The 72089-nt window shown below is 48.5% G+C and overlaps 2 protein-coding genes across 2 annotated transcripts; both read left to right on the top strand.

Moving 5' to 3' along the window:
• Positions 1 to 14128: 14128 nt before the first annotated feature.
• On the top strand, positions 14129 to 20536 carry LOC132401293 (gastrula zinc finger protein XlCGF57.1-like). Its single transcript, XM_059983390.1, has one exon. The coding sequence runs from the start codon at positions 14839 to 14841 to the stop codon at positions 16795 to 16797; it is 1959 nt and encodes a 652-aa protein (XP_059839373.1). The 5' UTR covers positions 14129 to 14838; the 3' UTR covers positions 16798 to 20536.
• An 18418-nt stretch (positions 20537 to 38954) lies between these two features.
• LOC132401291 (gastrula zinc finger protein XlCGF26.1-like) lies at positions 38955 to 46239 on the top strand. Its single transcript, XM_059983389.1, has 2 exons — positions 38955 to 39215; positions 42027 to 46239. Exon 2 carries the CDS (start codon positions 42767 to 42769, stop codon positions 43970 to 43972), a length of 1206 nt encoding a protein of 401 aa, XP_059839372.1. The 5' UTR covers positions 38955 to 39215; positions 42027 to 42766; the 3' UTR covers positions 43973 to 46239.
• The last annotated feature ends 25850 nt before the right edge of the window (positions 46240 to 72089 follow it).

Below are 72089 nucleotides of genomic sequence, written 5' to 3'. Positions count from 1 at the left end.
TAGTAAATCCTGTCTAATCCTTGGAGATAAGTCGAGGCCATACCTTCTCTAATCTAATTGCTAATATTCTGGAAAAGATTTTAGAATCCACATTCAACAAACATATAGGTCTGTATGATGCACATTCAGTAGGATCTTTATCTATTTTAGGAATTAAAGAAATAGATGCTTCATAACAGGATTGTGGATTGAGGGAAACACCGGTAATAGATTAAACCTGGAGAGGTGGGGATGAAGTAAAGAGCTGGGAAGTAAATTGCTGATTCAGAAGGCCATGGAAGAAAGGAAAGGGGTGGGCGATACAGCAGAAGAAGGCGAAGGGGACAGGGGGCAAGGGGATAAGGTGAGAGAGGGAAAAGAAAATAGGAAATTGCAAAGGAGAGGTGGGGTCGGGGCATAACTGGAACAAAGAGATCAAGGTAAGGCTGTTCGACTGTAACAGGCCTCATCATAGATGAACCAGGTCTATATTAACTGGGCAGATTCCAGCACTTCTGAACATGAAGAAATTGGAGGATTCTGTGCCATGGGGCCATGTCTGTGTAGTGATACTGTGGACAGAAGCTCCTGAGATAATGAGCTCGATTGCTTTCCCTGTGAGACCGACCACACTCAGGGTGGAGAACTGTTCATCAGCAGACATCCGCCCATCGTGATGTAGGAGTCACACGACATGCTTGAATGATGAAAACGCAAAGTAAAACACAAATAAAACAGCTAAATCTCTGCTACATGTTGGTCTGATTCATATCCGCTTTAACCTGAGCAAATCACTGAGAGAGGACAGATATGTGGAACCCACTGATAGAGAGATGCTGCTGACTGTGGTGACAATAGAATCACAGAACCATAACAGGCCATTCAGCCCATCTACCCGGTGCTGAACTACCATGCTTCATAGTCCCATCGACTCGGTGTGTGACTATTCAATCCTCTCTCATCTATTTACCTATCCACATTAATGTTAAATGTTGAAACTGAAGCCACACCCAGCACTTGTGCTGTTACTTCTTTCCACGCACTCATCACCCTCTGAGTGAAGACCTTCACCTTCATGTTGCCTTTAAGGATTTCAGTTTTCACGTTCAGCCCATGACCTCTTGTACTTGTCTCACAGCTACGTTGCACCATGGAGTAAGCTGTTCATTGTGCCAGTGATCACTGTGGCAGAAATCCATCAGGTCGATTAACACAACCATCACACACAAAATGCTGGTGGAACACAGCAGGCCAGGCAGCATCTATAGGAAGAAGCACTGTTGACGTTTCAGGCTGAGACCCTTTGTCGGGACTAACTGAAAGAAAAGATAGTAAGTGAATTGAAAGTGGGAGGGGGAAATCCAAAATGATAGGAGAAGACCAGAGCGGGGGGTGGGGGGGAGTGAAGCTGAGAGCCAGAAAGGTGATTGGCTAAAGGGATACAGTGCTGGAGAAGAGAGAGTTTCATGGAACGGGAGGCCTAGGGAGAAAGAAATGGGAGGGGGGAAGCACTGGAGGAAGATGGAGAGCAGGGAAGGAGTTACTGTGAGAGGGACAGAGAGAGAAAGGAGAGAGAGAGAGCTAAAAAAGGAAATAAATAAATAAAGGATGGGGTAAGAAGGGGAGGAGGGTCATTAACGGAAGTTAGAGAAATCAATGTTCATGCTGTCATGTTGGAGGCTAATATAATGTGTTGTTCCTCCAACCTGATGGCACAAAATCCATTTCACTGAAAACCTATGCTCGGTCCACCAGAGAAAGCAGGATCTCCCAGTGGCCCCATATTTTAATTCCACATCCCATTCCCATTCTGATATGTCTATCCATGGCCTCCTCTACTGTCAAGATGAAGACAGGAAGATCAGGATGACGGGTTAAAGGGGTTTTCCTGTGTTGGTGTGCCTGTGTCTGTGTCTGACTAATGGGATAGGAACTTAAGAGTGATGGGCCGAAGGTGTGTCCCTGCACTGCCCTCTCTGTGGGTTTCTTTAAAGGGATGGTTCAAAGGGGTGTTCCTGTGCTGTTGTGTCTGTGACTGACTCTCCTGGTACAGGAGCATCAGAGTGATAGGCCGAAGGGGAGGTCCCTTGCTGTTGTGCCTGTGACTGTCTCCAATGAGACAGGAACTGTAGGTCGATCCACCAAAGTGATGTTTCCTGTATCTTTGACTGTCTCTAATGGGACAGGAACACTAGGATGACGGGCCGAATGTGTGTATCTTTGCTGTTGTGTCTGTGAATGATTTTCATGGGATAAGAGCAGTCTGCTGATGGGCCGAACGAGTGTTCTTGTGGTGTCGCCCTTGTGACTGACCCGACAGATCCCTGACTATTAGTTGAAAGGCATCAGGGTAAGCACTTCTCTTGTTTGCTAATCACGACATTCAATGATGGGCTGAGGGTGTGTTCCAGTACTGTTGTGTCTGTGGCTGATTCTAACGGAACGGGAGACGTCTGGTGATGGGCCGATGGTGATTACCTGTGCTGTTGCGAATATGACTGACTCTTATGGGACTGGATAATTAGGAAGGCTGCTTTGGCCCATCACAAGGTTTCCTATCTCGATAGGGCCAGTCACTGACAAGTCAGGACTGGAACACAAATTCAGGCTCACCCTGATGTCCCTGTCCCATTACAGTCAGTCATCGACACTACAGCACAGAAACATACTTGGGCCCATCTGCCTGATGTTCTGGTTCCATTAGAGTCTGTCACCTACAGAACAGCACAGGAACACTCCTTCGGCCCATCATTCTGAGGCTCCTATCCCATTAGTGACAGCTGATCATCAAATTGTTCCTGACCCATTAGAGTCAGTCTCAGACATGACAGCAAAGGAAAAGCCTGTCAGTCCATCACCCTACCATTCCTGTCCCATTGAAGTCAGCCACAGACACAACAGTACAGGAACTGATGACAGAGATTATGAAAGGAAACAGGAGACCTATCAACAACTGCCAGATCAGGGAAATGTTCAGTTAAAATTGATACTTGTACCCAGCTACTAGTCAGAGTTATTAATTCATTTATCAACTTGTCACTCTCTCAGGAATTTTATTATCAAAGTGATAGATTTTTCAGAAGTACTGTCTTTTATTACTTTATCTTACACTTTTGAGCATTAATTCCTCACTTCCCATCGTTTTTCAGCTCTTTCTTTAGCTTGGATAATATTTGTATGTTTGTTTCTACTCTGAATCCTGGTGCTAAGGTCACTCGTCATTTTTGACTCCCAGAAATAAGGGTCAGAAATTAAACAGAGATCCAGCAGGAGAAATCAGACTCAATGGGCCGAATGGCCCTGTTTTACTCCTTTCTCTCAGGGCCCTTTGGTCGATGAATTTGTGCAGCAGCGTTGCGGATCTCTGACCATAGACGACCGTGAGATACGGGAGTGCTCAGTAAACACAGTCCTTACACACACAAACGTTGTCTTGTCACTCTGCTGGCCTTCGGCTGAATGTTCTCACTTCAGTGTCTTCCCCGGTGTATTTTACAAAGGGTTTTAAATCAGGTTGATACGACCGGGTTGTCTTTGTGATTCCTTTCCCAACATACATGGTGGAATATTCAATGTCACTGGTGATGGGGATGTGTAAATGTGTTTGTTGTTTATATACTGGATACCGATGGATAATCCTGTTTATTTTGTAACATGATTGTAACTACATTGTGAGGTGCATCATGGTCTAATTCTGTGTAGTCTGAAATGATCTTTGTGAGTAATTAAAGATGGTGTGTCCTGTTGCCGAATACACGGGATCGTTGCTTTCAGTAGGTGAGAGAGGTCACACTGGACAGACATAGGATGGAGTTATTTTTGTGTTCTCTTGTTACAATCTGTTTTTTTTATTGGCTACTTTCTTTTACTACCTTTGTGATTTTCACTTTTTTGACGCACGTAGCAAACACCTTTGCACTAAGCAACTCCAACCGTTATTTCCTTCGGTTAACATGGCCCATCCAGTCCGCTTCACCACTTCATCATGGCTGATCCATTTCCCTCTCAACACCATTCTCCTGCTTTTCCCCATAAACTTTCACACCCCGAAAGTTAATAATCCACCGACCTCTGCATTAAACACCCCCAGTGACCCGACCTCCACAGCCGCCTGTGGCAATCCTGGGGTCCATGACGGGACCACAGATTTGCTGCGTTCCTTCACACTGCCGAAAATCCGGACATTAACCCTGAACTCTGTCATCACGTTCACCTTGCAAAATGAATCACCGCTCACTCTCCAGGGTTGAACTCCACCGGCCACTTCACTGCATCCTGTCCTTGTCCTGTTGTAAGCTACAACAGCCTTCCATTCTTCCACTACTCCACCCACCCTCGTGTCACCTGCAGAAGAGGAGACTGGCTTGCTAGTAAGAGGAATACCCAGTGTGTAGGACAATGATTTGACGGTGTTAATCAACCTGATGGATTTCTGTCACCGTCACAATGAATAGCTAACTGCATGGTTAAATGTATTTGTGGCTTTTCTTCGTCGGGTCTGTGAGACAAGTACAAGAGGTCATGGGCTGAACATGAAAGTTGAATTCCTTAAGGGGAACATCTTCGCTCAGAGGGAGATGAGTGTGTAGGACGAGCTAACAGCGCAAGTGGTGGGTGTGGGTTCGGTTTCAACTTTTAACTTTAATTGATAGGTACATGGACGGGAGAGGTCTCAAGATTCACACACTGGGTTGATGAGACTCGGCAGCATGGTAGTACTGCGCCGGGTGGAATGGACGAATGGCCTGTTTTGGTTCTATGATTCCATGTTCACCACAGTCATCAACAGCTCTCTAATAGTAGGTCCCACATTTCTGCCCTCTCACGGTGATTTGCCGAAGTATAGCCGATATGAATCAATGACCAACATGTAGCAGTCATTCAGCTATTTATTATTTGTTTTTTACTTTGTGTTTCCGTCTTTTAAATGTGATGCTTGGCTCCTACATCATGACAGTAGGGTGCCTGCTGATGATCACTCCGCCACACTGAGTGTGCCCAGTCCAGGTAACAACAGTCGAGCTCAAAATCGCAGAAGCTTCTGTCCACAGCGTCACTACACAAATACGGCCCATGGTACAGAATCCCCCAATGTCTTCACATTCAGGACTGTTGGAATCTGCCCAGGGAGAAGGTGGGTTAATGTAGAGCTGGCTCGTCTACAGTGAGGTCTGCTACAGTTGAACAGCATTACCTTGACCGCTTTGTTTCAGTAATACCCCCCACCCCACCTCTCCTTTCCCATTTCCTATTCCCTTTTCCCTCTCTCACCTTATCCACTTGTCCCCTTCCCCTTTGCCTCTCGTGCTCCTCCCGCCCCTCCACCCCTCGCCTCCCTCTGATGCTCCCATCCCCTCCACCCTTTCCCCTTCCGCCTTTGACTCCCTCTCGTGCTCCTCCCGCCCCTCCACCCCTCGCCTCCCTCTGATGCTCCCATCCCCGCCACCCTTTCCCCCTTCCCCCTTTGCCTCCCTCTCGTGCTCCTCCCACCCCTCCACCCTTTCCCGTCTCTCACCTTATCCCCTTGTCCCTCTTCCCCCTACAAAACAAAACGAGAAAGAGCAGGCGAAAAACACAGATTTCAAACAAACTATTAAACTGAAGAATGCACACAGTCCATGGTCCAGATCGAGATCAATTTCTGTATGCAAAGCACAGAAAATGCTAGTTCAAACTTCTCCAGAGACAGTGGTCGGGCACATAGGCTCCCCACTCTGGCAGCAGAGCGATCGCACCAGCGATCAAAAAGCAGTCTCCCTTCTCTCGTAGCCAAGCAATCCCAACAGCGATCAAAAGGAAGTCTTACTCCAGCAGCACAGTGATCCCAGCTGCGATAAAAAAGGCAGTCTCCGTCTCCGGCAGCCGAATGATCCCACCGGCAATCAAAAGACAATCTCCCTCTCCGGTAGCAGAGCAGTTCCACCAGCGATCAAGAAACAGTTTCCTCCAGCAGCAAGCGATCCCACCAGCGATCAAAAGCAATGAACCGGAATTGAGCCCTGCCGAAATGACGAAGAAGATTCAATTGGCCAAATGGCCCGATTGTGCTCCTATATCTAATGGCGTTCTGGTCTAACAAACCCCTGCAATGCTGAGTGACCAGGGTTCAGTCCGGGGTGTGACGAGCTGCTGCAATATCTACAGAATCTGACATTAACAGTCCTTGGACAGCTCGCAACTGGATTTAGTCACCATCACCAACAGACAGCAGACTTGAACTTCCTCCATGCTGTGAAGTTGCTGGACGTTCAACGGGTGGGATGACTGAGTAAATCTCTGTGCTCACTCAGGACAGAAGTGTGGCCTCTACTTGTTATGAACTTGCTGGAACCTCTCAAGATGGCTTAACTGAATGAAACTCTTCCCACTCTCCGAGCAAGTGTACAGCTGCTCCCCCGCGTGAAATGGCTGGTGTTTCAGTAGCCGGGTAACTGAATGAATCCCTTCCCACACTCGGAGCTGGTGAGTGGCCTCTCCCCAGTGTGAACGCCCTGGTATTTCTGCAGATCGGATGTTTGGATGAGTCCTTTTCCAAACACGGAGCTGGTGAACAGTCCAGTGTGAACTCCCTGTTGTTTCTGCAGATGGGACGTTTGGATGAATCCTTTCGCACACAAGGAGCAGGTGAACGACCTCTCCCCAGTGTGAACATGCACGCACAATGGCCTAGTGAATCCCTTCCAAAATGAGAGCCTGTGAATGACATCCCACCGCTCTCAGCTGATTGGCCGATCATCAGGTCAGACACAGCAGCAGTGGCGTGCTGTTGTGTTTGACAGTCCCACAGACAAACCCTTAGCCTTTTCCGAGCTGTCAACATTCTACAAAGGTCGCCCATGAATGAAAGACAGCTGAAATAGTTTTAGTCTTAATGATGACCTCTGGTATAAGACTATTATAGCAAGGCTCAACACTGGTCGGAGAAGGAACTGAGCAGAATTCAGGCATCCAGTCACGACATCCACACACACAGCCGCCATCACAAATGGTCCTAGCACACAATGATCCACAATCACACACAAAAAAGCCGAAACACAACGGCAAAATGTAGGAGCTGCTGCAACAAGCTGTCAGGAGCAGCGCCATCTGAGAGTGTGAGTAGCTTGGAGTATTCCATCTGACAGTGACTGCAGGGCAGAGCAGGAGACAATCGGTGAGACTACATCTGCTCTCTGGTGTTTTGTCTCACTGTTACAATCTGAGACTGAGTCAGGAAAAAATACCGGTGCTGTAGAAGATTTCCTGCTTGGTTTAGTTACTAAATAAGGCGACTCCATCTGCACTTAATGACTACAGACCAATTGCGTTCACATCTCATGCTGGTCCTGACTTACCTTGGACCCTCCACAGTTTGCCTACCAACCTCATGAGGGTGTGGATGATGTCATCATCTACCGGTTGCAGCGAGCTCTCTCCCACTGGGATGATGCTCGTGGCATTGTGAGAATCACGTTTTTTTATAATTTCTCTAGTGCCTGCAATAAAATCCATCCACGTCTTTTGAGCAAGAAGCTGCAAAGGATGGATGAAGACAAATCCTGCATTACTGACTACCTGGCAGACAGACCCCAGTTTGTACCGCTGGGAGGTTCTCTGCCTGAGGGGGTGGGTGAGTGACACTGGAGCCCCACAAGGGACTGTCCTGTCACCGTTTCCTTTCACACTCTACACCTCAGACTTCCAGTACAACTCTGAGTCTGGCCACTTGCAGAAGTTCTCTGATGACTCTGCGGCAGTTGGGTGCATCAGAGATGGGCAGGAGTCGGAGTACAGAGGACTGGTGGACAGGATTGTGGAATAGTGAGGGAAGAATCACCTGCTCCTGAATGTGGCCAAAACCAGAGAGATGGTGATTGATTTCAGGAGGAAGAGGACTGTGACAAGTCCTGTCTACATTCTGGCAGAAGAGCTCTCTGTGGTTGAGGAGTACAAACTTGGATGTTCACCTCGGCAATACACATTACTGAAAAAACAATACCAAGGCTGTTTTACAAGAAGGGAATAAGCAAACTCCATTTTCCAAGGAAGCCAAGATTCTCCAATATGTGAGGCAGGATGTTGGTGATCTTTTGTAGTGAGTGCAGTCTTCTTTGCAGCTTTATGTTGGTGTTACGGTCGGGTCCGAAGTCCGCATTCTGGTTCACGGTCTGGTCTGCGGACTCCGGGTCCTCAAGCTGTCCCTTGTTTCGGTTGGACTTAACCATAAGCACCTGATGCTCATCTTGGGGCTGGGAATATAAGTGGCCCTGGGATTGAGTGTGGTTGGGGGGGTCGTCTTGTCAAGCTTACCATGGAGCAAATGGCTGGTGGAAGGCTGGTACGGAGAACCATTGCCTCTTGGAGCCCTGCTGTCAGTAGTTGGGGCTGTCATTGTGGTATGGATTCGGCCGATTCCCGGGCTATAGACAATAGACAATAGGTGCAGAAGTAGACCATTCGGCCCCTCGAGTCTGCACCGCCATTCTGAGATCATGGCTGATCATTCTCTATCAATACCCAGTCCCTCCCTTGTCCCCATATCCCTTGATTCCCCTATCCATCAGATATCCATCCAGCTCCTTCTTGAAAGCATCCAGAGAATTGGCCTCCACCGTCTTCCGAGGCAGTGCATTACACATCTCCACAACTCTCTGGGAGAAGAAGCTCTTCCTCTACTCTGTTTTAAATAACTGACCTCTTATTCCCAATCCATGCCCTCTGGTACTGGACTCTCCCAACATCTGGAACATATTTCCTGCCTCAATCCTATCAAATCCTTTAATTATCTTAAACGTTTCAATCAGATCCTCTCTCAATCTCCTCAATTCCAGCGTGTACAAGCCCAATCTCTCCAATCTCTCTGCGTAAGACAGTCCTGCCATCCCAGGAATCAACCTAGTGAATCTACGCTGCACTTCCTCAATTGCCAGAATGTCCTTCCTTAAACCCGAAGACCAAAACTGTACACAATATTCCAGGTGTGGTCTCACCAGGGCCCTGTACAAATGCAAATAAATCCCCGGGTCCAGATGGTCTGGCCGTCAGCCACTCTGAGCTAGGTAGGGATCTGGTTATTTCCGTAGCCAGCCAAGGCTGCTGGCCGTGACTGCGACTCGGAGCAACCCCGATGCAGAGATGGAACTGTCTGTCATTCTTTGGTGTTTGTCTCTTCCTGTCCTCGCCCCGTGGGGTAAGTCAGGCCGTTCAGCCATTGCCCTGCAGGGGGAATCTGTCTTGTCTTGTCCTTGCCTATGTGGGGTGAGTCAGGCCGTTCTACCATTGCCCTGCGGGGGGAATCTGTCTTGTCTTGGCCTCTGTTGGGTAAGTCAGGCTGTTCTGCCGTTACCCGACAGATGGACTTGACCCACCTTGGTGTGGTGTGAAAGTTTGTCGAAGGTAAGTCCTGGCTCTATATCTATGAATTGTCCAGTCTCATGTCACCGTCTTGTTAAACATGAGTCCCGGCTTGTCGATCGAATATTCCCGGCTCTATGTTGATGTACAGTTCCTAGTCTGCATTCAAGCTCCAGCCTTCGAGGTATGCTTCAAGACACCAGAATCAAGCTCCAAGAACCCAGGCCTCATCACGTTTTCGCCTGGTTTGGGGTCCGAGCCCAAGTCAGGACCCAGTTTCTGGGTCTTTGTCCAGTCTCAGGTTCGGAGTCCACGCTCAGGCCCCTTGTTCCCAGTCCCTCCTCCTGGTCCTGCTTCCCTAGCCTAGTCTGCGACCTGTCCTGTCCTGTTCCTAGTACTTCAGTGTCTGTGTCCTGCATTTGGGTCCACTCCCATTATGACAGTTGGGGGAGTAGCATCGGTACTGGTGATCAAAATGATCCATCCTTGGCCACAACCCGGAATCTTTCAAGTTCATGGTGGAGAGGAGGAGACAAAAAAAAACTGATACCAATTATGGTCAATCTGGCACATCCTCTCCACGACCTACTGAATAGGAAGCGGAGCCCCCACCCCCTTTTCGAACAGACTCACGTAGCTCCGCTCTCACAATGATCGTTGCAGAAAATATTTCCTGCCAAATGCAATAAGCGTATACAACAGTTCAACTTTCTGCGACAGGAGAACACAAATCATAGTTTAATCGTCTCTGCGTTATTGTTTGATACATTATTATTGCACATTGGTACATTATTATTATTCTCTATTTTATTTTTAGGATAGTTTGCACGCTGCTAAGTGTGTTTTAAAAATGTTGCTGCTGTAACGAAAGAATTAGGGTTCTATTATTATTATCCAGCCCTTTATCTTTTCCATTAGCCAACTTCCCAGCTCTTTACTTCACCCTTCCCCCTCTCCTGGTTTCACATCCCCTAACCACCTCCCACTATTTTACTCACTCCTCCCCATAGTCTGCCCCCGCTGACTTTTCTCCGGCATTTTCTAGTTTCGCAGCTGCGGATTTTCTCCTGTTTAAACAAATGCGCATGCGTGGACGTTGCAGCCAGTCCCTGACTATCACGCATGCGCTCAGTAGACCAACGGCTGACAAACTTCGACGACAGGTAGGACCGGGGCTCCGGGCGGCATTTTCATCACAGGCGTCTGAACCGCGATTGAAGGACAACTACGAACTCCGGGTACACTGGTCCCGCACCCCAGGACAGTCCCGGTTCCTTTCCCTCTCTCTCCGCCCCACGATCCGTACCCGAGGCACAGGGAGCTTTCGGCCGATGAGAGCTGGCGCCTCCATTTATGCAGCGCATGCGCATCGCTGGATCCTCAGATGGTGGCCAGATAGGTTTCTCGTTCGTGGTGCCTTATGGGTAAAGAGGCAGCCATGAATGACACGACCAGCATTTTTCCCGCAGAGTGGAAGGAAATGGGAGCGGATGTATCTCCCAAACACTGCCGAACTCCACCTAAGTAAATCCGTGGGTTACGAATTCGGAACAAAAATATTGTTCCCAGTTAATCTCGGATGAAGAGTCTTCCATCTAGTCAGTGAAAATGTCATTTAGTGCTGAATAGGAAAAAGAAATTCTTCCGTCAGCTTTGGCACCTTTGTCCTCAATGACAAATGACTTGTAGCTTTCACAACACAGAAGTACCACTCTCTAAATGAGAATGAACTCTGGCCTGAGAATTTGATGAATTCAGAAAATTTGATGGTTACTCAGGATGTCTGATCCATGTCTTGTTGGAAAATGAGTTCATGTGGAAACATGGAAATCTACAGCACATTACAGGCTCTTCGGCTCACATTGGTGTGCCAACCATGTTACCTATTCTAGAGACTGCCTCGGATTTCCCAACCACATAGCCCTCTATTTTTCTATGCTCCATGTACATATTTAAGAGTCTGTTTAGAGACTCTTTGGTATCTGCCTCTACCACCATTGCTGGTAGTGCATTCCATGCACCTACCAGTCTCTGTGTGAAAAACATACCTCTGATATCCCCCTTGTACCTGCTTCCAAGCACCTTAAAATTATGCCCCCTCAAGTTATTCAATGCAGCCATATGAAAGTCTCTGGCTATCCACACGATCAATGCCTCTTATCATCTTATACAACTCTCTCAGGTCACCTCTCACCTTCCATCGCTCCAAAGGTTACTCAACCTATTCTCATAAGGCATGTTCTCCAATCCATCAAACATCCTTGTAGATCTCCTCTGCACTCTTTCTATAGTATCCACATCCATCCTGTAATAAACTGACGAGAACTGAACGCAGTACTCCAAGTAAGGCCTACCTAGGGTCTTATATAGCTGTAACATTACCTCATGGCCCTTGCACTCATTTCAAATGAAACTCATTTTTCCTCAACTCATGATTGATGCAGGCCTTCTTAACAATAATCTCAACCTGTGCAGCAGCTTTGAGTGTACTATTCACAGGGACCCCAAGATCTCACTGATCCTCCACACTGCCAAGACTCCAAACATAATACTATATTCTGTTTGCAAATTCGATCTATGAAAATGAACCACTTATTTGGGTTGAACTCCATCTGCCACTTCTCATCCCAGTTCTGCATCCATCGATGTCCCACTTCAACCTCTGACAACTGTCCAGACTATTCACAACACCCACAACATTTGTGACATTAGCAAACTTAAGAACACACCCTTCTATTTCCTCATCAAGATCATTTATAAAAATCACAAAGAGAAGGAGTCTCAGAACACATCCGTGTGGAACACCACTGGTCACTGTCCTCCATGCAGTACACAAACCATCTACAATGACCTTTTGGCTTCTGTGGACAAGCCAATTCTGGATCCACAAAGCAAGGTCTAATTGGATCCTTGCCTCATTACTTTCTGAATGAGTCTTGCACGAGGAATCTTATCAAAAGTCCTACTGAAAGCCATGTACTCTACATCCAATGCTCTACCTTCATCATTGTGTTTTGTTACATCCTCAAAGAATTCAGTCAGGTTCATAAGGCATGATCTGTCCTAGACAGAGCCATGCTGACTATCCCACATCAGGTTATGCTTCTCCAAATGCTCATAAATACTGCCTCTCAGGAGCTTCTCCAACAACTTGTCCTCCACTGAAGCAAGAACCACTAGTCGGTAATTTCCTGGCTTATGTCTACTCCCTTTCTTGAAAAGGGAACAATGTCTTTTAAACCTCTGGTACTTCTCTCCCTATTGACGATGTAAAGATCATCGCCAGAGGCTCAGCAATTTCCTCCCTCACTTCCCACAGTAGCCTGTGGTATATCTCAAGTTGAGTACCACCGACTGGAGCTGAAATTGGTAAAATTCTGTTGCCAGAGCTCACATTCAGAGGAGATCATATAAAACCATGTAAAATTATGAAAGGAATAGATAACATAGAGGCAAGAAAGTTGTTTCCACTGGTAGATGAGACTAGAACCAGAGGACATCTCAGGATTCAGGGAATTTGGGATGGAGATGAGGAGGAACTGCTTTTCCCAGAGGGTGGTGCATCTGTGGATTTCTCTGCCCAACGAAGCAGTGGAGGCTACCTCAGTAAACATATTTAAGACAATAGACAATAAGTGCAGAAGTAGACCATTCGGCCACTCGAGTCTGCACCGCCATTCTGAGATCATGGCTGATCATTCACTATCAATACCCAGTCCCTGCCTTGTCCCCATATCCCTTGATTCCCCTATCCATCAGATATCTATCTAGTTCCTTCTTGAAAGCATCCAGAGAATTGGCCTCCACCGTCTTCTGAGGCAGTGCATTCCACACCTCCACAACTCTCTGGGAGAAGAAGATTTTCCTCAACTCTTTTTTAAATAACTGACCTCTTATTCTCAATCCATACCCTCTGGTACTGGACTCTCCCAACATCTGGAACATATTTCCTGCCTCAATCCTATCAAATCCTTTAATTATCTTAAACGTTTCAATCAGATCCCTCTCAATCTCCTCAATTCCAGTGTGTACAAGCCCAATCTCTCCGCGTAAGACAGCCCTGCCATCCCAGGAATCAACCTAGTGAATCTACGCTGCACTTCCTCAATTGCCAGAATGTCCTTCCTTAAACCTGGAGACCAAAACTGTACACAATATTCCAGGTGTGGTCCCACCAGGACCCTGTACAAATGCAAAAGGACATCCTTGCTCTTGTACTCAATTCCCCTTGTAATAAAGGCCAACATTCCATTTGCCCTCTTCACTGCCTGTTGCACTTGCTCATTCACCTTCATTGACTGATGAACTAGGACTCCTAGGTCTCTTTGCATTTCTCCCTTACCTAACTCTACACTGTTCAGACAATACTCTGCCCTCTTGTTCCTGCTTCCAAAGTGGATAACTTCACATTTATTCACATTGAATGACATCTGCCAAGTATCTGCCCACTCACCCAGCCTATCCAAGTCTCCCTGTATTCTCCTAACGTCCTCTTCGCATGTCACACTGCCACCCAGTTTAGTATCGTCAGCAAACTTGCTGATACAGTTTTCAATGCCCTCATCTAAATCGTTGACATAAATCGTAAAGAGCTGTGGTCCCAATACAGAGCCCTGTGGTATCCCACTATTCACCTCCAGCCAATGTTGGATAGATTTTGGGATAGTTGGGGAATTAATGGTTATGCAGAAAAGGCAGGTAGGTGGAGATAAGTCCATCGCCAGATCAGTCATGATCTTATTAAATGGCGGAGGAGGCTGGACGGGCCAGATGGCCGATTCTTGCTCCTATTCCTTAAGTTCTCACCTCAGACTAAAATCTGTCCTGAAATATTTTCCTTCACCCATTGATGTCTTTTGCAAATATTTTTACAGGTGTGAAATGGCAGAACACTAATGTACGGGAATTTCAAACACAACAACACATCAGCTCTGCTGTCTTTGAATATTTAAAGAGTGACCGAATATTTTCTTTGCCACACCAACACATCTGTTAGCATTCCTTGGAGATGAAGAATTAACTCATCCAGTTTGCAATGTATTCCCTGTCTGAAATGAATTTTTCTGTTGTAACTCAGTGAAATCCACTGGAACCGGGGTGCTGAGAACACACCAGCATTTGGCCACTGGAGATCAGTTCTTCAACTGCATCGATTGTACAAGAGATTCAAATGTCTGACTTTCTGAATTGCCAGAGAATTGATCGCAGTGAGTTATCATTCTCCTTCTCTCAGTGTGGGAAGGGATTCACTCACAGCCTACCCACAGACACGCCAGTGTGTTCACAGTGGGGAGAGGCCATTCACCTGCTCTGTGTGAGGGAGGGGATCTACTCAGTCATACATCAGCAACTGAGGTGCTCCACCTGTTCTGACTGTGGGAAGCCATTCATTCTGTCATTGATGCTAAAGGTATATCGGAAAATTCACCACTGAGAAGACGGTAACCTGTTCAGAGGGTGGGAAGGCCACGTCACAGTGACACCTGCGATTTCACACTGGGGAGAAGCCATTCACCTGCTCTGAATATGGGAAAGGATTCACTCAAATCAGATCAATCGAATGAACATCAGCAAGTTCACACTGAGAAGATGCCGTTCACCTGCTCAGACTGTGGGAAGGGATTCACTCGCTCATCCAAACTACAGAGACACCAGCGAGTTCACACTGGGGAGAAGCCATTCACCTGCTCAGACTGTGGGAAGGGATTCACTCAGCATTCTCAGCTACGGATACACCAGCGAGTTCACACTGGGGAGAGGCCATTCACCTGCTCAGACTGTGGGAAAGGATTCACCCAATCATGCACACTACAGAGACACTGGCGAGTTCACACTGGGGAGAGGCCGTTCACATGCTCAGAATGCGGGAAGGGATTCACTTTGTCAAATCAACTACTGACTCACCAGCTTGTTCACAAGGGGGTGAGGCCATTCTGCTGCTCTGAATGTGGAAAGGGATTCGCTCAGTCAGCTCAACTGAAAGAACATCAGTTCGTTCACACAGGAGAGAAGCCTTTCACCTGCTCAGACTGTGGGAAGGGATTCACTTACTCGTCCACACTACAGAGACACCAGCGAGTTCATGCCGGGGAGACGCCATTCACATGCTCTGAATGTGGGAATGGATTCGCTGGGTCATCTCAACTGAAGCAACACCTCCGAGTTCACGCTGGGGAGAGGTCATTCACCTGCTCAGACTGTGGGAAGGAGTTCACTCGGTCAAATCACCTACTGACTCACCAGTTTGTTCACACTGGGGAGTGGCCATTCCGCTGCTCAGACTGTGGGAAGGGATTCGCTCGTCCATCCACGCTACAGAGACATCAGCGAGTTCACACTGGGGAGAGGCCGTTCACCTGCTCAGACTGTGGGAAGGGATTCATTCAGCATTCCCACTTACAGACACACAAGTTAGTTCACACTGGGGAGAGGCCTTTCACCTGCCCTGAATGCGGGAAGAGATTCATTCAGCGTTCTCACCTATTGACACACAAGTTAGTTCACGCTGGGCCGAGGCCATTCACCTGCTCAGAATGTGGGAAGGGATTCACCCATTCAGCCCAACTGAAGGAGCATCAGCAAGTTCACACTGGGGAGAAGCCGTTCACCTGCTCTGAATGTGGGAAGGGATTTGCTCAGTCATCTCAACTGAAGTTACATCAGCGAGTTCACACTGCGAAGAGGCCGTTCAGCTGCTCTGAATGTGGGAAAGCATTCACTCATTCATCTCAGCTCTTGAGACACCAGCAAATTCACACTGGGGAGAAACCATTCATCTGCTCAGAATGTGGGAAGGGATTCACCCATTCAGCTCAGCTGAAAGAACATCAGTTTGTTCACACTAGGGAGAGACCGTTCACCTGCTCAGACTGTGGGAAAGGATTCACTCGGCGTTCTCGACTGGTGACACACCAGTTGGTGCACACAGGGGAGAAACCATTCACCTGCTCGGAATGTGGGAAGGGATTCACCCATTCAGCTCAACTGAGGGAACATGAGCGACTTCACACCGGGGAGTGGCCATTCACCTGCTCAGTCTGTGGGAAGGGATTCACTCGGTCATCTAGACTGAAGGTGCATCAGCGAGGTCACACTGGGGAGAGGCCGTTCATCTGCTCTGAATGTGGTAAGGGCTTCATTGGGTCATTTCATCTGCAGGTACATCAGCAGCTTCACACTGGGGAGAGGCCATTCACATGCTCTGAATGTGGGAAGGGCTTCACTCAGTCATTTCAACTGAAGATACATCAGCGAATTCACACTGGGGAGAAACCTTTCAGCTGCTCTGAATGTGGGAAGGGATTCACTCAGTCATCCAGACTTGTGAGGCACTACCGAATTCACACTCGGGAGAAACCGTACACCTGCTCTGACTGTGGGAAGGAATTCACTCAGTTATCGGACTTTAAAGTACATCAGCAAATTCACACTGGGGAATGCCACTCACCTGTTCTGAATCTGGTAAAGGATTCACTAAGACCATAAGATATAGCAGAAGTAGGCCATTCGGCCCATCGAGTCTGCCCTGCCACTCAATCATGGACTAATCCAATTCTTCCAGTCATCCCCACTCCCCTGCCTTCTCCCCATACCCTTTGATGCCCTGGCTAATCAGGAACCTATCTCTCTCTGCCTTAAATATACCCAATGATGTGGCCTCCACAGCCACTTGTGGCAACAAATTCCACAGATTTACCACACTCTAAAGTAATTTCTCTGCACTTCAGTTCTAAATGGACATCCTTCAATCTTGAAGATGTGACCTCTAGTTCTAGGCTCCCCTACTATGGGAAATAACTGTGGCATACCTAATCTTTTCAGGCCTTTTAACATTCAGTATGTTTCAGTGAGATGCCCCCACCCCCCCTCCCATTCTCCTGAACTCCAGGGAATACAGCCCAAGAGCTGCCAGACGCCTCTCCCTTTCATTCCTGTGAATCTTCTCTGAAGCCTCTCCAATGTCAGTATATTTTCTAAAGAGCCTAAAACTGCACAAAATACTCCAAGTTTGGTCACACAATTGCCTTATAGAGCCTCAACATCACATTCCTGCTCTTATATTCTATACCTCTGGAAATGAATGCCACCATTGCATTCAGCTTTTTCACTACCAACTCAACCTGGAAGTTAAGCTTTAGGGTATCCTGCACAAGGACTCCCAATTTCCTCTGTATCTCTGCATTTTGAATTCTCTCCCAATTTAAATAATCGTCTGCCATTTTATTTCTTCCACCAATGTGCATGACCATACACCTTACAACATTGTATTTCATTGGCTACTTCTTTGCTCATTGCCCTGAACTATCTAAATCTCTCTGCAGGCTCTCTGTTTCCTCAGCACTACTCGCTCCTCCACCGATCTTTGTATCATTGGAAAATTTAGCCACAAATCCACAAATCTCATAGTCCAAAACATTGACATACATCATAAAAAGCAGCAGTCCAAACACCGACAATAGTGGAACTCCAGTTGTAACCGGCAGCCAGCCAGTATAGGATCCCTTTATTCACACTCTTTTTCTGTTGATTCAGTCAATGCTCACCCATGCTAGTACCTTCCCTGTAACTCCATTGGCTCTTATCATGCTAAGCAGCCTCGTGCGGCACCTTGTCAAAGGACCACTGAAAATCCAAGTACACCACTTCGACTGCATCTCCTTTGTCTACCCAGCTTGTAATTTCCTCAAAGAGTTGCAGAAGGTTTGTCAGGCAGTATTCTCCTTTTGGGAAATCATGCTGGCTTTGGCATATCTTGTCATGTGCCTCCCAGTACACCATAATCTCATCACTAACAGTCGATTCCAACTACTTCCCGGAGGTCAGGGTAACAGCTCTATAGTTTCCTTTCTGCTGCTTCTCACCATTCTTAAATAGCGGAGTAACATTTGTAATTTTCCAGTCATCTGGTACAATGCCAGAATCTATCAATTCTTGAAAGATCGTTGGTAGATTGCCTCCACAATAAGAGTGAGCTTTTCCTTTAAATATGCAAGTTCCAATCTATAGACAATCACCATTCAGACTGGTTACTGATTACTTATTTGGTGTTAGAATTACTAAGGATCTATTTAAAGTTAACTTTAATTGATCATGTTAAACAACTGCTTACTAAATGGTCCCCATTGTCTTTCTCATTGATTGGTAGAATTAATGGTATTAATATGATTATTTTACCTAAATTTCTGTATCTATTTCAGGCGATACCAATTTTCATTTCTAAATCTTTTTTTTATATTATTGAATCTTAAAATTTCTTCATATATATGGCAGAATAAAAATCCTAGGTTGAGTAAGAAATATATCCAGAAATCAAAAAAGGATGGCGGATTGGCAATGCTGATTTTAAGATTCTATTATTGGGCAATTAATATTTGATATTTAATGTTCTAACACAAGATCTGGATGAGATTCAATGACCATGATGGGTGAACCTCGGGTGCGAGTCTGTACAGGGGTTCTCATTGGCTTCTGTTTTAGGAGCTGTTGTTCCCTTTGCACTTACTAAACTGAATAAGCAAATAACTAATCCAATAACTAAACATACAATACGAATATGGTTTCAATTTTGTAAATTTTTGGGATTGAATAAATTGATCCTATCAAGTCCAATTATATCTAATTTCTTCTTCCAACCATCCAGAACTGATCAAGCTTTTCTTTTATGGAGAACAAAGGGAATAGCATGTTTTTGTGACTTATTCATGGATAACTGTCTCATGTCTTTTGAACAGTTGTCTAATAAACATAATTTGCCTGGATCACATTTTTTCAGATATTTACAGATTAGAAACTTTTTGAATGTTATTTTACCTACTTTTTCAATACCACATCAAACTGAAATTACAGAAAAAAATTTAGGTTTACACCCCTGTCAGAAGAGTTTAATAGCAATTATTTATGATCTGATTACGAAAATAAGTCTAGGTACATCTGATAAAATTAAGAAGGAAATAGAATTTCAGGTATTTTTACCTATAGAGAAATGGGAGAAAATTCTCCAACTAGTTAACATTTCTTCAATGTGTGCGAGACATGCTTTGATACAATTTAAGGTGGTTCATAGGGCCCATATGTCTGAGGATAAGGTAGTGTCCTTCTTCCGTTGGAAAATTCCTTCCTGTTTAGATTATCTGTCTTGCAGTTCCCTCATTTTTCGCAGAAACTCCAGCCACTGCTGCTCTGCTGTCCTTCCTGCTAGTGTCCCTTTCCAGTCAACTTTGGCCAGTTCCCCTCTCATGCCATTATTCCACTGAAATACTGACATGTTGGAATTTATTTTCTCCTTCTCAAATTTCAACGTGTACTCGATCATATTGTGATCACTGTTCCTTAAGCTCTCTTATCAACTCTGGATCATTGCACAATACCCAATCCAGCACAGCCAATCCCCTAATTGGGCTCAACAACAAGCTGTTTTAAAAAGCCATCCCATAGACATTTTACAAACACTCTCTCTTGAGGTCCAGTACTGACATGGTTTTCCTAATCCACCTCCATGTTAAAATCTCCAGTGATTGTCATGACATTGCCCTTCTGACATGCCTTTTCTATCTCCTGCGGTAATTTGTAATCCACATCCTGACTGCTGTTTGGAGGCCTGTACATAACTGCCATTCGGGTCTTTTTACCATTGCCATTTCTTACTTCTAACCATAGAGACTCTACACCTTCCAGTCCTGTCATCCCTTTCTAATGATATAATATTTTTTATACACAAGGTCACAACACCCCCTCTGCCTACTATCTACCTACCTATCTTTTCGATACACCGTATACCCTCGGATGGTCAGCTCCCACTGGCAGCCATCTTTCAGCCAAGTTTCAGAGATGGCCACAACGTCATACTTGCCAATCTGTAGCTGAATTTCAAGATCATCCATTTTAATTCTTATGCTGCATGAATTCAAATATATCACTTTCAGTCCAGTATTGAATAAATATAAGCAAGTAACCACTGGGGAGAAACTGTTCAATTCTGGGGAGGAATTCACTCAGTAATCTCAATTGAATGAACATCACTCTGGGTAGAAGCTGTTCATCTGTTCCAAACAGGAATGAATTCACACTTCCATCTCACCTGCCTACACATCAGACTGTTTTCAGCAGTGAGAGGACGTTGACCTGCTCAGACTGTGGGAAATCATTCACACACTGATCCACACTGCAGAGACAGTGCCGGGTTCACACTGTGGGGAGGGTGGTCACCTGCTCAGACTGTGGGAAATCATTCACACACTGATCCATACTGCAGAGACAGTGGTGGGTTCACACTGTGGGGAGGGTGGTCACCAGCTCAGACTGTGGGAAATCATTCACACCCTGATCCACACTGCAGAGACAGTGGTGGGTTCACACTGTGGGGAGGGTGGTCACCAGCTCAGACTGTGGGAAATCATTCACACACTGATCCACACTGCAGAGACAGTGGTGGGTTCACACTGTGGGGAGGGTGGTCACCAGCTCAGACTGTGGGAAATCATTCACACCCTGATCCACACTGCAGAGACAGTGGTGGGTTCACTCTGTGGGGAGGGTGGTCACCTGCTCAGACTGCGGGAAATTATTCACACACTGATCCACACTGCAGAGACAGTGGTGGGTTCACACTGTGGGGAGGGTGGTCACCAGCTCAGACTGTGGGAAATCATTTACACACTGATCCACACTGCAGAGACAGTGCCGGGTTCACACTGTGGGGAGGGTGGTCACCTGCTCAGACTGGGGGAAATCATTCACACACTGATCCACACTGCAGAGACAGTGGTGGGTTCACACTGTGGGGAGGGTGGTCACCTGCTCAGACTGTGGGAAATCATTCACACACTGATCCACACTGCAGAGACAGGGGTGGGTTCACTCTGTGGGGAGGGTGGTCACCTGCTCAGACTGTGGGAAATCATTCACACACTGATCCACACTGCAGAGACAGTGGCGGGTTCACACTGTGGGGAGAGTGGTCACCTGCTCAGACTGTGGGAAATCATTCACACACTGATCCACACTGCAGAGACAGTGCCGGGTTCACACTGTGGGGAGAGTGGTCACCTGCTCAGACTGTGGGAAATCATTCACACACTGATCCACACTGCAGAGACAGTGCCGGGTTCACACTGTGGGGAGGGTGGTCACCTGCTCAGACTGTGGGAAATCATTCACACCCTGATCCACACTGCAGAGACAGTGGTGGGTTCACACTGTGGGGAGGGTGGTCACCAGCTCAGACTGTGGGAAATCATTCACACACTGATCCACACTGCAGAGACAGTGGTGGGTTCACACTGTGGGGAGGGTGGTCACCAGCTCAGACTGTGGGAAATCATTCACACCCTGATCCACACTGCAGAGACAGTGGTGGGTTCACTCTGTGGGGAGGGTGGTCACCTGCTCAGACTGCGGGAAATTATTCACACACTGATCCACACTGCAGAGACAGTGGTGGGTTCACACTGTGGGGAGGGTGGTCACCTGCTCAGACTGTGGGAAATCATTTACACACTGATCCACACTGCAGAGACAGTGCCGGGTTCACACTGTGGGGAGGGTGGTCACCTGCTCAGACTGTGGGAAATCATTCACACACTGATCCACACTGCAGAGACAGTGGTGGGTTCACACTGTGGGGAGGGTGGTCACCTGCTCAGACTGTGGGAAATCATTTACACACTGATCCACACTGCAGAGACAGTGCCGGGTTCACACTGTGGGGAGGGTGGTCACCTGCTCAGACTGTGGGAAATCATTCACACACTGATCCACACTGCAGAGACAGTGGCGGGTTCACACTGTGGGGAGGGTGGTCACCAGCTCAGACTGTGGGAAATCATTCACACACTGATCCATACTGCAGAGACAGTGGTGGGTTCACACTGTGGGGAGGGTGGTCACCTGCTCAGACTGTGGGAAATCATTCACACACTGATCCACACTGCAGAGACAGGGGTGGGTTCACTCTGTGGGGAGGGTGGTCACCTGCTCAGACTGTGGGAAATCATTCACACACTGATCCACACTGCAGAGACAGTGCCGGGTTCACACTGTGGGGAGGGTGGTCACCAGCTCAGACTGTGGGAAATCATTCACACACTGATCCACACTGCAGAGACAGTGGCGGGTTCACACTGTGGGGAGGGTGGTGACGTGCTCTGAACATGGGATGGGTTTCAATCAGTCATTCAAGTTTGTGTCGCTCCCACTGGTGTTTGACCCGTCACTAATAGTAGAGATCAGAAGAGTGAGAGGACGGTAATTAACTCAGGCTCGCCAATCGAGTATTAACCACAGTGGTTCAGGGCAGGTTATTTTTGAGATTTCAGTAGTGGCCAATCAGCATTCGGGATTGATTATCAAGAAGATGTTAAAGTTGGGCTGGAGCAAGTGGAACGGCCAGTGTGAGAGTGGACAGAGTTGGAGTGGAGACTTCGGTGAAGAGAGCCTTCAATCAGAAATGGCAAAACTATGCTGCAGGTGGAATTTTTTGCTGCCTTCTTTACATTTTTTCAGGTAGAACAGTGGAGATGCTGGGCAGGCTAATGGAAATCTCTTGCAGGATGTGGGAAAGCAGGGGAACCCACCCCCCCACCCCGTGTCCCTGATAACGACAGGGCATCCAGCTTCAGCTCCAACAATCCACATTAAGGAGTGGGAGCTGGAACTGGATGAACTCCAGATTATTCAGGAGGCTGAAGGTGTGATAAGTAGGACATACAGAGAGGTAGTTGCACCCAAGGTGCATGGCACAGGGAACTGGATGACAGGAAGGGGAATGGGGGAAACCGAGAGTGCTGTGTAGCCCTCTGTCCATCCCCTTGAACAACACATATATCACCTTCCATACTGTTGGGGATGGTGGGATGACCTAGGAAAGGAAAGTCACAGCAGCAGGGTCTCTGGCACTTAGTATGGCTCTGAGACTGAGAAGGGAAGGGTAGAGACAAGGCGAACTGTGGTCATAGGTGATTTGTTAGCCAAGGGAACTGACTGGATGTTCTGTGAGTGAGAATGAGATTCCAGGATGGTTTGTTCTCTGCGACATCTCGGGTCAAGTGCTCAGCATTCCTACGGAGGGTGAACAGTGAAGGTCGTGGTCCATGTGGGTACCAATGACATGGGCTGGTAGAGTAACGAGGTTATGCAAAGGGAGTTCAGGGAATGAGCTGCTAAGTTAAATTGCAGCTCGTCCAAGACTGATCTCAGGACTTCCATCTGTGCCACGTGCCTGGAATAGGAAGAATATACAATTTAACACGTGGCTAAGGAGTTGGTGCAGCAGGGAGGGCGGAAGATTTTTGGTTCATTTCAGCTCACAAATGTTGTTGTGTGCACAGGAGTGTGAATGCGTTGGGGGAGAGGGGACATTGTTGATGGAGAGTGAAGTGGGCAGACAGGTCTCTCTCTCTCACACACACACACACACAAACACACATGCAGTGGAGTGTGAGGGAGGGGATTGAGAAGGGAAAAGGGGAATGAGAAGGATGGATTTGGGGCCCCTTCACAAAGTCCCAGACTCATCCAAACATCCCCCTCTGCAATTGGTCCCATTCCCTACCGCCGGCTGGGGGTTTGCATTCAGTTACCTTGCCAACAAGAAAAGGAATCGTTCGATAGCATCTGGTTAACACACTTAGATAATAAATTTACATTGAACTTGAACATTGAAATGTATTGTTTGTAAAACATGTACTGATGAGAAATGGTCTCAGTGAAGATCTGAGAGTGGTGTGATGAGATCTGAAGGATTATCCAAAGTGGACTGTTCCTTTAAAAAGAGAGAGAGGGAGCGAACAGCATGTGTGCTATTTCAGCAACGGAGAGAGAGAAAGTCTGAGTTGCCTTGGAGACTGAAAGGCGGAGCCATGTGATGGACGGCTGGTGTTCAGCACTTGCAGAATCTATACAAGGTCAGCTAGCTTTGTAATCAGACATGCTGGACACCAAGGAAGACACTGGTTGTGCTTTGTGTGCCCACGACAAAGGTGGGGTTGTTGCTCACAGTGTGGACCAAGGAGGGAGCGGTGTGGAGCTATCCCTGGCCTGGGTTGATAACTCCACCGCAGAAGACGGTCCCCTTTTTGTGGTCACAGTCGGTGACTTTAATAAGTTTTGGAAGCAGGAGGACGATGTGGAGGATTTAACGGCATCAGCACTGGGAAGACAAAACATCTCTCTCTCTCTCTCCAACTCTACTCAATTCAAGTTCCAGAACTGAACTGACTTCTTACCATACCACCTTAAGACTATCATCTAATCACCTGAGCTGGGAGAAGCTTGGGAGCTTCATTTATTCACTTATATATGCATATACTCTGCAAACCTGTTTACCTTATCTTGTTTTATATTACTTTATCACATAGTTACTAATAAAATAGTGTTTATAACGGAAGACTCAGACTCCAGGTGTGTCCATTCCTGCTGGTCCTATTTAACCCGTTATGGGGTACTTAACAGTGGAAAATGATCCGGTGTTTAGCCCCATTGCTACATGCCAGACAAGAACCCCAGTTTGAGTCCATCCCATCCGTCTGTGCTCGACATGGCTCACTCTAAATTTCCCCTTTCTGTACCTGTCCCAGTGTCTTTTCCTTTCCATCTCAACCCCATTCTCCTGTCTTCTCCCCATGACCTTTGACGCCTTTAATAATCAATCACGGATGAGTCTCTGTTTTAAATAAACCCGATGGCTTGGTGTTTGAGCCGTCCGTGGCAGTGAATTTCACAGGTCTCTCGTCTCTCTAAATGCATGCTGTCTTGGATTATGCATTGTGACACGGAAGGTTAAAAATGGCAACTCTCTATACGTCTCGTAATCTTACCAAGTTCCATCAGGTCTCCCTGAGCCTCCTCCACTCCAGAGAAAACAGCCCAATTTTGTCCAAACTCTCCTGACACAGTCGCTCATGCCTCTAATCCAGGCAACATCCTGGTGAACCACTTCGTTGCTGCCCTAAGCACCAGCGGCACAGTGGCCTTCACGTAAGCAAATGGTGGGATGTTGATTATAAGGGTTCAAGGGTGACGCCTAGAAAGCAGCAGTATGGAGTTTACAGGGAAGTACGAATGGTGAAGAAGACTCAATGGACGGAATGGGTACTTCAGTTCCTACGACGAGCGGTACAGTGGTGAGATGGTGAAGTGATGTGGAGGAAGCTGCGGGTGCAGGTAAGAGTGAGTGTCCAGGTAGGAGATGGTGTTAAGCACCTTTTCACTACATCTTCCAACCAACAACAATTAACTCAGCGGATCAATCATAAGTGTTTTTACTTCCAGAGGGGACGAGTAGCAGTGCAGAAGAGCTGCTAACAGCTTTGTCCAAAAAACACACAGACAGTACGGTCACTGCTATTGACACAAGTTCAAGGACACAGTGCATTCTGTTGTCTGCGTAATCGCTGTATTTGACATTCTTATAGTAACACTGCTGCTGGACTGCAGTCAAGTGCTCAGGTGCCACCAGCATCATGTTGCACGAACATTATTAGCAAAGCACTTTGACGCAGTACAGGTTCCAGCTTGTTACAGACAAAAATGCCATTTTGATACAAGTACATTTCTACAGTGGTGGAGAAGCATTCCTCCACACCTCTGAAAACCCTTCCAACGCTTACATCATTCCCCGTTTGTTAACATCTCTGATCCTTGAATCCCTCACCATCTGTGAAAACCTTCTATCCCTACACCAATCACCATTTTGTAAACGTGCCTGACCCGTACGCTACTCGCCGTCACTGTAAAACCCTCCACCATCCACCCTGACACATCCAGGTGATTGCTGACCCGAGAAAGACCAACCGTGGCAGGTGGCAAGGGTCACAAAACACATTCAGACCAGCTGACTTTTCTTTAATAAACCTACCGATTTGCATGGTGATCTTCACTAAACCTCCTCCTACCTTCCTATCTTTATCACCGCCCTCCATTTTTGTTTTTCTCAAGGATCCCATTCGTCTCTTCCCACTAATCTCCCTCCTGGAACATGTCCTTGCAAGCGAGAGAAGTTCTACAGGCTCCTATTTACTTCCTTCCGCAGCTCCATTCGTCCTTCCAGGTGAGGCAACACTTCACCCGCGAATCTGTCAAGTTGCTCTACTGTATCTCCTGGTCACGTTCGGCAAATCCTGGAATGAACACGAGAAAGTCTGCAAGTGCGGAAATACAAAGGAACTCACACAAAACGCTGGAGGAACTCAGCAGCTCAGGCAACATTTATATAAAAGAATAAACAGCCGGCGGTTCGGGCCGAGTCCCTTCTTCAGTACTGAGAAGGATGGGGGGGGTGGGGGAGGCGGGAAATGCTAGAATTAAACCTGGGAGGTATGATCAGAAGGGAAAGAGGTTAGTTGAAGCCAGGTGGGTGGGAAAGGTCAAGGACTGGAGTAGAAAGAATCTGATAGGAGCGGAGAGTGACCAGAGGACATAGAAATCCACAGCACATTACAGGCACTTTGGCCCACAATTCTGTGCCGACCATGAATCCTACTCCAGAAAATGCCTGGAATCTGCCTACTGTATAGCCCTCCATTTTTAAGCTCCACGTGAGAATGTGAAGAGGGTAAGGGGTACATGTAGAAGAGGTGGGCGAGGGGTAGGTATAGCAAAATATGTAGACAGGACCAGGGAGACGTTACGTCATTGGGGAAGTGTAGGAGGACAGGGAACAGGTAACTAAAATAAAAATGCCAGGCAGCATGTGGCAATCACAAAGAGGAACCTTGCGACCACAAGACAATGTGTTCGGCAAAGTATTTTGAGCTATCTACCCATTTTGAGTGTTTTGCTTGCGTCCATACCCATTCCAAGTATTACGAGGCATCTATGTATCTATGCTTATTCCGAGTATTTCGCATGCTTAGCTATGCAATAGCCAGTCAGTTGACGAATTTGAATCGGTAACCATATTTGCAAATGTAGTACCCTCCTTTTGGGTATAAGTATGACCTTTGTAAACCGACAAATTGGGAGTTGGCTACTTTACGCCCGAAGTGCATGGGGCTGCGAACTCCTCTCTGAATAAAACCGTTTCAGAGGTAATTTTGTAATCCTGGTGTTTTTCCTTAACAGGTTGACACATGTATACAGTATAAGTCTGATAACAGACCCCATTCTATTTGCCTCTACCAGCTTCACTGGCAGCGAGTTCTATGCTCCCTTCTGTGTGAAAAACTTAGCTCTGGCATCTCCCTTGTACCTACTTCCAAACACCTTAAAACATTGCCCTATGGCTCTTGAATTCAATCCCACATGTGATGAACACAACATACGCCTTCTTAACAACATGGTCAGTCTGCTGCTCTGCAGATGGCGACGGACCCCAAAATTTCGCTCACCCTCAACACTGCCAAGAGCCTTACCATTAATATTATATTCTGTCTTCAATTTTGAACAACCAAAATGACCAACTTAACACCTGTTTGGGTTGAACTCCATCTGCACCATCTGTACTTCTGCATTCCATCGATGGCACACTGTTACTTCACACAACCCTGTAGACCATCAACAACACCCTCACCTTTGAAACATCAGCGAATTTACTCACCCACCCTTCTACTTCTTCAAGGAGGAGGGGACCAGAAGAGATCACTGTGGAACACCACTTGTTAAGCTCCTCCATGCAGAAAATGAAACATCTACAACCACCGTTGCTGTTTGTGGGAAAGCCAATTCTGGATCTATAAAGAAAGGTGTCCCTGGATCCCATTGCCTCAATACTTTTTGAATGATCCGCGCATGGGGAACCTTGTCAAATGCCTTCTTGAAATCTATATACACAGCTCCACCTTCATCAATGCGTTTTGATACATTCTCAAAGAACTCAATTAGGTTTGTAAGGCATGAACGGCCCTTGAGAAAGCCATTCTGACTATCCCTGATCAGATTATGTCTCTCAAAATGCTCATGAATTCTGCCTCTCAGTATCTTCACTAACAGCTTACCTACACTGAAGTAAGACTCACTGGTCCATGATGTCCTCCTGGGTTACCTTTACTCACTTTTTTGAACACTGTAACAACATTTGCAAACTTCCAATCATCTGGCACTTCTCCCGTGCTGGTTGATAAGGCAAAGAACATCGCCAGAGGCTCAGCAATTTCCTCACACATTTCCCACAGTATCTTGGGGTATATCTCGCCTAGTCTCAGTGACTTATCTAACTCAATACTTTTCCAATGCTCCGGCACATGGTCTTTCTTAATGTCTATATGCACAAGCGTTTCAATCCACCTATAATTGTGAAGGTCCCTTTCCCTGGTGAATACTGAAGCTACGTGTTCATTAAGCGCCTCCACTACCTGATCCTACACCATGCTGACGTTTCCACTATCACATCTGATTGGCCCTATGATCACATTGCTCATCCCCTTGCTCTTCACAAACCTGTAGAATGCCTTGGGGTTTTCCTTAATCCTGCTCGCCAAGGCCTTCTCCTGGCCCCTTCCAGGTCTCCTAATTCCACTCTTAAACTCCTTCCAGATAACCTTGTAACTTTCTAGAACTATCTATACCAGGTTTATTGAAGCTTTCATAAGCTTTTCTGTTCTTCTGAACTAGATTTGCCACAACCCTTGTACACGATGGTTCTTCTACCTTACCATGCTTTCCCTGCCTCAACGGAACTTACTTGTTCCCTGAACATTTGCGACATTTCTGCCGTGAGTTTCGCTGAAAACACCTGCCCACAATTTATGCTCCTGACTTTCTGCCTAAAAGCATGATATTTCACTCCACACAATTAACTGTTTACACAAATTATGTGCTCCTGCCCTCTCCAGCGCCGTGATGAAGGAGTTAAGAGCTGTGATCACTTCCTCCAAAGAGCTCTCCCTCCCCAGCAACCAGGTTCATTTCCCAATACCAGATCAAGTACAGCCTCTTCTCTAGTTGGCTTATCTACATATTGTGGCAGGAATCCTTCCTGAACACACCTAACAAACTCCACCCCATCCAAAACCCTTGTTCTAAGGAATCACCCAACACAACAATATATCTTTCTATATTTCTAGGTCATCCTCCCCGGTAGTCCTCCCTTTTGTTTTTTATCCTGTCTTTGACTTCCCTCGTCAGCCACGTTTGCCTGATCCTCCCTTTAGGATACTTTTTTTTTATATTTGGCATGTATCTATCTCGTGCCTTTTGCATTGGCCCGGAAACTCCAACCATTACTGCCATGCTGTTATCCTACTAGTGTCCGATTTCAATCAACTCTGGCCATCTCCTCTCTCTTGCCTCTGTTTTCCCTTTCCTCCATTATCACAGTGATACACTGGAGAGGGCGCAGAAGATGTTCACCAGGATGTTGTCTAAATTAGAGGCATCAGCTACTGTGTACAGAGAGTTCGGAAAAACTTAGGCAGTTTTCTCTGGAGTGGAGGAGATTCAGAGTGACCCGATAAAGTCTGACAAGATTACAATAGAAATAGATAGTTGATAGTTGGTATGATTATACTCCCCGAGTCAAAATTTCTAACACCAGAGTGATGAGGATGAATCTCTTCATCCGGCAAGTGGTGATCGTGTGGAATTCAATGCCATGGACGCCAAGTCATCGGGTATATTTAAAAGAGAGTTTGAATAGCGCTTCATTATTAAAGGCGTCAAAGTTCATAGGGAGAAGGCAATAGAATGGGATGGAGAAGGAAAATATAAGACACTGGGACAGGTACAGAAAAAGGAAACTTTAGGGTGAGACGTATCGAACACAGACAGATGGGACAGACTCCGATAGGGGTTCTTGTCTGGCACGGAGTAGTGGGGCTGAGCACCGGTTCATTTTCCACTCTCAGACCTTCACTGACACCATTTTTCTTCAGTACATGTTTCACAAACAATACATTTCAATGTTCAACTTTAATGCAAATTTATTACCAAAGTGTGTTAACCAGATGCTATTGAACAATTCACTCCCTTGTTGGCAAGGCAACTACATTCTCGCCCCCATCCTGGGGTAACGAATCGGACCAATTCCAGAGGGGCAGGGTTGCGTGAGTCTGGGACTTTGTGAAGGTGCCCCAACTCCATCCTCCTCATTCTCCACTTCCCTTCTCACTCCCCTCGCTCACACTCCACTGCATGTGTTAGTGTGTGTGAGAGACCTGCCTGCCCACTTACCCTCCATCAACAATGTCCCCTCTTCCCAAAGACAGTCACATTCCTGTACACTCTCCTGACCGACAGCATTGCATTTGAATGCACGCAGCATAAGGAATAAAATGAATGATCTTGAAATTCAGCTACAGACTGGCAAATTTGACACTGTGGCCATCTGTGAAACTTGGATAAAAGATGGCTGCTGTTGGGAGCTGAACGTCCAAGAATATACGGTGTACCAGAATGATAGGTTACTAGGCAGAGAGGGTGGTGAGGCTCTGTGTTTAAGAAGTAATATTAAATCATTAGAAAAGGATGACATGGGATCGGAAGGTGTAGAGTCTCTTTATGGGTTGAGTTAAGAAATGGCAAAGGTAAAAGTACCCTAATGGCAGTTGTATACAGGCCTCCAAACAGCAGTCAGGATGTGGATTACAGATTACAGCAGTAGGTAGAAAAGGCGTGTCAGAAGGGCAATGTCATGATAATCGTTGGGGATTTTAACATGAAAGTGTATTGGAAAAACCAGTATTGGACCTCAAGAGAGAGTGTTTGTGGAATGTCTAAGGGATGGCTTTTTAGAACAGCTTGTTATTGAGCCCATTAGGGGATTGGCTGTGCTGGATTTGGTGTTGTGCAATGATCCAGAAGTGATAAGGAAGCTTAAGGTTAAGGAGCCCTGAGGGTACAGTGATCACAATATGATCAAATTCACATTGAAATTTGAGAGGGAAAAAATAAAATCCAATGTGTCAGTATTTCAGTGGAATAAAGGAAATTACAATGGCTTGAGAGGGGAACTGGCTGAAGTCGACTGAAAAGGGACATTTGCAGGAAAGACAACAGATGGGTGGAATTTCTGTGAAAAATGAGGGAAATGCAAGACAGATATATTCCAAATAAGAAGAAATTTTCAAAGCAAAGGACACTACTGTGGCTGATAAGTGAAGTCAGTGCCAAAGTAAAAGCAAAAGAGAGGCCAAAGCCAGCTTGATTTGCTGATAGGAAAATCCTGCCTGACAAACCTACTGCAGTTCTTTGAGGAAATTACAAGCAGGGTAGACAAAAAAAAGGAGATGCAGTAGACGTGGTGTACTTGGATTTTCAGAAGGCCATTGACAAGCTGTCACACGAGGCTGCTTAGCAAGATAAAAGCCCATGGAAGTTACTAGCTTGGGTGGAGCACTGGCTGGTTGGCAGAAAACAGAGAGTGGGAATAAAGGGATCCTATCCTGCCGGAGATCCACAGAGGTCGGTGTTGGAAGATCAGCGAGATCTTGGGGTCTGTGTCAATGGTACATGGAAAGCTGCTGCGCAGGTTGACAAAGTTATAAAGAAGGCTTTCATCAATCATGGAACTGAGCTCAAAAGCCGTGAAGTAATGTTACAGATATACAAGGCATTCGTTAGGCCCCACATAGTACTGAGTTCAATTCTGATCACCTCATTACGGGAAGGATGTGGATACAACCGACAGACTGCAGAGGAGATTTACAAGGATTTTGCATGGATTGGACAGCATGCCTCGTGAGAATAGGTTGAGTGAACTTTGGAGTGACGGAAGATGAGAGGTGACCTTATAGAGGTGAGTGAGATGATGAGGGGCATTGATCGAGTCTTTTTCCCATGATTGAAATGGATAAAATGAGGGGCATATTTTTAAGGTGCTTGGAAATAGGAATGGGGGGGATGTCAGAGGCAAACACGAGCAAATCTGCAGATTCTGGAAATGTTGTTGACGTTTGGGGCCAAGACCTTTTGTTAGGACGTCGACAGCGCTTCTCCCTATAGATGCTGCCTGGCCTGCTGTGTTCCACCAGCATTTTGTGGGGATATCAGAGGTAAGTTTTTCACATGGAGAGTGGCAGGTGAGTGGCATGCAGTGTGAAGGTGGATACAATAGGATCTTTTAACTAGGAGCAACAGGTCAACGGCAGATGCCATCTCTCTGGCACGACATTCCTCCCTAGAACACCTGGAGAATAAAGACGCATATGTAAGGCTCCTTTTCATCGACTACAGCTCTGCGTTTAATACCATCATTCCAAATAAACTGATTCCTAAACTCTGGAACCTGGGTCTTGGCACTCTGATCTGCACTGGATCTTCAACTTCCTCACAGACAGGACCCAGGCTGTAAAGATAGGGGACAAGCTCTCCTCTACAATCATTCTGAGCACAGGTGCCCCACAAGGCTGTGTACTCAGCCCCCTGCTGTACTCACTGTACACCCATGATTGTGTAGCCAAATTTCCATCAAACTCAATATATAAGTTTGCTGATGACACCACAATTGTAGGCCACATCTTGGGTAATGATGAGTCTGAGTACAGAGAGGAAATTAAGAACCTGGTGGCATGGTGTGAAGACAATAACCTATCCTTCAACGTCAGCAGGACGAAGGAATTGGTTGTTGACTTCAGAAGGAGCAGCAGACTGCACGACCCCATCTACATCGGTGGTGCGCAGGTGGAACAGGTCAAAAGCTTTAAATTCCTCGGAGTGAATATCACAAATGATCTGACTTGGTCTAACCAAGCAGAGTCCACGGCCAAGAAGGCCCACCTGCACCCTTACTTCCTGAGAAAGCTGAAGAAATTTGGCCTGTCCCCTAATACCCTCACTAATTTTTATAGGTGCACCGTAGAAAGCATTCTTCTTGGGTGCACCACAAACTGGTATGGAAGTTGTCCTTTCAAAGACTGGAGGAAGCTGTAGAAGATCGTGAACCTAGCCCAGCACATCACACAAACCAGTCTTCCATCCTTGTACTCACTTTACACCACACGCTGTCGGAGCAGTGCTGCCAGGATAATCAAGGACAAGACCCACCCAGCCAACACACTTTGTGTCCCACTTCCCTCCGGGAGAAAGTTCAGGAGCATGAAGATACGTACGGCCAGATTTGGGAACAGCTTCTTTCCAACTGTGATAAGACTGCTGAACAGATCCTGACCCGGATCTGGGCCGTACCTTCCAAATATCTGGACCTGAATTGCACTACCTTACTTTCCCATTTCTATTTTCTAATTATAATTTATAATTTAAATTTTTATTATATTTACTTTGATTTGTACTTCAGGGAGCGCGAAGCACTGAAACAAATATCACTGTGATGATTGTACGCTCTAGTATCAATTGTTTGGTGACAATAAAGTATTTGTATTTGTAAGAGATTCTTAGATAGATAAATGGAGCTTGGTAAAATAGAGAGTTATATGGTAGTGAAATATGAGGTACTTTCTCAAACAGGTTACACGTTCGGCACAACAATGTGGGCCGAAGGGCCTGTAATTATACTGTGGATTTCTGTCTCGATATTAACTTCTCATCTTCTAACAAGGCACACAGCACTAATTGACATTCTTACTGACTCTTCATCCGAGATTAACGAGGAAATATGTTTTTGTTCCGAGTTACTAATCCTTAGATTTACATAGCTGGAGCTCGGCAGTGTTTAGGAGATAGATCCGCTCCCATTTCCTCCGGCTGTATGGAACAACACTGGTCGTGTCAGCCATGGCTGCCTCTTTACCCAGAAGGCCCCACGATCGAGAACGATCTAGCGATGCGCATGCGCTGCAGAAAAGGTGCGAGCTCCAGCGTTCATCCGCCGAAAGTTCCCCGGTGCCCGGGTACGAATCGTGGTACTGAGAAAGAGGGAACAGACCAGGACTGTCCTGGGTACAGGACCAGTGCGGCAAGAGCCCTTCAATTGTGCTGATTGATTTCCGACCAAAGACCCCTCCCACCCACGGCCGATCCTTGTGATCCTCTCGTCTACTGGGCGCATGCGCGATATTTGGGCCGATCTCAGCCCTCTGCGCATGCGCATGTGCGTAAACGGCAGAAAATCTGCAGGTGCGGAAATCCAAAGCAACACACGGACGATGCTGGAGGAAAGTCACCGGGGGGCAGGCAGCGTTTCAGACCGACACCCTTCTTCAGGACTGGAAAGGAAGGGAGGGAGTCAGAATGTGGGGGAGGTGAGTAGAAGGGTAAACTGAGAGAGGGTGAGGAGTGAAGTAAAGGGCTGGGAAGTTGATTGGTGAGAGAGATAAAGGGCTGGAGAATAATAAAAATACATACTTTATTGATCCCGGGTGGCGAATTCATTCGTTACAGCAGCAACATTTACAAGCACACTTAGCAGTGTGCAGACTTTACTAAAGATATAGAGAATATAGTATACAGACAATAATACTGTACCAACGCACAATAATATATGACAACAATAATGCTCAGATTATTGAACTAAGATGTGTGTTCACCTAGCGCAGAAAGATGAACTGTTGCATTTAGGTAGAAAGATTTTCTGTAACTATCCTTGAGACAGCAGGGATGAGTGAGTCTGTTCGAAGGAGGTGTGGGGGTCTAAGCTGCCTATCAGGTAGGTCATGGAGAGGATATTCCAGCTTATCCATAATCGATAACAGTTTGTTTAATGACCACGAAAGAGACCGGGTTGTGGCCAAGGATGGATCCAGCCTTTCCGATGAGCTTATTTTGTCTTTTTGCATCACAGCACCGATGCTTCTCCCCCAACATAAAGCAGCAAAGAAGACTGCACTCGCTACAACAGACTGGTAAAAGATCTCCAACATCCTGCCTCACACATTCAAGGATCTCGGCTTCCTTAGAAAATAGAATCCACTCACCTGTTCTTGAAAACAGCCCTTCTACTGGTTTTCCATTCAGGTCTATTGCCAAGGTGAACACCCAAGTATTTGCACTCCTCCAACAAAGTAAACTCTTCTCCCAGAATGTAAACAGGACTCGTCACTGTCCTCTTCGTCCTAAAATCAATCACCATCTCCCTGGTTTTGGCCACATTCAGGAGCAGGTGATTCCTCCCTCACTATTCCACAATCCTGTGCACCAGTCCTCTGTACTCCAATTCCTGCCCATCTCAGATGCACCCAACTACCACAGACTCATCAGAGAACTTCTGCAAGTGGCCAGACTCAGAGCTGTACTGGAAGTCTGAGGTGTAGAGTGTGAACGGAAACGGTGACAGGACAGTCCCTTGTGGGGCTCCAGTGTCACTCACCTCCCCCTCAGGCAGAGGACCACCCAGAGGTACAAACTGGGGTCTACCAGTCAGGAAGGCAGTGATCCAGGAGAGAGTGGATTTGTCCACGCCCATCCTTTGCAACTTCCTGCTCAGGAGACGTGGCTGGATTGCATTGAAGGCACCAGAGAAGTCTAAAATCATGATTCTCACAATGCCACCAGCATCATTCCGGTGGGAGTGAACTCACTGCAAAAGGTTGATGATAGAAAATAGAAACAAAGAAAACCTGCAGCACAATGCAGGCCATTTGGCCCACAAAACTGTGCCAAACACGTCCCTACCTTTGAAATGTCTAGGCTTACTTATAGCCCACTATTTTTCAAAGCTCCATATACCTGTCTAAAAGACTCTTAAAAGACTCTATCGTATCTGCCTCCACCACCGTCTCTGGCAGCCCATTCCACGCACTCACCACTCTCTGAGTAAACATTTTTTTACCCCTGACGTCTCCTCCGTACCTACTTCCAAGCACCTTAAAAATAGCCCTCTCATGCTAGCCATTTCAGCCCTGCGGAAAAGCCTTTGACTAGCCACATGATCAATGCCTCTCGTTATCTTGTACACTTCTATCAGGTCACCTCTCATCCTCCGTCGCACTAAGGAGAAAAGGCCGAGTTCAGTCAACCTATTCTCATAAGGCATGCTCCCCAATCCAGGCAACATCCTTGTAAATCTCCTCTGCATCCTTTCTATGGTTTCCACATCCTTCCTGTAGTGAGCTGACCAGAATTGAGTACAGTACTCCAAGTGGGATCTGACCAAGATCCTATATAGCTGCAACATTACCTCTCGGCTCCCATATTCAATTCCACGATTGATGAAGGCCAATGCATACGCCTTCTTAACCACAGAGTCAACCTGCGCAGCAGCTTTGAGTGTCCTATGGACTCGGACCACAAGATCCCTCTGATCCTCCACATGGCCAAGAGCCTTGCCATTAATGATATAATCTGCCATCATACTTGACCTACCAAAATGAACCACTTCACACTTATCTGGGTTCAACTCCATCTGCCACTTCTCAGCCCAGTTGTGCATCTATCGATGTCTCACTGTAATCTCTGACAGCCCTCCACCCTGTCCACAACACTACCAACCTTTGTGTCATCAGCAAATTACTGACCTATCGCTCCACTTCCTCATCCAGGTCATTTATAAAAATCACAAAGAGCAGGTGTCCCAGGACAGATTCCTGAGGCACGCCACTAATCACCAACCTGTTCACCACATGGTGTCCTCCATTGCAGAATATGACACATGTACAACCACAGTTTGACTACTGTGGGCTAGCCAGTTCTGGATCAACAAATGCCTTGCTGAAATCCAGAAACACTACATCTACGGCTGTACCTTCATCAATGTGTTTAGTCACATCCTCAGAAAGTTCAATCAAGCTCGTAAGGCACGACCTGCCCTTGACAAAGCTATGCTCACTATTCTTAATCATATTATGCCTCTCCAAACATTCATAAATCCTGCCTCTCAGGATCTTCTCCAACAACTTACTAACCACAGTAAGACTCACTGGTCTATAATTTCCTGGGCTTTCTCTACTCTCATTCTTGAATAAGGGAACAACATTCGCAACCCTCCAATCCTCCGGAACCTCTCCCATCCCCATTGATGATGCAAAGTTCATCGCCAGTGGCTCAGTAATCTCCTCCCGCGCATTCCACGGTAGCCTGGGGTATATCTCATCCAGTCCTGGTGACTTATTCAACTTGGCGCTTTCCAAAAGTTCCATCACATGGTATCATCCACTCCTGCCACACAACAATCTGGAATGACACACAAAATACAGACAAAATAATATGAAAAACGACAAAATGTAGGAGCTGCTGCAACAAGCTGTCACAGGAGCAGAGGCATCTGAGAGTGTGAGTAGCTTGGAGTGTCCCAGCTGACAGTGACTGCAGGTCCGGGCAGGAGGCAGCCGGAGAGACGTGGTTTCTGTCAGCCCCAGGGTACTGAAGGCCTGTGCAAGTCTGCTCTCTGGTGTTTTGGCTCACTGTTACAATCTGAGACTGAGTCAGGAAAAGACACCGGTGCTGTGAACGACTTCTTGCTTGGTTCCTTTACCAAATAAGGCAACTCCATCTGCACTTAATGACTACAGACCATTTGCCCTCACATCGCATGCGATGAAGGTGATGGAGAGGCTGGTCCTGACTTACCTTGGACCCTCCACAGTTTGCCTACCAACCTCATGAGGGTGTGGATGATGTCATCATCTACCGGTTGCAGCGAGCTCTCTCCCACTGGGATGATGCTTGTGGCATTGTGAGAATCACGTTTTTTTATAATTTCTCTAGTGCCTGCAATAAAATCCATCCACGTCTTTTGAGCAAGAAGCTGCAAAGGATGGATGCAGACAAATCCTGCATTACTGACTACCTGGCAGACAGACCCCAGTTTGTACCGCTGGGAGGTTCTCTGCCTGAGGGGGAGGTGAGTGACACTGGAGCCCCACAAGGAACTGTCCTGTCACCGTTTCCGTTCACACTCTACACCTCAGACTTCCAGTACAACTCTGAGTCTGGCCACTTGCAGAAGTTCTCTGCGGCAGTTGGGTGCATCAGAGATGGGCAGGAGTCGGAGTACAGTGGACTGGTGGACAGGATTGTGGAATAGTGAGGGAGGAATCACCTGCTCCTGAATGTGCCAAAACCAGGGAGATGGTGATTGATTTTAGGAGGAAGAGGACTGTGACGAGTCCTGTCTGCATTCTGGGAGAAGAGATTGCGGTGGTGCAGGGGTATAGCTACTTGGGGGTTTTCCTCAGCAATAGACATGACCGGAAAAACAACACCAAGGCTGTTTACAAGAGGGGGTGAGTGGACTCCATTCTCTAAGGAAGCCAAGATTCTCCAATATGTGAGACAGGATTTTGTGGATCTTTTACCAGTCTGTTGTAGCGAGTGCAGTCTCCTTTGCTGATCTATGCTGGGGGAGCAGCAACCGTGTTGTGATGCAAAAAGACTCAGTCAACTCATCAGAAAGGTTGAATCCGTCCTTGGCTGCATCCCGGAGCGCTTTGAGTTATTTGCGGAGAGGAGGTCACTGAACAAACTGTTATCCATTACGGACAATCTGACGCATCCCCTCCATGACCTACTGAATAGGCAACGGAGCCCCAACCCACCTTTCTAACAGTCTCACTTCGAGCTCCGCTGTGAGAAGGTTTAATACAGGAACTCTTTCCAACCAAATGCAGTAAGCGTATACAGCAGTTCATTTTCTGCGACAGGAGCTCAATATTCTCTGCAGTATTATTTCATACATTATTATTGCACATTGGTACATTATTAGTATTCTATATTATATTTTTAGTGAAATCTGCACACTGCTAAGTGTGTTTTTCAACGTTGCTGCTGTAATGAAATAATTCACCACTCGGGATCAATAAAGTATTAATTATTATTGTTATTATCATTCTGCAGACCTTTATCTCTTTCACCAATCAACTTCCCAGCTCTTTACTTCACCCCTCACCCTCTCTCGGTTTCACCTCCCCCCAGATTCTTACACCCTCCCTTCCTTTCCAGTCCTGAAGGTTGGTCTCGGTCTGAAACGCCGAGTGTCCATTGGTGCTGCCGACCCACCTGACGGAATTCTGCGTCGTTGCTCTGGATTTCTGCATCTGCAGATAGCCACTAGTTTGACCTAATACGCATGCGCAAAGGTCTGACGTAATCCGAAAATGGCGCTTGCGCTCAGCAGGCGAGAGGCTGACGAGGATCGCTCAGAGGTAGGAGGGGGCTGCGGGCGGGAATCAATCACCGGCGTCTGAAACGCGATTGAAGGGCTAATACTGTGAAATCATGCACCCCAGGACAGCCCCGGCCCTCTGTCTCTCTCTCAGTCCCACGATCTGCACCTGGGCCCCGGGTAGCTTTCGGCTGATGCCGCCGCCATTTCTGTGGCGCATGAGCAGCGCTGCATCGTTCGGTGGTGGACAGACAGGTTTCTCGTTCGTGGGGCCTTCTGGGTAAAGAGGCAGCCATGGGTAATAGTACTATCGTTGTCCCCATACAGTCGGTGAAATTGCGAGCGGATGCATCTTCCAAACACTGCCGAGCTGCAGCAATATAAATATAAGGATTAGTAACTCAGAACAAAAATATATTTCCCAGTTAATCTCAGATAAAGAGTCTAGCTTCCAGTCAGTAAAAATGTCAATTAGTGCTACATGGAAAAAAAACACTTCCACCTGCTTTACTTCTCTCCGGGTAAATAATGATATGAAACTCTCTTGTCCTCGATGACAAGTGACTTGTGTCTTCCACATCACAAAAATGCCATACTCCGATGAGAATAAACAATGCCCTCCCTTCATGTTCATTGGCATTGCTATTGATGGGTTCATTACTGCTAATCAGCTGGGTGGAGGGAATTTGAGTAATTAGAAAATCTCCAGGATCATACATGCAGTAACAAAGGCTCTTTGTAGTGTTGTGGAACATGACCAGAAGTTGAAATAATCCTAAAGGGCAGAGACAAATTGAGCCAAATCACAGGCAGAAATAACCCATGTTCATACAGACAGGAATATAGTCAGTGAATTCAATGGTCACTCAGGATGTCTGGCCCTTGCCTTGTTAAAAAATGTGGAGTTAATATAGAGATCTACAGTACATTACACACCCTTCGGCCCACAATGGTGTGCAGACTGTACAACCTAATTGTGAAATTTCCTGACCACATAACCCTCTATTTTTCTAAGCTCCATGTACCTATCTAAGAGTCTCTTAAAAGGCCCTATTGTACCCCTCTGCCACCTTCACAGTGCATTCCCCACACCCACCACTCTGTGTGAAAAACATACCTCTGACATCCCCCTTGTAACTACTTCCAAGCCCGTTAAATCTATGCCCCCTCATGTTAGGCAATTCAGTCTTGGGAAGAAGCCTCTGACTATCCACAGGATCATCTGATTGGCCTCTGTCAGGTCACCTTTTGTCTTCCATCACTCCAAAGTTCACCCAACCTATTCTCATAAGGCATGCTCTCCAATCCACGCAACATCCTTCTAAATCTCCTGTGCACACTCTCTAGATTAACCACATCCTTCCTGTAGTGAGGAGACAAGAATTGAACACAGTACTAAAAGTGGTGTCAAACTTAGGCCTTATATAGCTGTAACATTACCTTATGGCTTTAAACTCATTACCATGGTTGATGAAGGCCTTATTAACAACAGTGTAAAACTGCACAGCAGCTTTGCGTGTACTATTAACACAAACACCGAGACCTCGCTGATCCTCCAAATTGCCAAGAATCCTAATTTGTATTCTGTCTTCAACTTTGACCTACCAAAATGAACCACTAGGTTGAACATTTACCACTTCTCAGCCCAGTTCTGCATCCTATTGCTGTCGTGCTCCCCTCTGACAACCATCTAGACTATCCACAAAACCCCCAACTTTTGTGTCATCAGCAGCATCACAAACTCGCCCTTCTATTTCCTCTCAAGGTCATTTTAAAATCTCACAAAGAGGAGGGGTCCCAGAACATATCCCTGTGGAACACCACTGGTTACCGTCCTCCGTGTAGTACACAAACCATCTACATCCACCTTTTGGTTTCTGTGGACAAGCCAATTCTGGATCCACAAAGCAAGGTCTACTTGGATCCTTGCCTCAGTACTTTCTGAATGAGCCTTGCACGAGGAAGCTTATCAAAAGTCTTACTGAACCATGTACCCTACATCCAGTGCTTTACCTTCATCAGTGTGTCTTGTTACATCCTCAAAGGATTCAAACATGCTCGTAAGGCAAGACCTGCCATTGACAAAGCCATGCTGACTGACAGATTATGTCTCTCCTAATTCTCATAATTCCAGCTTCTCAGGATCTTCTCAAACAACTTTCACACCACTGAGGCAAGACTCACTGGTCTATAATTTCCTGGGTTACCTCTACTCCATTTCTTGAACAATGGAACAATGTCTTCCAATCCTCTGGTAGCAATCCCTTCCGGATTGATGATACTAAGTTTATGACCAGAGGCTCAGCAATCTCCTCCCTCGGTATCCTGGGGTATATCTGAACTTGAGTTTCTCCAGCGAGTTGAACTGGGTAAAGTTGTGATGCCAGAGCTCATATTGAGAGGAGATCTTACAGAAACATGTAAAATTATGACAGAGACAAGAGAGTTGTTTCCACTGGTAGGAGAGGCTAGAACTGAAGGATATTGCCTCAGGATTCAGGGGATTTGGGATGGAGATGAGGAGGAACTGCTTTTCTCTGAAGGTGGTGAATCTGTGGATTTCTCTGTCCAATGAAGGAGTGGGGGCTACCTCAGTAAATGTATTTCAAACAAGGTTGGATAGATTTTTGCATAGTAGAGGAGTTAGGGGTTATGGGGAAAAGGCAGGTAGGTGGAGATGAGTCAATGGCCGGATCAGCCATGATCTTATGAAATGGAGGACCAGGCTCAAAGGGCCAGATGGCCTACTCCTGCTCCTATGTCTTGTGTTCTTATGTTATCACTGCAAACTAAAATCTCACCTGAAGTATTGTCCTTCACCCATTGATGTCTTTTGCAATTATTTTTGCAGGTTTGAAATTGCAGAACACTTGTGTACCGGAATCTCAAAAACAACATGTCAATTTTGCGGTCTCTGTCCATATTTAAGGAGTGAGCAAATATTTTCCTTGCAACACCAACACATCGGTTTTCAATCCTTGGAAACAGCGAATTATCTTATTCCATCTGGAAATGTATTTTGCTTCTGAAATGAAGAATTCTGTTGTATCTCAGTATTGTCCACTGGAACCGGGGTGCTGAGAACACACCACCATTTGTTCACTGGAGATCAGTTCTTCAACTGCATTGACTGTACAAGGGATTCAAACGTCTGACTTTCTGAATTGCCAGAGAATTGATCGCAGTGAGATATCATTCTCCTTCTCTCAGTGTGGGAAGGGATTCTCTCAGAGGCTGCCCGCAGACACGCCAGTGAATTCACCGTGGGGAGAGGCCACTCACCCGCTCTGTGTGAGTGAGGGGATCTACTCAGCCATCCAGCCTGAAGATACATCAGCAAGTTCACACCATAGTGCGATGCTCCACTTGTTCTGCAAGCGGGAAGCCATTCTGTTATTGGTGCTCAAGGTATAGCAGAAAATTCACTAGTGACAGGACACTGACCTGCTCAGACAGTCAAAAGGCGTTCACCCATGCCACAGTGACAGCAGCGGGTTCACACCGGGAAGAAGCCATTCACCTGCTCTTTGTGGGAAAGGATACATGCAACCATCTCAAGTGAATGAACACCAGTGAGTTCACTCTGAGAAGATGCCGTTCACCTGCTCAGACTGTGGGAAGGAATTCACTCGCTCATCCACCCTACATAGACACCAGCGAGTTCACACCGGAGAGAGGCCGTTCACCTGCTCAGACTGTGGGAAGAGATTCACTCAGTCATGCACACTGCAGAGACACTGGCGAGTTCACACTGGGGGGAGGCCATTTACCTGCTCTGTATGTGGGAAAGGGTTCACTCAATCATCTCAACTGAATGAACACCAGCGAGTTCACACTGAAAAGATGTCGTTCACTTGCTCAGCCTGTGGGAAGCGATTCACTTACTCGTCCACACTACAGAGACATCAGCGAGTTCACACTGGGGAGAGACCATTCACATGCTCAGACTGTGGGAAGGGATTCAGTCAGTCAAATTGCCTACTGACTCACCAGTTTGTTCACACTGGAGAGTGGCCATTTCGCTGCTCTGAATGTGGAAAGGGATTTGCTCGGTCATCCACCCTTGTGAATCACTGTAGAATTCACACTGGTGAGAAGCCGTTCACATGCTCTGAATGTGGGAAGCGATTCACTCAGTCAGCTCAACTGAAAGAACATCGGTTAGTTCACACGGGGAAGCCGTTCACCTGCTCGGACTGTGGGAAGGGATTCACTCAGTCACATCAACTACTGACACACAAGTTAGTTCACTCTCGGCAGTGGCCGTTCACCTGCTTAGACTGTGGGAAGGGGTTCGCTCGGTCATCTCACCTGAAGTTGCATCAGCGAGTTCACACAGGGGAGAAGCCATTCACCTGCTCTGAATGTGGGAAGGATTTCACTTATTCATCTCAACTGAAGGTACATCAGCGAGTTCACACTGGGGAGAAGCCATATACATGCTCTGAATGTGGGAAACGATTCACTCAGTCAGCTAAACTGAAGGAGCATCAGCGAGTTCACACTGGGGAGAAGCCGTTCACCTGCTCAGACTGTGGGAAGGGATTCACTTGGTCATCTCAACTGAAGGTACATCAACAACTTCACACTGGGGAGAGGCCGTTCACCTGCTCTGAATGTGGGAAGGGATTCACTCGGTCATCCCACCTGAAGTTGCATCAGCGCGTCCACACTGGGGAGCGGCCGTTCACCTGCTCAGACTGTGGGAAAGGGTTCACTTGGTCATCTCAACTGAAGGTACATCAACAACTTCACTCTGAGAAGAGGCCATTCATATCCTCTGAATGTAGGAGGTAATTCACTCAGCGAAACTCAAGAAACATCAGTTCGTTCACATGGGAACGGAACCGTTCACATGCTCTGAAAGAATTTACTTGGTTATCGGACTTTAAAGTACATCAGAAAATTCATACTGTGGGATGCCCCTCACTTGTTCTGAGTGTGTGAAACGATTCACTCAAGACATCTCAATTGAAAGATCATACAACGAGTTCACACTGTGAACTCATCTGCTCTGACTGTGGGAACGAATTCGCACTTTCATCCACCTACTGACACACCAGACTGCTTTCAGCAGTGAGAGTATGTTGACCTGCTCAGACTGTGGGAAATCATTCACACACTGATCCACACTGCAGAGACAGTGGTGGGTTCACACTGTGCGGAGGGTGGTCACCTGCTCAGACTGTGGGAAATCATTCACACACTGATCCACGCTGCAGAGACAGTGGCGGGTTCACACTGTGGGGAGGGTGGTCACCTGCTCAGACTGTGGGAAATCATTCACACACTGATCCATACTGCAGAGACAGTGGTGGGTTCACTCTGTGGGGAGGGTGGTCACCTGCTCAGACTGTGGGAAATCATTCACACACTGATCCACACTGCAGAGACAGTGGCGGGTTCACACTGTGAGGAGGGTGGTCACCTGCTCAGACTGTGGGAAATCATTCACACACTGATCCACACTGCAGAGACAGTGGTGGGTTCACTCTGTGGGGAGGGTGGTCACCTGCTCAGACTGTGGGAAATCATTCACACACTTATCCACGCTGAGGTGGGTTTCAATCAGTCATTCATCCTTGTGTCGCCCTACTGAGCTTTGACGCATCGATAATCAGAGAGATCAGAAGCTTGAGAGAACGTAATTCATTCAGTTTCACCAATCGAGTATTAAAGGCAATGGTTCAGGGCAGGTTATTTTTGAGATTTCAGCAGTGGCCAATCAGCATTCAGGATTAATTATCAAGATGATATTAAAGTTAGGCAGGGGCAGATGGAGCAGTCATTGCTGGAGTGGGCAGAGTTGGAGCAGAGACTTTGAGACTTTACCTCATTGAGGTTTCAATGAGGAGAGCATTCAATTGGAGAAGACAAAATTATGCTGGATGTAGAATTTTTTGCCCCCCTTCTTTACATTTGCCCATTTAGATCAGTGAAGATGCCTGGCAGGTTAGTGGAAAGCTCCTCTGGCGGGATGTGGGAAGGCAGGGGACTTCCCCGTGTCCCTGATAACTACACCTGTGAGAAGCGCATCCAGCTTCAGCTCCAAACAATCCACATTCAGGAGTTGCAACTGGAACTGGATGAACTCCAGTTCATTCGGGAGGCTGAAGGGGTGATAGGTAGGGCATACAGAGAGGTAGTTGCCCACAAGGGGCACGTCACAGGAAACTGGTTGACAGTCAGGAAGGGGAAAGGGGGAAACAGACAGTGCAGTTTACCCCTGTGTCATGCCCCTGAGCAACACATATATCACTTCAGATCCTGTTGGGGACGGTGGGATGACCTGGCAAAGGAAAGTCACAGTAATAGGGTCTCTGGCACTTAGTCTGGCTCCGAGACGTGAGAAGGGAAGGGTAGAGAAGAGGTGAACTGTGGTCATAGGTGATTTGTTAGCTAAGGGAACTGACTGGATGTTCTGTGGGTGAGAATGGGATTTTGGGATGATATGTTGCCCCCTGCGTGCTAGCATCTGCAACATCTCGGGTCCAGTGTGCAGCATTCCTACGGAGGGTGAACAGTGAAGGTTGTGGTCCATGTGGGTACCAATGACATGGGCTGGTAGGGTAACGAGGTTCTGCAAAGGGAGTTCAGGGAGTGAGGTACTAAATTAAATGGCTGCTTGTCCAGGGCTGTGAGCTCAAGACTGCCACCTGTGGCAGGTGCCTGGAATTGGAAGAATATACCGTTTAACACGGTAAGGAGTTGGTGCATCAGGGAGGGCAGAAGGTTTTTGGACCTTCTGAGCTGTTGAGGATTGCTCTGTATGGTGGAGTGTGAGTGTGTTGGGGAGAGAGGACATCATTCATAGAGCGTGACTGGACAGGCATTTCTCTTTCACACACGCAAACATGCAGTGGAGTGAGGTGAAAAGAGGAATGAGGAAGATAGAGTTATGGCTCCTTCACAAAGTCCCAAACTCAATCCTCCCCCTTTGGAATTGGTCCCAATCCCTACCACAGGCTGGGGTTGGGCATTGAGTTACCGTGCCAACATTTTTGTGAATTGTTCAATAACACCTGGTTAACACACTTTGATAATAAATTTACGTTGAACTTGAACTTTGAAATGTATTGTTTGTGAAACGTACTGATGAGAAATGGTCTCTGTGAAGGTCTGAGAGTGGAAAATGAACCGGTGCTCAGCCCCACTGCTCCGAGCCAGACAAGAACCCCTATTGGGGTCTGTCCCATCTGTCTGTGCTAGACACGTCTCACTCTAAAGTTTCCTCTTTCTGTCCCTGTCACAGTGTCTTTTATTTTCCTTCTCAACCCTATTCTCCCGCTTTCTCCCGATCACCTTTGACACCTTTACTAATCTATCACTGATCACTCTCTGTTTTAAATAAACCAAATGACTTGGCCTCTGAGCCATCCATGGCAATGCATTTCACAGTTCCTTGATGCAGAAGGTTAAAAATGGTAGCTATCTACTCCATCACGATCTCTCACCCTGAGCCTCCTCCAATCCAGAGAAAACAGCCCAAGTTTGTCCCAACACCTTACACTGTCGCTCATGCCACTAATCCAAACACATCCTGGTGAACCTGTTCAGACTGCCCCAGGCACCAGTGTTGTAACGGGCTTTAAGTATGTAAATAGTGGGTTATTGATCAATAAGTGTGTCAAATGATGGGTAGAAGGCAGTAGTGTGGAGTTTGCAGGAAAATCCAATGGCGGTATTTGAATGGTGAAGAAGACTCAATGGATGGAATGGCTATTTCATTTCCCATGACTTGTGGTGTAGTAGTGAGAAGACGAAGCCATGGCGAGGAAGGTGCAGCTGCAGGTAAGATTGGGTGCCTGTGTAGGAGGTGGTGTCAAGCACCCTTAATTTCGTCTTATTACCAACTATTAACTCAGACTGTATCAATCATGATTATTTTTACTGCAGCAAGGGAAACTAGCACTGCACAGGAGCTGGTAATAGCTTTGTCCAGAAAAAACACAAGGTATTACATTCACTCCTTCAAACACTAGTTTTAGGACAGGGTGCATTCTGGATCACCAGTGACCTGAAAGAACTTTCAAATAAGAAGTGGAAAGCCTTCAGGTGTGGAGACAGACAAGTCCTGAGGCGAGTACAGAGTGAACTGAGGGTAGGGCTGAGGTCGGGCGAAGCTTCCTACAAGAGGAAGCTGGAGTACAAGCTCCAGCAGAGTAGCAAACGGGACGTGTGGTCAGGCAAGAAGCAGACCATTGGCTTCAAGGTTAAGGAAAGGAAGATTGAGGGCTGCCTGGACAGGGCCAACGTATCGAATTTGTTTTTCAAAACAGGTTCAGCTCGGGATCTCCTGCTGTTCTCTGCCCCACCTCTTGCCAAAACTACACCCTCCCTCTGAGGATTTCCCCCGCCCCCAGTGTGTTGTCTTTCCAGACCGTTACCTTGGAGTATCCTTTCTCCAAGGGTATGATCACCCTCCCCTCCCCACCCACACCGTCAACTGTGACTACAGGTCAATCTGAGGAGATACTGGAGACACTACATCAAGGCAAGACTGTTGGTCCCAGACGGTATCAGCCCCAGGGTAATGAAGGCCTGTATGAGACAGCTGTCTGGTATTTTGCAGCACCTTTATGATCTGAGTCTGAGTCAGGAAAAGATACCGGTGCTGTGGAAGTTTTCCTGCCTGGTTCCTCTACCCAGGATGGTAACACAAACATGACTTAATAACTACAGACCAATTGTCCTAACATCTTCCTTGATGAAGGTGCTGGAGAGGCTGGTGTTGACCACAGTTGAGATCTTCATTGGACCCTTTACAGTTTGCCAAGCAGCATCTTGCAGGAGTGAATGGTGCCATCATCTACCTGTTGCAGCATAGAGCTGCAAAATTGAGTTGCCGACAAAATGGTCCGAAGAGTTCCAACAAAGATCTCTTCACTGGTGCCGGGTAATTCGTAGATGAAACTATCTTCTCCCCCTCTCAAAATAAAAACAATAATTAGGTCAATGGAAGTAGGCAGTACTTCAGATGAACTAAATAACACATACCCATTGTCTCAGCAACCAGATTTCCCATCTATCAGCAGATTCCTAAATGGACAGTGAATCAATATTTTCTTTGTGGAACTCAGCAGACTAGGAAGCATCGAAGGAAAAAACTACAGTCAATGTTTTGGGCCATAACCTTTCGGCAGAGCTGGAGGAAAAGAAAACACTCAAGGCGGGAGGGGATTGGGATGGTGGGAGGAGGGGAGAGAGAAACGCCAGGCGATAGTTGAAACCGGCAGAGGGAGGGTTGATGTAAATAGCAAGGAAGTTGATTGGTGACAGAGATAGAAGATGGATGGATGAAAGAAAAAAGGGAGCGGGGAGGAGCAGCAGAGGGAGGCGATGGGCGAGCAATAAGATAACATGATAAAGGGATTAGGGGATGGGAAATGGTGAAGGATGTGAAAGCATTACTGGTTGGAAGCTATTCAGCTAGAATATAAAGTGCATGGCTTTATCCCGACAGTTAAGGAGATTGGATGGACATATTGGAATGGGAATGGGAAGTGGAATTTAAATATGAGGCCTTTGGGAAATCCCGCTTGTTTTGGTGGATGGAGCACCACTCTGCTGGCATGTCAATTTCATTACACACTCCCATTCTGATATGTCATTTTGTGGGTGTGGCTCAGATATCCAGCATCTGCAGACTTTCTTTATTTTAACAATATTTTTCCTTTCTGCTCAAATAATGAAATTTGAGCTGATATATGTACTTGTAATAATCTACTGTTTTTATTGTTATGCACTGAAAGTATTGCTGCCACTGAACGACACATTTCACAAAGTATGCCAGTGATAATAAACGTGATTCAGTTCAGAATCGCAATCTGACCTTCGCCCACCAGGCTATGTGAATAGGTGGCGTGTTTAATAGAGATATGAATAATACAGAACTTTATTTGAACCACTAACAAAACTGTCAATTTGGTTTGTATTTTATTTACAGAGCCGACATTATAATGTCGCCAGATGTTTGACTCCATGCCTCCATACCTCCCTGAATTTCCTTTGTGTCACCGTGTAGATAGCTTGGAATATGGGGAAGTCAAGGGGATGGAACCGAAAATGTAACGGTGATAGTAATGTCGCGACAAGACACAGTCAGACACCTTCTCGAGGCTGACATTTTGATGCTTCCCCCGACGATTTCTTCTTCCCTTAAATCGTCCTTTTTTTTCCCGTATGCATTTGGATTCCCATTTATATATAAAATTTTCTGGTATGTTTTCTCCTATCTTATCTAATTCTATTCTAATCCATGCTGGTTTTTCTTCATCAAAAAAGACGCAATAAATCTAAGTTGATTTGCTTTATAATAATTATTAAAATTTGGAAGTTGTAACCCTCCTAAATCAAATTTATATGTCAATTTTCCAATGATATTCTTGACATCTTTCCTTTCCAAAGAAATTTCCTTACATATTTATTCAGTTCTTGAAAAAATTTCTGAGGTAATTGTATTGGTAAAGTTTGAAATAAATATTGCAATCTAGGAAATATATTCATTTTTACAGCATTATCTCTACCTATTAATGCTATTGGTAACATCATCCATTTATCAAGATCCTCTTTTATTTTTTTTTATAATGGCAAATAATTTTGTTTATATAATTTTTTTACATCATTATCAACTCTAAAACCTAAATATTTTATCCCATTTATTGTCCATCGAAATTGAGTTACTATGAGAAATACAATAAATGTTCGACTTAGATTAATAGAATATATGTATTTTTTACATCAATTATATATAACACCACAGAAAATAAATAGATTAAATTCAAATATGTCTGACCAATGTTTTCGATGTAATCAAGTAATTGGTACTTTTTTACATTCTACTTGGTCTTGTTTTAAAATTCAACCATTTTGGATAAATCTAAGACTTTTATTGGAACAAATTACTGGAGTACAACTTCCACATAGTCCAGTATTATTTTTATTAGGAGACATTGAAGGGATAATACCGAAAGTTAAATTGAATAAGTATCAGAAAAAAATTATAAAAATTGCATTGGCAGTAGCCAAAAAAGTTATCGCAGTTACTTGGAAATCTGATTTATATTTAACTATGGATCGTTGGAATAATGAAATACATAGTTGGATTCCACTTGAAAAAATTACATACAATCTAAGAAATGAATATGATATATTTTTGAAAATTTAGTTCCCATACTTAAAAAAGATAGGATTAAATACATAGGTCCTTTGAAGATAAAATTATAAAGTAATTGGGGAAAGAAAAAAATAAATATTAAAATTATTTTGAACTCCATGGAGCATGTGGGGATCCTCCGATATCCAGGCAATCTTTCTCTTTTATCTTTTTTTTTCTTTCGATAAGGGTTAAGGGGGAGGGGGTTAAGGAGAGGGGAGGTTAATATTATTTTTCTTACTATTTTATCATCACATTTATTCTTGTAATTTTCTAAAATTTAATAAATAAATAATTAAAAAAAAAAAAGGAAAAATCGTCCTTAGGTCATGTAACCGCTTCTTTGAGGGTCTGTACTTCTCCCATTGGGATTCACGGATAGAGGGTGAGGATGTGACCCAAATATTTATCAAATTGAGTCGTGACACTCCGTCACAAGACTGAGCTCAGTTATATTTCACTTCCCATCTTGACATTTTGATTGGTTCAATAGGTGCATTTCATGTCAGAGAAATGTATACAATATACATCCTGAAATGCTTTTTCTTCACAGACATCCACGAAAGCGGAAGAGTACTCCAAGGAATGAATGAGAGTTAAAAGTTTGAAACATAAAGCACCTCCCAGCCCCTCCCCCAAGCACAAGGAGCGGCAAGGCAATGTCCTCCCCACCACCAGAACAAACGCACTTGCTCCCCTCACCGAGCACTCAAGCGAGAAACCGATGAACTAAACACCAACTAACGGTATATTTTCTTTAAGCATTAGGAGATGCCAAGCAGTTACAAACAAAATCATATATTTGTCCTGCACATAGAAAGTTCCTTTCAGATGCGTGTGGGCAGTGGATTTTTCACTTTTTTTTTACAAGGGGGAGCATCCTCTAGCTGGGAGCCGGAGAGTTACTCGATCTTGGGGGTCGATATCCCCTGAAAGTGGGGCTGTCACGGACGCCTTTCTCAGCTGGTCCCAATTCACTCAGAACACCTATTTTATACTGTATTCTCCAGTTTGGGAAGATATCTGCGTAGAGTCAGGTTTGGAGTAGTTTGAGATTAAAAGAAAGCACAGCCAGAAGAGCTCACATTAAGTGGCTGGAATCTCATCCTCTGCATCTTATCAACTACAAGCTGAAAGGCTAAATGGGCTGGCGTAGGTAACGTCATACATTTTATGAATCTATTATTTTACTGTAAATACACGTCTATAGAATAATTAAAATCTTTAAAAACACCGATGACAGGTATGCTCATTATTATGTTGGAAAAGAAATACGATGCTTACTTGAAAATAATTTTCCACTTGAACTCGAAATTCAAAGTCAGTGTATTAAAAATCCTGTGCAACATATTTTAACATTCTGTGGATACGCACTGTTGAAAGTCTACTTTGAAGATTACTCTCCAATTATTCAAAACTATCTTCCAAAATGCCACATTTAAATTCCCTACTCAAAAGAATGCAAATCATTAATTTCATCAACGGCCAATTCTCAAGCGTCTAGAACAGAAACCATCATATTTCCAACACCTTCACGAAAATTCCACATGGGCAAATGAAACAAGTAAACAAAAACCTAGATTTAAAAATAATGCGGGAAAGACACCAACACAACGCATGCTTCCATTTTTCTTCCTTCAGAAACTTCGCAAACAACTGAAATATAGAATGATCATAACAGCACAGAAACGGATCACTCTGACATCGCCATCCACTTTGCTACCATCTATTTGCATGTTGATAGTACAGTAAATACCCCAAACGCACCTCTCAGGGGCGTAGCCACCATGCTGCATACACTGTTTTCTTTTTCTCTGACAGTGGCAGTGTGACATGTGATGAGGATGTTAGGGGAATTCAGGGTGACTTGGATAGGCTGGGTGAGTAGGCAGATACTTGGCAGATGACGTTTAATGTGAGTAAGTGTGAGGTTATCCACTTTGGGAGTAAGAACAGGAAGATAGATTATTATCTGAACGGTGTAGAGTTGATTAAGGGAGAAATACAAAAAGATCCAGGAATCCTTGTTCATCAGTCACTGAAGGTGAATGAGCAAGTGCAGCAGGCAGTGAAGAAGGCTAATGGAATGTTGGCCTTTATTACAAAGGGAATTAAGTACAAGAGCAAGGAAATCCACTTGCATTTGTACAGTGCCCTGGTGAGACAACATCTGGAGTATTGTGTACAGTTTTGGTCTCCAGGGTTAAGGAAGGACATCCTGGCTGTAGAGGAAGTGCAGCGTAGATTCACAAGGTTAATTCCTGGGATGTCAGGAATGTCTTACGCAGAGAGGTTAGAGAGACTGGGCTTGTACACGCTGGAATTAAGGAGATTGAGAGGGGATCTGATTGAAATATATAAGATTATTAAGGGATTGGACAAGATAGAGGCAGGAAATATGTTCCAGATGCTGGGAGAGTCCAGAACCAGAGGGCATAGTTTGAGAATAAGGGGTAGGTCATTTAGGACAGAGTTAAGGAAAAACTTCTTCTCCCAGGGAGTTGTGGGGGTTTGGAATATACTGCCTTGGAAGGCAGTGGAGACCAATTCTCTGGATGCTTTCAAAAAGGAACTATATAGGTATCTTCTGGATAGGGGAATCAAGGGATATGGGGACAAGGCAGGAACCGGGTATTGAGAGTAGATGATCAGCCATGATCTCAAAATGGCGGTGCAGGCTCGAAGGGCCGAATGGGCTACTTCTGCACCTATTGTCTATTGTCAATTGACACCCCCCTGTATCCAGAGAAACCGGCCACGTGACAGATGCACTGCCACCTGACTGGTCGGAGGACACTCCACACGCCAATCAACATTTGGTCCCTCCTAACTAATCAATGCACACCTAAATTATTTGTCACCTTAATTGGATTATCTCGCCCAGCCCCATGCAAAAAAGGTGAGACTTGCCCTTGGCTTGCCCTCTCTTACAGAACACCTCATTGAAGTTAAGTGCATTGATTTATGTTTGGGAATGTCTATAATTTGTCCTGGTAAGGGAGACGCAGCTATCCAAGGTCAAGGGGGATAGCTGTTGTAGTGCTTTTCCCTTGTTCTTTGTTTGTGTAACCGTACCCTGTCCCCACACCGCTTCCTGTGTATTGTAGTTGCTTGGGTTGACCCGACTTCCCCTTCTGAATAAATTCCTTATGATTAAAACTGTGTGTGTCCAGGCCTATACTGTTGAGACTCAAAGAACCAGTTATTTTTCATCACAACATTTGGCGCTGCGAGCAGAATCTCATAAAATTTGGCTGGACAGAAGCACAGGGGATAACGTTCTGGAATAAGGGGAAGAAAGCCAGTACAGGCTCCCAGGATAAGATCTCCGTGCGGCCTGATGAAAGGGAGGGATTTGAGAGTCTGGCCAGCATGCTGGCAGACCACAGAAAACCAGTGACTGGTCTGAGCAGTTAGAGCCCCGTGGAGAGAAGCTGGGCCATCATGTGGTCTCCCTCCTGAAGGAATCAGGGATCCCCAAAGCCAAGGGGAGTCAAGGGGTGCCTTCTGGTTGTTTGCGTCCCTGTCGAGATGCCAGGTTAGAATTACTGATCACCTGCAGCACGTGTGTGGTCGGAAGGACAGGGAAATTGAAGACCTCAGTCAGCGTTGTTGCACGCTGAAGGAAGCAGCACAGGCTGCCCAGGCCCGAGCCAATGACCTTGAAGTTAAGGGAACTGAACTTGCCTGTCGCCTCATAAAACTTCAGCAGGCCGGGGCAGCCCGTCGGTCTGGCTGGCAGCCGCACCCGTTAAAGATTCGAGCCCTAGTCCAGTGTGGCGACAAGCTGGACGCATGGCTGGGGGATGGGGACATCTGGGCGGATAGTGACGACGAGGGGGTGCCCGAGGAAACAAGGTCCCACAACCACCCTTCCCCCTTCTCACCCGAGCTCCAACATGCCCGACCCGTCACCACGCGGTCCCAGGTTCACCGCAGGGAGGAAGGGAACGAGGGGGAGACGGCCGGACCTTCCCCTAGTCACTCCGAGACCACGGAGACCCGGGACTTCTCCCCCAAGGAGCTGACCCAGTTGGCGGATCGGTACCGTCACCGACCAGGCGAGCACCTGGCCACCTGGCTGCTCCGGCTGTGGGACGAGGGGAGGCCCAACCTCAGCCTTTCCCATCAGGAGGCAAGCGCCCTGGGAAGCCTCTCTGACCAGCAGAGCATAAACAATGCGCTGCGGGCGCCAGAAGCAGAAATCTGCGACGGCACAACCCTGTGGGATCGGGTAGTGACCGCGGTACGAGCTCGCTATCCCACACTTCTGGAGTGGTATCTGCACGGGCACCTGCAATGGGGTACGGTCAGTGAGGGCACCCGGGTTATCAGGCAATGGGCACTGGTCAACGGCATCTACCATAGCTTCCTTGGAAACACACGAGTGACCGGTGCCCTAGCGGGATACTTGGTCACTACCGCACGCCCCGATCTGAAGTCAGTAATCCTGCCCCTCATGGCACCAGCCAGCGGTAGGACGGTACGGGATGCCATCACCCTCCTGGAGCAATTAAACTATATGCAGAGAGTGGCACCTATGCAGGTCCGGAAGACCGAGACAAGGGCCCTAGACACTGTCCCTCTCAGATATACACGCAGGCAGCTGTACACGGACCTGCTGCGTGCAGGGGTGGATCGTAACCAGATAGATGGCATCCCCACCCCTAAACTATATGCCCTGTGGAAGGAGCATTGCAGGGGGAAGACAACTAACAAAAAGACCACCCGCACCGAGCCACCCTCCGCGCCTTCCCTGCCTGAAACTGTCTCGAAGCAGAACTCAGACAGCTCGTCAGGCCGGAAATGTCCCACCTCCACCAGCAAAGTGCCTCACCCCCCGGCATGGCAGCCCTCTTCCCCCCGCCCACAGGATGAAGGCCAGGGCCCCCGGTGCATTTGCTCTCTCGCTCTTTCCCGCCCGGGGAACCTAGATATACCCGTCACAGTACATTGGGGAAAGCGAAACACACAGAGGTGGATGGCGCTTGTCGACACAGGCGCCCAGCACACGATTATCACAGGCAATCCTGCCTTATGGAGGGGTACGGACATGCAGATAGAGGGACTGGGGGGGGGGCTCCCTGTTACCAGCTAGGGAGGTCACCCTTCGCCTAGCCATAGGCAACCATTCCCCCAGACGTGTACAAGTCCTTATTGCCTCCTCCCCGGAATGTATCCTCGGGATCAATGTTTTAAAGGGACAATCACTTGAAACAAACAGGGGCAAGTTCACCTTCGGCATCGCGCGAGCCACTATTGTCGTCGGGGCGGCTAAATGGGAGCCAATTGTTATTCCCCCTCCCTCCAAGATCATCTGTAACAGTCAGTACAGGGTGCCGGGGGGGGGGCGCCAAGAAATCGCAGACTCCATTCAAGCCCTGTTACGGGAGGGAATTATTAGAACCGCTGTCTCTCCTTTCAATAGCCCCATTTGGCCCGTCCGTAAGCGGAACGGCTCCTGGCGGATGACCGTTGATTATAGGCAATTGAACAAGGCTGCACCACCACCCCCCCCCCCCCCGCCGTCGCTGTACCTGACACTGTCACCCTCATTGAAGACATCGCAGGCCGTCCCCATAAACCCTGGTACGCTGTTGTCGATTTAGCGAACGCATTTTTCTCGACTCCAAAACTCCGAAAGCCAAGACCAGTTTGCCTTTACTTGGGATAGCAGACAATACACATTTAATCGCCTGCCCCAAGGCTACATTCACAGCCCCACAATCTGCCATGGCCTTGTCTTCCGCGATTTACACAACATCCAATTCCCACCGGAGATTTCGATTTCACATTATATAGACGATATCCTTCTCCACGGTCCTTCTGAGACCATTCTGCCAAAGGCCCTTCACATGCAAATCGAATCCCTCAGGGGACGGTGCTGGGCCAATAATATGGAAAAAATACAGGGCCCCAAGCAGGGTGTCATTTACCTTGGAGTACAATGGAGCTCCGGGCACAGAAGAATACCCGATGCCGCCAAAAATAAAATTTTAAATTTTGCCGTCCCCTCGAATAAAACTGGCACACAGAGATTCGTGGGGCTCCTGGGCTATTGTCGCTGGGCGACAGCATATACCCCACTTGACCCTGCTTCTTCGGCCGCTCTATGGGATCTCCAGGGAAAATCCACATTTCCTTGGGACCAGCGGAACGGGCTGCCTTTGATACGGCGAAACTAGCCGTGGAACAAGCCATGCCGCTTTCTTCCCGCCAGGCGGGTCTGCCTTTTGAGTTACAGGACTCCGCGAGCGAGGCGGTCGCCGAGTGGGGCCTCTGGCAGAAGACCCCAGGGCGCAGAGTGCCCCTCGGTTTCTGGACTAATTCCATACCTGAAGCGGCAGTGCGCTACAGCCCCTTCGAGCGCCAGCTGCTAGCCTGCTACCTGGCGCTCCTCGCCACACAACACAAAACCGGCACCGACCTGGTTGTCCTTCGCCCCCATCTCCCCATAATGCGATGGGTTAAGTCCCCCAATTCTACCCACAAGGAGGGCCGTGCCCAGAGGTCCTCCATTGTCAAGTGGAAGTGGTACATTGCGGACCGGGCTGAGCCCAGTCCTGAAGAGGTCAGCCGCCTCCATGAACAAGTCATGGCTTCCCCCCAGTCCCAGGACCCTGCCCCGGACATCCCCGAGGTACAACCCTCCCCAGCATGTTGGGGTCAACCCTTTGATTCCCTCGACCCCGACAGCAAACTGCCGCCTGGTTCACAGACGGCTCCAGTCGCTGGAAAGTGGGTAAACAATTTTGGAAAGCGGCAGCAATTCATCTCGCCACGGGTAGAATTTTAACCACCGAGGGAGAGGGGGGTTCCAGCCAACTTGCCGAGCTGGCGGCAGTAGCTCTCACCCTCCAAAACACGACCGGACCAGTCCTCATCTATACTGACTCCTGGGCAGTAGCTAACGGCATTGCGGTGTGGATGGCCCGGTGACATGGGGTGGGAAATACACGGACGTCCCCTCTGGGGACAGCACCACTGGCGTTTCATTTGGGACCAGGTTACCCACAGAAAAATTTCTGTCCACCATGTGGATGCCCATACCCGGAAAGATAATGGAGAGGCAACGTTTAACGCAGCTGTGGACCAGGCTGCCCAAATATCATCTGCCACCACTTCCACCCCTGACACAGACCCCAGTACACTAGCTGTGTGGGCACACCGCAAAGGTGGCCGCTGAGGGGCCGATGGCACGCGGCGCTGGGCTGAACAATTCGGTGTCGCCTTGACACTCGACCAAAGTAAAACCTCTGTAGATAACTGCCCCATCTGCCAGCAAGTCAAGCCACGGGACTGGCCGATAGGCCACCGGGCCACATTCGTCGCGGCACGGGAGCGGGTCAGTTACGGCAAATTGACTATATTGGACCGCTCCCGCAACAGAATAAGAAGCACTATGTCCTCACGATGGTGGACACATACGGGTGTCCTGGTGGCGGTGCCCTGTGAGAGGGCCGACGAGAACGGCACCATCAGAGGATTACAGCACCTCTCCTCTCTCTATGGGGTCCCATGGGAGGTACAATCCGATCAGGGCTCACACTTTGCTCGGACCAAAGCCCAGACCTGGTCGGCTGAGGCCGGGATCTCCTGGCTGTTCCATATACCCCACCATCCCCAGGCATCGGGCTTAATTGAAAAAAAAACTGAACGGCCTGCTCAAGGAAAAAATCCGCACTCTGACACCCTACATACGGCCCACTTGCCAAGGGGGATCCCCACTGGCCCGCCACCTGGCACATTCCCCATTTCCCAACCGGGAAACCGCCGAACCCCCCGAGACCGAGGACTCGGGCAGAGAATGGATCCGACAGCCGCAGAGCCTCCCCAGAAAGGGAGAGATTGTGGCGCGCGGTCCAGGGGACACCCGCTGGGTTGCCATTCCGGACAAATCTGATTTGTCCTGTATACATACCCGGCATTTAACCAGACGGGAATGAGTTTCCTCCTACACCTACCCCCACCCCTCCACCCCCGTCTCCCTCTACAGGACAACGGTGCGACTCCAGTCATCCCTCCTGGTCGCTGCGATGCTCGGCTCCGTGACAGCTGCCAACACCTTCCTCAGGGTCGCTTACGAGTTTGCCAGCAACACCAACAGATCGGACTGCTGGATCTGCTTGAGGGCCCCAGCACACGCTGATAACGCGCTGCCACTCACGCAGATCCCTCTGGATGGCATTGCGATGACCTGTTTACACAGACTGTTTGCTCCTGCTGGTTTTGGCATATCTGTTTGGGGGAACTCTGCTGGCAGTCCCGCACCACTCTCCTCCCCACTACACAACATCTTTTCCCTTGACCCCCGATGGGGTGGGTGCTTCGGGAACTGGTATTTCCCTCCTTACAATTTGACATGCACCCGAGTCCCCACCCTCAGAGTTATTCCACAGCCACTGAGAATACCCAAAGAATGCTGGTGCAGACTCCGCAATGCGCACACTTCTAACTTTTCCGTCGGTCGCAGCCACTGTCAACGAAACTGGTACCCGGGTGCCCCAGTGACCACTGCCGTCGATGCCGCTAAGCTGGGAGCTCCCTGGACTTTAAACAGGACACATTGGATCTGCGGCCACCGTGCCTACCCGTCGCTCCCCAGAGCTGGTATGACTGCTGCTTTCCAGCATATGTGGTGCCCTTCATCCACCCCCTGAATGACCTTGGGGAGCATCCGGCGTACAGCGGCCACCGGGACAAGAGCCATTACAGAGGCAGAGAGGTTCTGGATGATGGCCTTTCCCAGTTATGGTACGGCCCGGCTGTCCCGGGAGGTGATCCAGATGGGCAGTGTGCTCAAGACTCTGGCCAACGAGACGACAGTGCCACTGCAACACACGGAGGACGCCCTCACCCGAACGGCGGCAGAACTGACCCCTGTCAGGATGGTCGCCCTGCAGAACCGAGTGGACTGGACTACCTACTCGCTGCTGATGGTGGAACGTGTGCAGTGGTTGGTGAGGAATGCTGTACCTTTATCCCTGATGAGTCCAGCAACATCACCCACTTGGCCGTTCACATTCGGGACTCGGTGGCTAAAATTCAAAAATCAAGGAACCAGCTCCTCCAGTACAACACCTCATGGGGCAATTGGTGGCCGTTTGGGTCCCTAGGGAGGTGGTGGGCAACTGTCATTCACTGGTCCATCGCAGTCGTTCTTGTAATCATAGCCATTTTTTATACTATGTTGCGCATGCCAGCTGATTAAGAGTGTCTCTGCAATTACTTAGCTGCTCAAAATTGGTTATTTCTGGTATATGCGATTTTGTTTCACCCTCTTATGTGTGTTGGCTACGTAGTGCGTCTTCCGAGGGGTGGAGTGTATCCAGAGATACCGGCCACGTGGCAGATGCACTGCCACCTGACTGGTCGGAGGACACACTACATGCCAATCAACATTTGGTCCCTCCCAACTAATCAACACACACCTAAATTATTTTTCACCTTAATTGGATTATCTCACCCAGCCCCATGCTTTAAAAGGTGAGACTTGCCCTTGGCTCGCCCTCTCTTACAGACCACCTCATTGAAGGTAAGTGCATTGATTTATGTTTGGGAAGGTCTATCGTTTGTCCTGGTAAGGAAGCCGCAGCTATCCAAGGTCAAGGGGGATAGCTGTTGTAGTGCTTTTCCCATGTTCTTTGTTTGTGTAACCGTACCCGGTCCCCACACCGTTTCCTGTATATTGTAGTTGCTTGTCTTGACTCGACTTTCCCTTGTGAATAAATTCCTTATTATTAAAACTGTGTGTGCCCAGGCCTCTACTGTTGAGACTCAAAGAACCAATTATTTTCCATCACAACACCCCCCTTTATACCTCCTTCCAATCACCTCAAAATAATTCCCTTTTGTATTCACCATTTCGGGAATGGGAAACGTATCTGGGTAAAATTCTATCAATTCTATCACACCATCAATTCATCCCTCATCCTGCTTTGCTCCAAAATGTAAAGTTACAGCACGGTTAGGTTACCCTTGTAGGACATGACATCAAGTCCAGGAGGCATCGTAGTAAATCTCCTCTCTATCCCCTCTAACGCTGCCAAATCTCCTTCCTATATAAAAAAAAACTTTTCCCAAGGCAGCAATAATATCGCCAATACTTTGGTGTTTGCTCCAGTTTACCAGTGATGCGATCTTCGGCGGATGTAAGGGTGACATCAGGTCGGCGTTGGGAACGGACCCAAATGCAAAACACAGACACTGATGTACTAGAGAAAGGACCATGTGAGTCCGAAAGCAAGGGAAGTGGGGGAGAAACGACGCTGGACCACACACAAGCCCTGGACGAGACTAGGATACAGGGCATGGGCTAGGACTAGACTAGGAAAGTGGGACCTGGACGAGGAACTAGGAACTGGGAACATGGACAAGGACTCCGAGCCAGAGACGGGACAGGCACCCGGAACCTGGGTCTTGACTCGGACTCGGACTCCGGATCCAGGTGAGGACTGGACGTGGCATGCAACAGGACTGGACGTGGGGGCAGGATGCGGGACACCTGGGCCGAACGAGGACATGAAACTCAGGCTTGGTCTTGGTCGAGGGAGAGCAAAGCAGAAACGGGGAGCAGAGTAGCTGGACACGGACACTGACCCTGGACGAGACCAGGACTCAGGGCCTGGGCTACGACTTGGACTTGGACACGGAGTGCAACCTCCTCGGAGCCTTGGACACGAACCTAAACCTCCTCAGAGGCTTGGACACCGAATGGAAACATCCTCGGAGACTTGGACACGGACTGGAACCTCCTCTTAGAGATGGACACGGACTGGAACCTCCTCGGAGACTTTGACCCGGAATGGACTTGACTCGGAGCCAGAGACTTGGACTGGACTTGGACACGGAACGACAAACAACCACAGTCCATTCGAGTCTCGGCTCGGAGAAGCGGCAACCGGACCAGTGAACCTCAGCTGGGCATGGGAACGGCAGAATTCGTACCTTTGGCTCAGAGTGGCGGAAACGGCAGTCAACTCAGCTGGTCACGAAAACGACCGAATCCACAACGCAGCCCCGGGTAGCGAAGCAATTAGGAGTCCACAATGAACAGGGACCCGATCCCCGAATCGGGCACAACTATACTTGCTCAGGTGCCGGTCCCGCCCGGGAGGCCCGACGGGGGTTACTATCGAGGTAACAGTCAGGGATATGGAAGGGACGATCCAGCCGCAGGGTAACGGCAAAGACGGCCTGACTTACCCCACAATAGCGAAGACAGGACACTGACTAGACGAATCAGCACCTACAGTCTCTGTCTCGTCATCTTATTTTACGGCAGCTGTCACCCAGCTTAATGGTGCATTACCGCCACCTTCTGCTCCGGAGTATGTGATAGACTTGCATTCTAAATCCCTTCACCCAATCGCACACATACACATACCCTAACATACACTCGAACCCAGGGCCACTTATATTCCCGGCCCCAAGACGAGAATCAGGTGCCTATGATTAAACACAAATAAACCAAGGGACAGCCGCAAGACCCGGAGTCTGAAGGCCACGAACTGGACCGTGACAACACCCACACTCCCCACTCCCTTCTGTGAGAGCCTCCGGGCGACCTAACAGGCCCTCCAGAACTAAGGACGATCTGTGCGGGTGGGCGTGTAGGGGAGGGGTTGCGTATTCAATCAAGAAGGAACCCAGGATGACCAAAGTTAGAAGACAGTGTCTGTGTTGCTGCGTCCATGTATGGCTGTTTCGTTCTGTCATACGGTGGGAGTTGGAAAAGGACCCAAATGCAAGACACAGACACTGAAGTACTAGGGAAAGGACCAGGTGTGTCAGAAAGCAATGGAAGTGGGGGAGAAACAACGCTGGACAAGACACAGACCCTGGACGAGACTAGGATACAGGGCTAGGACTAGACTAAGAAAGTGGGACCTGGATGAGGAACTAGTAAACGGGTACTAAGAACTCGGAAACTGGACAAGGACTCGAGCCAGAGACTGGATACTGGCCTAGAAACTGGGTCCTGACTAGGGCTCGGACTCCAGGAACAGGCGAGAACTGGACGTGGCAAGGTAACAGGACTGGACGTGGGGGCAGGATGAGGGACTCCAGGGCTGGATGAGGACATGAAGCTCAGCCTTGGTTTTGGTCGAGGGAGAGCAAAGCAGAAGCGAGGAGCGGAGTAGCTGGACACGGACACTGACCATGGACGAGACCAGGACTCAGGGCCTGGGCTGCGACTTGGACTTGGACACGGAGTGCAACCTCCTCAGAGCCTTGGACACGGACTTGAAACTCCTTGGAGACTTGCACACGGACTGGAACCTCCTCTTAGAGTTGGACACGGACTGGAACCTCCTCGGAGACTTTGACCCGGAATGGACTTGTCTCGGAGCCAGAGACTTGGACTGGACTTGGACAGGAACGACAAACAACCACAGTCCATTCGAGTCTCGGCTAGGAGAAGCGGCAACCGGACCAGTGAACCTCAGCTGGGCATGGGAACGGTAGAATTTGTACCTTTGGCTCAGAGTGGCGCAAACGGCAGTCAACTCAGTAGGTCACGAAAACGACCGAATCCACAACGCAGCCCCGGGTAGCGAAGCAATTAAGAGTCCACAATCAACAGGGACCCGAAACGGGCACAACTGCAGGGTAACGGCAAAGACGGCATTACTTAGCCCACAGTGGCGAGGACAGGATACTGACAAGACGAACCAGCACCTGCACTCGAACCCAGGGCCATTTACATTCCCGGCCCTAAGACCAGAGTCAGGTGCCTATGATTTAGCCCAAATGAAACAGGGGACAGCCGGAAGACCCGGAGTCTGTAATCCGTGGACCGGACCGTGAACCGAAACGCGTACTTCACGGACTGGACCATGACTGTACCCACCCTTCCCGCACCCCCCCCCCACCCCGTCTATGAGAGCCTCCGGGCGACCTAACTGGCTCTTCAGGACTAAGGACGACCTGGGCGGGTGTGGGGGGGGGGGGGCTGCGCATTCAATCAAGAGGGAAGCCAGGATGACGCAAGTTAGAGGACAGTGTCTGCGTTGCTGTGTCCATGTATGGCTCTTCCGTTCTGTCATACGTTGGGAGTTGGTAACGGACCTAAATGCAAGACACAGTCGCTGAAGTACTAGGGAAAGGACCTGGTGTGCCCGAAAGCAAGGGAAGTGGGGGAGAAACAACGCTGGACAAGACACAGGCCCTGGACGAGACTAGGACTCATGCCTGGCCTACGACTTGGAGTTGGACGCGGAGTGGAACCTCCTCGGAGTCTTGGACACGGACTGGAACCTCCTCGGAGTCTTGGTCACAGACTGGAACCTCCTCGGAGATTTGGACACGGACTGGAAACTCCTCGGAGATTTGGACACGGAGTGGAACCTCCTCGGAGTCTTGGACACGGACTGGAACCTCCTCGGAGATTTGGACACGGACTGGAAACTCCTCGGAGATTTGGACACGGAGTGGAACCTCCCCGGAGTCTTGGACACGGACTGGAACCTCCTCGGAGATTTGGACATGGACTGGAAACTCCTCGGAGATTTGGACACGGACTGGAAACTCCTCAGAGACCTGGACACGGACTGGAACCTCCTCGGAGATTTGGACACGGACTGGAACCTCCTTGGAGATTTGGACACGGACTGGAACCTCCTCGGAGTCTTGGACACGGACTGGAACCTCCTCGGAGATTTGGACACGGACTGGAACCTCCTCGGAGATTTGGACACGGACTGGAACCTCCTCGGAGATTTGGACACGGACTGGAACCTCCTCGGAGTCTTGGACACGGACTGGAACCTCCTCGGAGATTTGGACACGGACTGGAACCTCCTCGGAGATTTGGACACGGACTGGAACCACCTCGGAGTCTTGGACACGGACTGGAACCTCCTCGGAGATTTGGACACGGACTGGAACCTCTTCGGAGATTTGCACACGGAGTGGAACCTTCTCGGAGATTTGGACACGGACTGGAAACTCCTCGGTGATTTGGACACTGACTGGAACCTCCTCGGAGATTTGGACACGGACTGAAACCTCGTCGGAGATTTGGACACGGACTGGAACCTCCTCGGAGATTTGGACACTGACTGGAAACTCCTCGGAGATTTGGACACGGACTGAAACCTCGTCGGAGATTTGGACACGGACTGGAACCTCCTCGGAGATTTGGACACTGACAGGAACCTCGTCGGAGATTTGGACACGGACTGGAACCTCCTCGGAGATTTGGACAGGGACTGGAACCTCCTCGGAGATTTGGACACGGACTGGAACCTCCTCGGAGCCTTGGACACGGAGTGGAACCTCCTCGGAGCCTTGGACACTGACTGGAAACTCCTCGGAAATTTGGACACGGAGTGGAAACTCCTCGGAGATTTGGACACGGACTGGAACCTCCTCGGAGTCTTGGACACGGACTGGAACCACCTCGGAGATTTGGACACGGACTGGAACCTCCTCGGAGATTTGGACACGGACTGGAACCTCCTCGGAGATTTGGACACGGACTGGAACCACCTCGGAGATTTGGACACGGACTGGAACCTCCTCGGAAATTTGGACACGGACTGGAACCTCCTCGGAGTCTTGGACACGGACTGGATCCTCCTCGGAGTCTTGGACACGGACTGGAACCTCCTCGGCGATTTGGACACGGAGTGGAACATCCTCGGAGATTTGGACACGGACTGGAACCTCCTCGGAGTCTTGGACATGGACTGGAACCACCTCGGAGATTTGGACATGGACTGGAACCTCCTCGGAGATTTGGACACGGACTGGAACCTCCTCGGAGATTTGGACACGGACTGGAACCTCCTCGGAGATTTGGACACGGACTGGAACCTCCTCGGAGATTTGGACACGGACAGGAACCTCCTCGGAGATTTGGACACGGACTGGAACCTCCTCGGAGATTTAGACATGGACTGGAACCTCCTCGGAGTCTTGGACACGGACAGGAACCTCCTCGGAGATTTGCACACGGACTGGAACATCCTCGCAGATTTGGACACGGACTGGAACCTCCTCGGAGATTTGGACACGGACTGGATCCTCCTCGGAGATTTGGACACGGACTGGAACCTCCTCGGAGGCTTGGTCACGGACTGGAACCTCCCCGGAGTCTTGGTCACGGACTGGAACCTCCTCGGAGTCTTGGACACGGACTGGAACCTCCTCGGAGTCTTGGACACGGACTGGATACTCCTCGGAGTCTTGGACACGGACTGGAACCTCCTCGGAGATTTGGACACGGAGTGGAACCTCCTCGGAGATTTGGACACGGACTGGAACCTCCTCGGAGTCTTGGACACGGACTGGATCCTCCTCGGAGATTTGGACACGGACTGGAACCTCCTCGGAGATTTGGACAAGGACTGGAACCTCCTCTGAGTCTTGGACACGGACTGGAACCTCCTCGCAGATTTGGACACGGACTGGAACCTCCTCGGAGATTTGGACACGGACTGGATCCTCCTCGGAGTCTTGGACACGGACTGGAACCTCCTCGGCGATTTGGACACGGAGTGGAACCTCCACTGAGATTTGGACACGCACTGGAACCTCCTCGGACTCTTGGACATGGACTGGAACCACCTCGGAGATTTGGACACGTACTGGAACCTCCTCGGAGATTTGGACACGGACTGGAAACTCCTCGGAGATTTGGACACGGACTGGAACCTCCTCGGAGATTTGGACACGGACAGGAACCTCCTCGGAGATTTGGACACGGACTGGAACCTCCTCGGAGATTTGGACACGGACTGGAACCTCCTCGGAGTCTTGGACACGGACTGGAACCTCCTCGGAGATTTGCACACGGACTGGAACCTCCTCGCAGATTTGGACACGGACTGGAACCTCCTCGGAGATTTGGACACGGACTGGAACCTCCTCGGAGATTTGGACACGGACTGGAACCTCCTCGGAGATTTGGACACGGACAGGAACCTCCTCGGAGATTTGGACACGGACTGGAACCTCTTCGGAGATTTGGACACGGACTGAAACCTTCTCGGAGATTTGGACACGGACTGGAACCTCCTCGGAGTCTTGGTCACGGACTGGAACCTCCCCGGAGTCTTGGTCACGGACTGGAACCTTCTCGGAGTCTTGGACACGGACTGGAACCTCCTCGGAGTCTTGGACACGGAATGGATCCTCCTCGGAGTCTTGGACACGGACTGGAACCTCCTCGGAGATTTGGACACGGAGTGGAACCTCCTCGGAGATTTGGACACGGACTGGAACCTACTCGGAGACCTGGACACGGACTGGAACCTCCTCGGAGACTTGGATACGGACTGGATCCTCCTCGGAGTCTTGGACATGGACTGGAACAACCTCGGAGATTTGGACACGGACTGGAACCTCCTCGGAGATTTGGACACGGACTGGAACCTCCTCGGAGATTTGGACACGGACTGGAACCTCCTCGGAGATTTGGACACGGACTGGAACCTCCTCGGAGATTTGGACACGGACTGGAACCTCCTCGGAGATTTGGACACGGACTGGAACCTCCTCGGAGATTTGGACACGGACTGGAACCTCCTCGGAGATTTGGACACGGACTGGAACCTCCTCGGAGATTTGGACACGGACTGGAACCTCCTCGGAGATTTGGACACGGACTGGAACCTCCTCGGAGATTTGGACACGGACTGGAACCTCCTCGGAGATTTGGACACGGACAGGAACCTCCTCGGAGTCTTGGACACGGACTGGAACCTCCTCGGAGTCTTGGACACGGACTGGAACCTCTTCGGAGTCTTGGTCACGGATTGGAACCTTCTCGGAGATTTGGACACGGACTGGAACCTCCTCGGAGATTTGGTCAGGGACTGGAACCTCCTCGGAGTCTTGGACACGGACTGGAACCTCCTCGGAGTCTTGGTCACGGATTGGAACCTTCTGGGAGATTTGGACACTGACTGGAAACTCCTCGGAGATTTGGACACGGACTGGAACCTCCTCGGAGATTTGGACACGGACTGGAACCTCCTCGGAGTCTTGGACACGGACTGGAACCTCCTCGGAGTCTTGGTCACGGACTGGAACCTCCCCGGAGTCTTGGTCACGGACTGGAACCTTCTCGGAGTCTTGGACACGGACTGGAACCTCCTCGGAGTCTTGGACACGGAATGGATCCTCCTCGGATTCTTGGACACGGACTGGAACCTCCTCGGAGATTTGGACACGGAGTGGAACCTCCTCGGAGATTTGGACACGGACTGGAACCTCCTCGGAGACCTGGACACGGACTGGAACCTCCTCGGAGACTTGGATACGGACTGGATCCTCCTCGGAGTCTTGGACATGGACTGGAACCACCTCGGAGATTTGGACACGGACTGGAACCTCCTCGGAGATTTGGACACGGACTGGAACCTCCTCGGAGATTTGGACACGGACTGGAACCTCCTCGGAGATTTGGACACGGACTGGAACCTCCTCGGAGATTTGGACACGGACTGGAACCTCCTCGGAGATTTGGACACGGACTGGAACCTCCTCGGAGATTTGGACACCGACTGGAACCTCCTCGGAGATTTGGACACGGACTGGAACCTCCTCGGAGATTTGGACACGGACTGGAACCTCCTCGGAGATTTGGACACCGACTGGAACCTCCTCGGAGATTTGGACACGGACTGGAACCTCCTCGGAGATTTGGACACGGACTGGAACCTCCTCGGAGATTTGGACACGGACAGGAACCTCCTCGGAGTCTTGGACACGGACTGGAACCTCCTCGGAGTCTTGGACACGGACTGGAACCTCTTCGGAGTCTTGGTCACGGATTGGAACCTTCTCGGAGATTTGGACACGGACTGGAACCTCCTCGGAGATTTGGTCAGGGACTGGAACCTCCTCGGAGTCTTGGACACGGACTGGAACCTCCTCGGAGTCTTGGTCACGGATTGGAACCTTCTCGGAGATTTGGACACTGACTGGAACCTCCTCGGAGATTTGGACACGGACTGGAACCTCCTCGGAGATTTGGACACGGACTGGAACCTCCTCGGAGTCTTGGACACGGAGTGGAACCTCCTCGGAGTCTTGGTCAGCGACTGGAACCTACTCGGAGTCTTGGACACGGACTGGAACCTCCTTGGAGATCTGGACACGGACTGGAACCTCCTCGGAGATTTGGACACGGACTGGAACCTCCTTGGAGATCTGGACACGGACTGGAACCTCCTCGGAGTCTTGGACACGGACTGGAACCTCCTCGGAGATTTGGACACGGACTGGAACCTCCTCGGAGATTTGGACACGGACTGGAACCACCTCGGAGTCTTGGACACGGACTGGAACCTCCTCGGAGATTTGGACACGGACTGGAACCTCTTCGGAGATTTGCACACGGAGTGGAACCTTCTCGGAGATTTGGACACGGACTGGAAACTCCTCGGAGATTTGGACACTGACTGGAACCTCCTCGGAAATTTGGACACGGACTGAAACCTCGTCGGAGATTTGGACACGGACTGGAACCTCCTCGGAGATTTGGACACTGACTGGAACCTCCTCGGAGATTTGGACACGGACTGAAACCTCGTCGGAGATTTGGACACGGACTGGAACCTCCTCGGAGATTTGGACACTGACAGGAACCTCGTCGGAGATTTGGACACGGACTGGAACCTCCTCGGAGATTTGGACAGGGACTGGAACCTCCTCGGAGATTTGGACACGGACTGGAACCTCCTCGGAGCCTTGGACACGGAGTGGAACCTCCTCGGAGCCTTGGACACTGACTGGAAACTCCTCGGAAATTTGGACACGGAGTGGAAACTCCTCGGAGATTTGGACACGGACTGGAACCTCCTCGGAGTCTTGGACACGGACTGGAACCACCTCGGAGATTTGGACACGGACTGGAACCTCCTCGGAGATTTGGACACGGACTGGAACCTCCTCGGAGATTTGGACACGGACTGGAACCACCTCGGAGATTTGGACACGGACTGGAACCTCCTCGGAAATTTGGACACGGACTGGAACCTCCTCGGAGTCTTGGACACGGACTGGATCCTCCTCGGAGTCTTGGACACGGACTGGAACCTCCTCGGCGATTTGGACACGGAGTGGAACATCCTCGGAGATTTGGACACGGACTGGAACCTCCTCGGAGTCTTGGACATGGACTGGAACCACCTCGGAGATTTGGACACGGACTGGAACCTCCTCGGAGATTTGGACACGGACTGGAACCTCCTCGGAGATTTGGACACGGACTGGAACCTCCTCGGAGATTTGGACACGGACAGGAACCTCCTCGGAGATTTGGACACGGACTGGAACCTCCTCGGAGATTTAGACATGGACTGGAACCTCCTCGGAGTCTTGGACACGGACAGGAACCTCCTCGGAGATTTGCACACGGACTGGAACCTCCTCGCAGATTTGGACACGGACTGGAACCTCCTCGGAGATTTGGACACGGACTGGATCCTCCTCGGAGATTTGGACACGGACTGGAACCTCCTCGGAGTCTTGGTCACGGACTGGAACCTCCCCGGAGTCTTGGTCACGGACTGGAACCTCCTAGAAGTCTTGGACACGGACTGGAACCTCCTCGGAGTCTTGGACACGGACTGGATACTCCTCGGAGTCTTGGACACGGACTGGAACCTCCTCGGAGATTTGGACACGGAGTGGAACCTCCTCGGAGATTTGGACACGGACTGGAACCTCCTCGGAGTCTTGGACACGGACTGGATCCTCCTCGGAGATTTGGACACGGACTGGAACCTCCTCGGCGATTTGGACACGGAGTGGAACCTCCACGGAGATTTGGACACGCACTGGAACCTCCTCGGAGTCTTGGACATGGACTGGAACCAACTCGGAGATTTGGACACGGACTGGAACCTCCTCGGAGATTTGGACACGGACTGGAAACTCCTCGGAGATTTGGACACGGACTGGAACCTCCTCGGAGATTTGGACACGGACAGGAACCTCCTCGGAGATTTGGACACGGACTGGAACCTCCTCGGAGATTTGGACACGGACTGGAACATCCTCGGAGTCTTGGACACGGACTGGAACTCCTCGGAGATTTGCACACGGACTGGAACCTCCTCGCAGATTTGGACACGGACTGGAACCTCCTCGGAGATTTGGACACGGACTGGAACCTCCTCGGAGATTTGGACACGGACTGGAACCTCCTCGGAGATTTGGACACGGACAGGAACCTCCTCGGAGATTTGGACACGGACTGAAACCTTCTCGGAGATTTGGACACGGACTGGAACCTCCTCGGAGTCTTGGTCACGGACTGGAACCTCCCCGGAGTCTTGGTCACGGACTGGAACCTTCTCGGAGTCTTGGACACGGACTGGAACCTCCTCGGAGTCTTGGACACGGAATGGATCCTCCTCGGAGTCTTGGACACGGACTGGAACCTCCTCGGAGATTTGGACACGGAGTGGAACCTCCTCGGAGATTTGAACACGGACTGGAACCTCCTCGGAGACCTGGACACGGACTGGAACCTCCTCGGAGACTTGGATACGGACTGGATACTCCTCGGAGTCTTGGACATGGACTGGAACCACCTCGGAGATTTGGACACGGACTGGAACCTCCTCGGAGATTTGGACACGGACTGGAACCTCCTCGGAGATTTGGACACGGACTGGAACCTCCTCGGAGATTTGGACACGGACTGGAACCTCCTCGGAGATTTGGACACGGACTGGAACCTCCTCGGAGATTTCGACACGGACTGGAACCTCCTCGGAGATTTGGACACGGACTGGAACATCCTCGGAGATTTGGACACGGACTGGAACCTCCTCGGAGATTTGGACACGGACTGGAACCTCCTCGGAGATTTGGACACGGACTGGAACCTCCTCGGAGATTTGGACACGGACTGGAACCTCCTCGGAGATTTGGACACGGACTGGAACCTCCTCGGAGATTTGGACACGGACTGGAACCTCCTCGGAGTCTTGGACACGGACTGGAACCTCTTCGGAGTCTTGGTCACGGATTGGAACCTTCTCGGAGATTTGGACACGGACTGGAACCTCCTCGGAGATTTGGTCAGGGACTGGAACCTCCTCGGAGTCTTGGACACGGACTGGAACCTCCTCGGAGTCTTGGTCACGGATTGGAACCTTCTCGGAGATTTGGACACTGACTGGAACCTCCTCGGAGATTTGGACACGGACTGGAACCTCCTCGGAGATTTGGACACGGACTGGAACCTCCTCGGAGTCTTGGACACGGAGTGGAACCTCCTCGGAGTCTTGGTCAGCGACTGGAACCTACTCGGAGTCTTGGACACGGACTGGAACCTCCTTGGAGATCTGGACACGGACTGGAACCTCCTCGGAGATTTGGACACGGACTGGAACATCCTCGGAGATCTGGACACGAACTGGAACCTCCTCGGAGATTTGGACACGGACTGGAACCTCCTCGGAGATCTGGACACGGACTGGAACCTCCTCGGAGATTTGGACACGGACTGGAACCTCCTCGGAGATTTGCACACGGACTGGAAGCTCCTCGGAGACCTGGAAACGGACTGGAAACTCCTCGGAAATTTGGACATGGACTGGAACCTCCTCGGAGTCTTGGACACGGACTGGAACCTCCTCGGAGATTTGGACACGGACTGGAACCTCCTCGGAGATTTGGACACGGACTGGAACCTCCTCGGAGTCTTGGACACGGACTGGAAACTCCTCGGAGATTTGGACACGGACTGGAACCTCCTCGGAGATTTGGACACCGACTGGATCCTCCTCGGAG

Source organism: Hypanus sabinus, chromosome 10, assembly GCF_030144855.1.
Source record: "Hypanus sabinus isolate sHypSab1 chromosome 10, sHypSab1.hap1, whole genome shotgun sequence".
NCBI classification, from domain to species: domain Eukaryota; kingdom Metazoa; phylum Chordata; class Chondrichthyes; order Myliobatiformes; family Dasyatidae; genus Hypanus; species Hypanus sabinus.
This window is presented reverse-complemented; position numbering and strand designations above follow the sequence as displayed.

Bases quoted from the DNA above. Each gene is read 5' to 3' on its own strand.
- LOC132401293 (XM_059983390.1), top strand. From the start codon at position 14,839: ATGGGAAAGGATTCACTCAAATCAGATCAATCGAATGAACATCAGCAA.
- LOC132401291 (XM_059983389.1), top strand. From the start codon at position 42,767: ATGCCGTTCACCTGCTCAGACTGTGGGAAGGAATTCACTCGCTCATCC.